Source organism: Zingiber officinale, chromosome 3A, assembly GCF_018446385.1.
Source record: "Zingiber officinale cultivar Zhangliang chromosome 3A, Zo_v1.1, whole genome shotgun sequence".
NCBI lineage: Eukaryota > Viridiplantae > Streptophyta > Magnoliopsida > Zingiberales > Zingiberaceae > Zingiber > Zingiber officinale.
The window spans coordinates 95,851,283-95,923,371 of NC_055990.1; the positions used below are offsets into that span (position 1 = coordinate 95,851,283).

The following is a 72,089-nucleotide window of genomic DNA, read 5'->3' on the forward strand; positions in this document are numbered from 1 at the left end:
TGAGCATCCATAATACAATTTCTGATATGAAATTCAAAAGTACAACGAAAAAAATATCAAATTCAATATCCGAGGATTATACTATCACACTTGGAGCTTCTCAGTGCACTTGTTGTCAAATGATTCGTTGCAGAAAACTCATTTCGACCAACACGACCATATGGTATCTTCCCCAATAACATATTTACAATTGAAAATCAATGATTCTCAATAGGGGACACAGCTAAAACCACACTTAAGAAGAGGCAACCAACTAGGAGTAGTTGATCACAAGATACTAAGCAGATTTCATCGACGCAGCGAATCAGAAACAATAGGCACAAATAACCACACATCGTTGTCAAATCGGAAGCAAGGGTTTGTCATCCAAATCAAAGGCGATTAAAATCAACGCTAATTGACGATCACCTTAGTTGTCTTCACCGGGAGAAGGACCCCGGTGCTGGTCTTGGAGGGGAGGGACGATCTTCTCCACGAGAACACGGTTGAGCAAAGGAATTTGATGCTTCGCCATTGACGTCGACGAGAAGCAGAACGGCGACTCGGTACGACATCGGAAGACCACTTTTTTGGGGGGCAGCTCAAGCTAGAAATGGGGGAACAAGAGGGAGGATCCTCATGGTCGATCCTTACTGGATTCATCTTCCCACCGTTATAGTTGTGGACCATCTTCTACAGTAGAGATCCCTTGGTCTATAAATTATGGATCAAGGGATGATCTCTTGCATAAGGACTCTTGATTTTGGATAGACTCCACCTTTAAATAGGCGGGGTCCATCCAAAACAAGAGTCTAAAAAAGTGGATCATCCTCTGATCCATAATTTGCGGATCAGAGGATACGTCCTCCCTGCAGTAGAGATCCTCTGATTTGTAAATGGTGGACCAGGGGATGGTCCCTTGCATGAGGACTCTTGATTTGAATAAACTCCACCTTTAAATAGGTGAGATCCATCCAAATCAAGAGTCTAAAAAAGTGGATCATCTTCTGATCCGTAATTTGCGAATCAGAGGATCCGTCCTCCCTACACTAGGGATCCTTTGGTCCGCAAATTGTGGACCAGGGGATGGTCCCTTGCATGAGGACTCTTGATTTGGATAGACTCCACCTTTAAATAGGTGAGGTACATCCAAATCAAGGGTATAAAAAAGTGAATCATTCTCTGATCGATAATTTACGGACCAAAGGATTCGTCCTCCCTGCAGTAGGGATCCTCTGGTCCGCAAATTGTGGACTAGGGGATGGTTCCTTGCATGAGGACTCTTGATTTGGATAGGCTCCACCTTTAAATAGGTGGAGTCCATCCAAATCAAAGGTCTAAAAAAGTGGATCATCCTTTGATCCGTAATTTGCGGACCAGAGGATTCATCCTCTCTACAGTATGGATCCTCTGGTCTGCAAATTGTGGACCAGGGGATGATCCCTTGCATGAGGACTCTTGATTTGGATAGACGCCACCTTTAAATAGGTGAGGTCCATCCAAATCAAAAGTCTAAAAAAGTGGATCATCTTCTGATCTGTAATTTGCAGACCAGAGGATCCGTCCTCCCTACAGTAGGGATCCTCTGGTTCGCAAATTGTGGACCAGGGGATGATCTCTTGTATGAGGACTCTTGATTTGGATAGACTCCACCTTTAAATAGGTGGGGTCCATCCAAATCAAAGGTATAAAAAAGTGGATTATCCTCTGATCTGTAATTTGCGGACCAGAGGAGTTGTCCTCTCTACAGTAGGGATCCTCTGGTCCGCAAATTGTGGACCAGGGGATGGTCCCTTGCATGAGGACTTTTGATTTGGATAGACTCAACCTTTAAATATGTGGGGTTCATCCAAATCAAGGGTCTAAAAAAGTGGATCATCCTTTGATCCGTAATTTACGGACCAGAGGATCCGTCCTCCTTGCAGTAGGGATCCTCTGGTTCGCAAATTGTGGATTAGGGGATGGTCCCTTGCATGAGGACTCTTGCTTTGGATAGACTTCACCTTTAAATATGTGGGATGCATCCAAATCAAGAGTCTAAAAAAGTGGATCATCCTCTGATCCGTAATTTACAGACTAGAGGATCCATCCTCCCTGCAGTAGGGATCCTCTGGTCCGCAAATTGTGAACCAGGGGATGATCCCTTGCATGAGGACTCTTGATTTGGATAGACTCCACTTTAAATAGGTAGGGTCCATCCAAATCAAGGGTTTAAAAAAATAGATCATCCTCTGATCCTTAATTTGTGGACCAGAGAATCCGTCCTCCCTGCAGTAGGGATCCTCTAGTCCGCAAATTGTGGATCAGGGGATGGTCCCTTACATGAGGACTCTTGATTTGGATAGACTTCACTTTTAAATAAGTGGGGCCCATCCAAATCAATGATCTAAAAAAGTGGATCATCCTTTGATATGTAATTTGCGGTCCAAAGAATCTCTCCTCCTCCTCCTCATGAACCCCTACCTTGTTCAAATCGGATTCTCTTGTCCATGTTTTTTTGGACCAGAAGATGGAGAACAAATCTTCTGATCCATAAATTACGAATCAGAGGATGATTCATTTTTTTAGACCTTTGATTTAGATGGACCCACAAATTACAAATCAGGAGGGATTTGTCGAAGCAAGTGAGGCCATTACGGTTTTAGAGGTGGATGTGGCAGAAAATGTGTTAGGCTTTTATGTGGGCTTGGCCCAACTACTAGTTCTTTTGCACTATTTTTTTTCCTCCTATCCGGCATCATACATTTTCCACAGGCTACGAACGACTCATCACTCCGCCACTAGCATTCCTAAGATGTCTTCCAATTGAAAGAAATTAATCGTGTTATCTAGGAATCGATCCTGGATGTAAATTTAATATGAACTTTAATTTTTAATATCACTACAAAATATGTATAAAAACCTAATTCAATAGAACAAATGCATCCAAAAACGAAGAACAAACACAATATTCTTCTATTTTCATGCATTTAAATAACTACTACAGTCTTCCATCAGAGTTCTCTTAAGAAGGCAAAAAAAGGCCTTTTATTATGCAATTCGATGTGTATGAACTACATATAGTACTGCCGAGATCAATTCGATATGCAATACCGATGGGCAATCTACCTTCAAACAAGCAACTCCCTGAACGCATCGTTAGTCATCAGTTGCGCGACCAAAGCCTTATTAGGAAACAAGTTGTCGGCCTTCATCCGTACCGCGAAGCCATAGGCAGGTGTCTTGGCATTCACATAGGCCTGGAGCAGAGACTGGTATTGCTTGGGTCCACTGACATAGCCCATCTGCTGCAGCCTGTGAAAAATCTGTTCGGCATTATGGATATCGCCCCTTTTAGCACATTGAGCCGTAGAGAGGTCTAAGCTTCCTTTCCTGAAGAGCCTTGTGCAATATTGAGTCCGCTTTCTCCACCTCCCCTGATTCGGCGTAGAGTTTCATTAGCGCATCCCAAGTCAAAGGACCAATTTGGCATCCACTCTAAAACATCCGATTTACCAGTTCCTTTCCGTTGGCCAACAGCTTGTTATTCACATAAACCAGTAACATGGCGCCGTAGAACTTCGAAGAAAAATTCCAAGTCTTGACCATCTTTCTCGGAGACTTCCTCTGCCTTCTCAATTTGTCCAAGCCTACCCCAAGCCTCTATTGCAGCGAGGCACTCATCCAGATAAGGTTTCTTATCCCACACTTTCCACATTCTTTCAACGTCGTCTGCTTTGCCCAAGGCAGCAGCATAATGAGAGAGAGAAGAACTTTGAAAACGTAGCGATTCTCCAGGACGCCATTTCCTTGGATCTCTTTCAATGCTGCTTCTGCTTTTTTCCTTCAAACCAGCGAATATGTAAGCTTTTGCAACATAGGACGTGATCAGCAAATCAGATTCCACACCGTCAGAATTCTTTTGCTCAAGCATGCCCAATGCATTTAAATTAGACAGTAGCATAATCAACCGCGTGTTACAGTTAAGCAATGGATACTACAAAAGGAGGACAAATAAAGAGGAGGAAGAGAAGTTTGCAAATAGAGATGCAGTACGACGAATAAAACTTATGAGAACCAAATATCATAAAAACTACAAATTGCATTCCCCAATCAAAATCTAACACAGGAGTTGTTTGTATGGTTTGGGCATGCATTCAGATAACTTGAAACGGAAAGCCCTGGTCCACTTTGTTAATAATAAAGGTTCCCAAAAGCCAGGTTTTATCTTCCATTAGCACAGAGGTCAAAATCCAATGGAGTTTTTTCTGCTTTGACCCGACAGTACATTGTGTTTTTAATTTTAGTTAGTTGACGGCTCTTTCATATATGATGGCTATAATAGATGCCTATTCAAAACAAAATTGGGTTTCATGTTACCTTGTTCCTTTGTGTTTCCTCAGAGGAAAACGGAGTTAAAAAATAATCATCAGCGTGATGGATATAAAAAGTGCAAGCATTAATAACTAGGATAGCAATCTATCAAAATGTCACTAATTAGGTAATAATGTTCCAGTAGAAGAAAATGTTATAAAATCCACTGTCACAAGAAAAGCCTGAATTAGTATTGTTATATATTCCTTCCAGATTCCTCAGATGAAGTGCTGTAAGGATCATGATATGGTCAATAAGGTCCCTTCGGGGCGGTGCGATGATAAGACATGGGGTGTTGTCACTGTTGAATTTTGTTTTAAATTCAAAGCATTTTTTATAGTGTTTTTAGTCCCACATTACTAAGTGGAGAAGCTTGGAAGGGCTTATATAGGAAGCCCTTCCATCCTTGCTTAGCAATGATAAGAGGACCTACACGCATGCGCGGGCCAAGCCCAAATCGAGTGGATTTGGGGGGTTCGAGCCGGAAATCCATAAACCGGGCGTCACGTGCGCGATTAACGCGCGCAGGGGGGGTGCAAATCCCCAGCCCGTGGGCCTTGCGTTTGGTTCAGTCTGAACCAAACCAGTTTGGTTTCTGCGCGGACCAGAACCAAACCAGAGTTGACGCGGACTTCGGTTTTGTTCCGCGCGTGAGGATGGGACGTCCGGACTTGCAGCACCTCTATTCTTCACTCAAGCCTCGAGCTTTCTCCCTTCTCTGTGCGATTCTTTCTACTTTCTTCTCGTCTTTCTTGTCCTGAGTCTTGGTCTTCCGGCGATCTGAGGTTGGGTCCGAGTGTCGCGTCCGTTTTGGAGTGCACCTACGGACGAGACGAGCAGTTGTCGGATCTTGGGGAAATTTTGCCGGAGAGCCTTTGCACCGTGAGGCGATAATAAATTCTCTAAGGACAGTCGACGTGTCGACGCTTCAACCGGATAACTATATTCTAAACCCTACTCCTTTATTTATCTGTCTATTGCAAGCTTATTTTTGTGCAAATATAATACTGCTTGTATTGCTTTATTATTATACAACATTCTTAGAGAATTTATTGCATGTATCAAGAGACATGATGAATGATAAGGTAATAGGATCTGATGAGGCTAGTGCTAGACCCAAGAAATTTTACGGGCAAAACTTCAGACGTTGGCAACAACGGATGAAATTTTGGTTTACTATGCTAGGGCTATTCTCCGTTATAGAAACAGACCCTCCTTCACCTAATGAAGAGGAACCTACCCGTAGTATTGCCTTAGAGAGGTTTAAGCAAAGGGATTATCTCTGCCATGGGAGAATCCTGTCTGCCCTCTCAGACGCACTATTTGATGTGTACTGCTCAACCTCTTCAGCTAAAGAGCTGTGGAAATCTTTGGATAAAAAATATAACTCCGAAGATTCTGGTTTAGAAAAGTATACTGTGGCAAAATTCCTGAACTTCAAAATGGTTGAAGGCAAATCTGTGGTTGAGCAGACACATGAATTCCAAGTTTAAATTCATGATCTTGCTGAAGGAGATATGCCATTACCTGAAAAATTTCAGGTCTTGTCTATCATCGAAAAATTGCCTCCGAGTTGGGAAGATTTTGGCATGACTCTTAAACATCGGAGAGGTAAAATCTCTCTAGAAGATTTGATGATTGCCTTAAATATCGAAGAAGAATATCGGAAGCAACATAAAAATGATGATACAAGAATGCCTATGGATTTTATTCCAAAGGCGAATGTAGTAGTCTCATCTGACAAGAAAAAAATTAAAAAATCAGAAAATGAAGAACAAGATGAAACCCAACCCAAAGGTTCAAAAGAAAACTGGAACCAAACCTAAGCCTTGCTGGGCATGTGGACAGGTTGGACATTATGCCAAATTCTGCCCTAAGCGAAAGGACAAGAACCAAAGCAATACGTCCAACACCAAGGCACAAGTAAATGTCGTGACTGCTAGTAACGACACCAGCGATAGGTTTGCTATCTTCAAACCCGAACTAAACTTGATCTATCAACCCAATGAATGGTTAGTTGATACAGGTGCTAATGTACACTGTTGTGCTGATCACTCTACCTTCCTTACTTATCAGGTAATTGAAGGCACTTCCGTGACCATGGGAAACCATTCTGCAGCCACGGTGTTTGGGATAGGATAAGTTGACCTGAGGTTCACCTCTGGAAAAGTCCTATCACTGCATGAGGTGCACCATGTTCCAGCGGTCCGTCGGAATTTGATTAGTGGATCAAAGTTAGTCCGTGCTGGTTATGAGTTGAACTTTAAATGTAATAAAGTTGTAATATTACATTTAGGAACCTTTATTGGAAAATGTTATCTTAATGAAAGTTTATTTAAACTTAATGTAGAAAATGCTACTTTAAATAAAACTTCTGATATTGGTTGTTCATATAACATTGAGTCTTATGATCTGTGGCATGACAGATTAGGACATGTCAATTTTAATACCGTAAAAAGGATGATGAATCTTGACATGATCCCTAAGCATGCTATAAATAATAAGAAAAAATGTGAAATTTGTGTGCAATATAAACAACCCCGTAAACCCTTCAAATCAGTTGATAGAAATTCTGATATTTTAGAATTGATTCATACTGACTGTTGTGAGTTTAACGGTGTAATAACGAGAGACCATAAAAGGTATTTCATTACCTTCATTGATGACCACTCTCGTTATTGTTATGTTTATTTGCTAAAAATCAAGGATGAAGCTTTAGATAAATTTATGATTTTTAAATCTGAAGCTGAGAATCAAACCGATAAAACTATTAAGAGGTTAAGGTCTGATAGGGGTGGAGAATTTACCTCGAACCTGTTTCAAAAATTTTGTCAAGATACAGGTATAATCCATGAGGTAACTGCTCCATATAGTCCTCAATCCAACGGTATAGTAGAACGAAAAAAATCGAACCCTTGAAGATATGATTAATTCCATGTTAGGCAGTTCTGGGTTACCCAACTTTATGTGGGGGGAGGCTCTATACACTGCATGTCATGTGCTAAATAGAGTCCCAATGAAGTCAAGGGATAAAACCCCATATGAGCTTTGGAAAGGCCGAAGGACAAGTTTGAAATACCTTAAAGTGTGGGGGTGCCTGGCAAATGTACTAGTACCTGAACACAGAAGAAAAAAACTTGGTCCAAAGACCGTAGATGGTATCTTCTTGGGTTATGCTCAAAATAGTATTGCATATAGGTTCCTGATTATTAAATCAGAAATTTCTGGAATAGATGCAAATACTATTGTAGAACTTCGCGATGCTACATTTTTTGAGGATATATTTCCTATGAAGACGAGAACACCTCAATCTAGTATTTCTACTAGAAATGAGCCTTCTTCCGTAGAGGTCCCATTATCCGTAGTGGGTACACCTTCCTCAAGTCACTCTAGACTAGATGAATCTAGTGAGTATACAGAACCGAGAAGGAGCAAGAGGCAACGTGTGTCTACGGATTTAGGACAGGACTTTATCACCTATAATATAGAAGGTGACCCTGTGACATATAGAGATGCTATGGCTTCTCCTGAAGCTAAGCACTGGAAAGAGGCCATTAAAAGTGAAATGGAATCTATTATCTCTAATGCCACTTGGGAGTTGGTAGATTTACCTCCTGGGTGTACCACTATAGGATGTAAATGAGTGTTTAAGAGAAAGCTAAAACCTGATGGGTCAGTAGATAAATTCAAAGCTCGCCTAGTTGCTAAGGGATTCAAACAAAAAGAAGGGATTGACTATTTTGACACTTATTCTTCTGTTACCAGAATTACTACAATCCGAGTGTTAATCGCATTAGCATCCATATATCATCTTGAGGTCCATCAAATGGATGTCAAAACGACATTCCTAAATGGAGATGTAGAAGAAGAGATATATATGGATCAGCCTGAGGGATATGTAGTCTCTGGAAATGAGAATAAAGTCTATAGGTTAGTCAAATCTCTTGATGGTTTGAAGCAAGCCCCAAAGCAGTGATACGAAAAATTTGATAGAGCTATGCTATCGTTTGACTTTGAAGTAAATGACTCTGATAAATGTGTGTATGCTAAAATGAAAGGTGATAATTGTATTATCCTATGTTTATATGTAGATGATATTCTACTATTTGGAACTAACCTTTCTATTATTAATGAGACTAAGACCCTCTTAAGTGGTAAGTTTGATATGAAGGATATGGGTTGTGCTGATATGATTTTAGGGCTGAAGTTTACTCGTTCAACTGATGGAATAACAATTTCTCAGTCACTTTATGTTGAGAGAGTATTAGAGAAATATGGTTATAGCCAAGTTAAATTTGTTGTCACACCATATGACCCTTTAAAAACTCTCCACAAGAATAATAGTGGTGTGGCAGTGTCTCAATTAAGATACTCACAAATAATAGGTACTCTAATGTATTTAGCTAATTGTTCTAGACCTGATATTTCTTTTGCTATAACGAAATTGAGCAGATTTACCAACTGTCCGGACAGAACGCATTGGGATGCATTAGATATAGTACTCAGATAGCTAAAAGGTACTATATCCTTGGGCTTGTGGTATGAGAGATTCCCTGTAGTCTTGGAGGGATATAGTGATGCTAGTTGGATAGCAGACATTGCTGAGTGTAAAGGCGTTATTGGTTATGTCTTTACACTTGGAGGTGGTGCAGTTGCTTGAAAGTCTGTTAAATAGACGATTATATCCTGTTCTACATCTGAGGCAGAATTGTGTGCTTTAGATACCACAATAACTGAAGCTGATTGGCTTAAGGGTATTCTTTCAGAAATTCCCTTGATGGTAAAGCCAATACCTTTTATTTCAGTACACTGTGATAATCAAACAATAATAGCTGAGATTAGAAGCTCCAAGTATAACCAGAAACAGAAGAGACATGTACGAATAAGATTGAAGTCTATTCGTGAGCTAGTGTCTCTTGGAATGGTGTCATTGGACTTCGTAAGTTCAAAAGATAATATTGCTGATCCACTCATAAAAGGACTTGATTCTGAGAAAATCAAGAGATCCAGTAAGGGAATGTAACTGAGGCATATCCTGGTTTCATCTATAACGGTAACCCAACCTATCTGATTGGAGATCCCAAGAAGTAGATTCAATGTGGTATAAACAAGTTATAAGGGTGAACCGTAAGCATCAAATTGATTGAGATGTAATCTCATAGTCTCTTCCCTGGATAGATGCTTGACTGCTAGTAAGGATGAGCTTGGAGGCTCTTAATGAGTTCAAGGTCTTATTGACAGGATGCTCGCAGTACATCCTTGGAGAACTCACCTATGTAAGTGTAACTGTGTGGCCGCAGTGTGGGGGGTTTAGGCAATTCCCCTTAGCACTTATGAAACAAGATTCGGTGGCATGGCCGTAATGCACCAACCCAGAAGGATTCAACCGTCGCCCGTGATGAGTTGTTATCATTTGACTTCACATTTAAAAAGGTTTAAGTTGAAGACCTAGTTCACTTCAAACCTATGTGAATAAGATTGGTGTACTTAGGTGAAAATTCAAACCGGAAGGTATTTTCACTAAAAGCTCATTGCAACCTAGCCTCAGGACATATTTTTTTTTTTTTGTTTTTAACCGAAATGATTTGAATTTGTGGGGGATTGTTGAATTTTGTTTTAAATTCAAAGCATTTTTTATAGTGTTTTTAGTCCCACATTGCTAAGTGGAGAAGCTTGGAAGGGCTTATATAGGATGTCTTTCCATCCTTGCTTAGCAATGATAAGAGGACCTACATGCATGCGCGGGCCAAGCCCAAATCGAGTGGATTTGGGGGGTTCGAGACGGAAATCCATAAACCGGGCGTCACGTGCGCGATTAACGCGTGCAGGGGGGTGCAAATCCCCAGCCCGTGGGCCTTGCGCTCACGGGCAGCCCAGTCTGTTTTTGCTGGTTTGGTTCAGTCTGAACCAAACCAGTTTGGTTTCCGGTTCTGGTTCGGTCTGAACCAAAACCAAACTAGAGTTTGGTTCCGCGCGTGAGGAAGGGACGCGGACTTCGATTTTGTTCCGCGCGTGAGGAAGGGACGCGAACGCGACACTGAGGCGCGTTTCCTCGCTAGCGAAGCAGTGTTTCGTACCTTCTCAGAGTGAATAAAAGGGGACTTGCAACACCTCTATTCTTCACTCAAGCCTCGAGCTTTCTCCCTTCTCTGTGCGATTCTTTCTGCTTTCTTCTCGTCTTTCTTGTCCTGAGTCTTGGTCTTCCGGCGATCTGAGGTTGGGTCCGAGTGTCGCGTCCATTTTGGAGTGCACCTACGGACGAGACGAGCGGTTGCCGGATCTTGGGGGAATTTTGCCGGAGAGCCTTTGCATCGTGAGGCGGCAATAAATTCTCTAAGGACAGTCGGCGTGCCGACGCTTCAACCGGATAACTATATTCTAAACCCTACTCCTTTATTTATCTGTCTATTGCAAGCTTATTTTTGTGCAAATATAATACTGTTTGTATTGCTTTATTATTATACAACAGTCACATGAGGTCTTGGGGTCGAAACTCGACGTGACCGAACATAACCTCCCCCATGTCTTGGCCATTTGTACTAATGGTTAGTAGCCACCCGTGATTTACCTCCTCCATGTTGACCTAAGGACGGGTTGACGGGGACGCTGGGGGCGAGCGAATCACCTTTTTACCACATGATATGGTCAATAAGATCACAGTCGAAAATAATCAAACCCATCATCAAAAGATAAGTGAACATCCATAATAGATATCGTCTGATATGAAATTCAAAAGTACCAGGAAAAAAATATCAATTTCAATACCGAGGATTATACTACCACACTTGAGCAATTCTCTCAGTGGACTTGTTGTAAAATGATTCGTTGCAGAAAACTCATTTCGACCTTGGATGTAAAAATTATACAAGCTCTCAATACCAACGCAACCATATGGTCTTCCCTATTAACATATTTACAATTGAAAAATAATGATTCTCAATAGCCAATAGGTGCCACAGATAAAATCACTCTTCGGAAGAGGCAGCCAACTCGGAGTAGTTGATCACAAGATAGCGATAGCAAGCAGATTTCATTGACGTAGCGTATCAAAAACTATTGGGGATTCAATCAAAGTTTCACATTGGAAAGATTTGGAAAAGATTATGGATTTAAAAGGATATATGATATCCTCATTAGCAAAAGACATTTTGGGTAGAGCCCAAGCGCAAAGTCATGAGGGTTTAAACCCAGGGTGGACAATATCATGTCCTTGTGGAGATATGTGAACATCCTTCGATCACAACAAATGAAATCAAAGTCATGTCATATGAGATGGCCTTGAACGAAGTCATGGGGAGGCCCAGAGCATGTCAAGGTGACTGGATATTCACGGGAAGACCTAGAGAAGGTCAAGGAGATTAGATACGGATGCTTGCAGGGAGACTCATGTTAGGGTGATCGGATGCTTCCGAGAAGCCCCGGAGCAAGTATCCGGTCACCTTGACCTGTTTCGGGTCTCCCCGCGTTCATTCAAGGTCACCCCACATGACATCTGATCTGGACCATGACTCTGATACCATTTGTTGTATCCAAAAAATGATATTTACATATCTCCACAATGACATGATCTTGTCCACATTGGGCCTAAGCCCTCAGGCTTTGTTTTTGGGCTCTATCCAAAAAGTTTCATGCCAATAGAGATATCTTACATCCTTTTAAACTCATGACCTTTTCCAAATCTTTTTAATGTGAGACTTTGATTGAATCCCAACAATCCACCCCTCAAACGAATGACCACACTTACTCTTATGGTCTGAGCCTCCCTACGAGCATCTAGTCACTCTTGACTTACTCCAGGCCTCTCCGCTAGCATCCAGTTACTCTTAACCTGCTCTGGGCTTCCCCGCGAGCATCCAGTCATCCTAATATGCTCCGGGCCTCCCCGAGCATCCGTCACCTCGAACTGCTTCGAGCCTCCCCACAAGCATTCGGTCGCCCTAATCTGCTTTGGACCTCCCAGCGAGCATTTGTCACCATACTTGCTCCGAGCCTCCTCGCGAGCATTCGGTCACCTTGACATGCTCCGGGCTTCCCCACGAGCATTCGGTCACCGGACCTCCCCACAAGCATCCACATCCTGTCTCTCTAATCCGCTGCGGGCCTCCCCGCGAACATTTAGTCACCTTGACCTGCTTCGAGCCTCCCCGCGACTTCATTCAAGGTCACCCCACATGACATTTGGTTTGGACCATGACTCTGATACCATTTGTTGTGACCAAAGGATGTTCGCATATCTCCACAATGCCATAATACTATCCACTCTAGGTCTAAGCCCACATGCCTTTGCTCTTGAACTCTACCTAAAAGACGTCATGCCCATGGAGATATCATATATCCTTTTAAACTCATAATCTTTTCCAAATCTTTCTAATATGGGACTTTGATTGAATCCCCAACAATCCTCCCCTCAAACGAAGGACCACCATTACTCTTATGGTCTGGGCTTCCTCATGAGCATCAGGTCACTCTTGACCTGTTTCAGTCCTCCTCATTAGCATCCGATCACCCTAACTTGCTCTAGACCGTCCCCACGAGCATCTGGTCATCCTGACCTTCTTCGGGACCTCTCTACGAGCATCTGGTCATCCTGACCTTCTCCGGGACCTCGCCACGGGCATCCGGTCATCCTGACATACTCTGGACCTCCTCGCAAGCATTCGATCACACTTCACTTGCTTTGGGCCTCACCGCGAGCATCTAGTCACCCTGAGCTACTTCGGGCCTCCCAAGTACACCCTGTCCTGCTCCAGGCCTCCTTGCAAGCATTTGGTCACCCTGACCTACTTCAGGTCTTCTCATAAGCATCCGCGTCTGGCCTTCCCGCAAACATCCGGTCACCCTAACCTACTCCGGTCCTCCCAGCAAGCATCCGGTCACTCTGACCTGCTCCAGGGCCTCCCTACAAACATCCGGTCAACCTGACCTAATTCGGGCCTCCTCGCGAGCATTCGGTCACCCTGACTTGCTTCGAGCCTCTCCGTAACTTCGTTCAAGGTCACCCCACATAGCATCTGGTCTGGACCATGACTCTAATATCATTTGTTGTGTTCAAAGGATATTCACATATCTCTCTAATGACATAATATTGTCCACTTTGGGCCTAAGTCCTTATGACTTTGCTCTTGGACTCTATCCAAAAAGTCTCATATCAATGGAGATATCTTACATCCTTTTAAACCCATGATCTTTTTCAAATCTTTCCAATTTGGGACTTTTATTGAATCCGAACAGAAATAATAGGCACAAACAACCACACATCGTTGCCAAATTGCAAGCAAGAGTTTGTATTAAAATCAACGCTAAATGATGAACACCTTAGTTGTCTTCATCGGGAGAAGGACCCTGGCACTGGTCTTGGAGGGAGGGACGATCTTCTCCGAGAGAACACGGTTGAGCAAAGGAATTTGATGCTCTGCCATTAACATCGATGAGAAACAGAAGTGGCCGCAACTTGATACGACGTCAGAAGACCACTTTTTTATTGTAGCTCGAGCTAGAAATGGGGAGCAAACCAACAAAGTAGAAGCTAGTGAAGCCTAAAATTCTTAAAATCCCCTCGTTATTATGTTCTATTTGGTATTTATGTTATCGAGGGAAAAGGTAAAAATGGAATTTGAGAGGCTTTTCTGCCACTGCCTTTGGTCACAGAAATTAGGGTTGTAGAGGCAGATGGGCAGAAATGTGTTGGGCTTTTATGTGGGCTTGGCCCAACTACTAGTTTTTTTTAGCATCATTTCTAATCAAACACTTAATCGAGATAATTAGAGATCCAAGACGGTTCAGTATCGTCAACCCTATGGTAAGATAGGGACAAGTAAATGATGAGGAAAAAAATAAGATAGGAATTAGGAATAGTCATGATGCTCTCGTTAGTGCGGGTTCAAGTGAAAAGTCAACTATAGTACACAATCTTATCTTCGTTCTGCAAGAGTTTATATTTGCAACTCGAACCGTAACATCAAACTATATTGCAACAACTTTACTGTTACACAAAAGTTCCCTTCATTTTTTTTTAAAAAATAGTTGATAGAAAACCAACTTCGTCAAAAGATTTATCCATATCGTCCAAAGGGAGTACCACTTGCCCCTGGGATAATGGTGCAATGATTAGGTCTTTCAACGAATAATCAAGGGATCTAAAATTTGATGAATCTTAGCTGTACTGCATAGGAGATTTTTCCTCAAGTGAAAACAGACCTAAAAATTGGCCAATTGAATAGGCTTCCATGAGTACTTCCCGATTTATTGTAGTAACAGATAAAAAAATTTCATGGGACAGACTAGTCAGATTCCTTATGCCAATAAAAAAACAAAAAGGTACCTCTTTGGAAATTTATTAAAACAACATCCTATGTATTCAGTAGCTTTGGTTGTGTGGCATGGTCGAAATTGCTTTAGAAAAATATCTCCAAGATGGAGTAAAGATGAAACACAAAGAAGTATTTCGAATATCAATTATAGACAAAATGTTCTTTTAACTATATGTATATTTAGCAATGTCCTTTTGATTTTCTATCTTTTTATTGTTGTATACTTTAAAAAATTTAGTGCAAACTTTATTTTTTAATATATCAATTGTGTAATATACCTAATTCAATAGAGCAAATGCAATATATTCTTCTATTTTCATGCATTTAAACAACTACTACAGCATTCAGTTAAAGTTCTCTAGTAAACAATTGCCAAATTAAACTTCGTAATATTCAAACTTGTTTAATAAAATCAAATCAAGCCTAAAATTAACAAATGTTTTGAAATGATTATTTATAAATGACTTGGGCTTTTTTTAATAAACTTGAATTCAAATTTGACTTGAATTTAATTTGTTTAGATATTATCAAACTTTCAATTCAAACTAATTTAATTATTTTAAATTTTTACATTTTAAACTTATTTAATCAATTATTAAATTTGAACATATAAACTTAATTATTCATTTTAAAAGTTTATTTTTTTTTATTTAGATTGTAAATAAAAATTTTATTAATAAAAGTGAATATATCTATAAATATTATATATATATATATCTAAACTTGTTCGTTTTGTTTAACAAATTATTTAAATTTATTTATTTAATTAATATTTTATATTTATTAAACGAACATAAACAAACTCTTAAAAAATCAAACACCAAATATGTTTATCAACGTTAGGATTATTTACCGCCCTAGTTGTTATGCAATTTGATATGCAAAAACTATATATAGCATTGTTAGATTAATTAGATATGCAATGCCCATGCGCAAGACAAGATAGATTGCAACAGCAATTTACCAATTTGGCATCCGCTCTCAGACATCCGATTAACCAGTTCCTTTCCTTTGGCCAACAGCTTGTTGTTCGCAAAAACTTGTAACATGGCGTCATAGGACTTCGAAGAAAATTTCTAAGCCTTGACCATCTTCTCGAAGACTTCCTCCGCCTTATCGATTTGCTCAAGCTTACCCGAAGCCTCTATTGCAGCTAGCATTCATCCAGATAAGGTTTCTTATTCCACACTTTCCATATTCTTGCAACGTCATCTGCTTTGCCGAAGGCAGCATACAGAGGTCGAAGAACTTTGAAAACGTTGCGATTCTCCTGAACTTTGCAAAGGTAGCAATTCTCCAGGATGTCATAGTCTTCAATCTCTTTCAATGTTGCTTCCACTTTTTCAGTCAAACCAGAGAATATGTAAGCTTTTGCAACCAAAGACTTGATCAGCAAATCAGGTTCCACACCTTCAGATTTCATAATCTCCAGAATTTGCTCCATACAGGATATGTCATGGGTTCAGCCTTTTACATCAACTAGCATCTTATAACTTATAAGTGGAGCGTAGGTTTTATATTTTCCTTTTCCATCATCAAGAGCACATCAGCAAACATTTTCCGTCCACCCGTTTGTAGAGCAGCAACAACCGGTTACAAGCAAAAGCTGTGATTGGAAGACCGAGATCTCTAATTTCGTCGAACACTTCTTCTGCTTTCTTGACGTTGACAACAGCAACATAATTAGCCAACAAGTAAACCACCTCATTCCTGAACGACTCGGGAATTTTCTCGATGTACTTTTCAGCCTTTAGTAGACCATTAACCTTTGCAATCAAATCCAAATGAGAAACGTAGTCCCTCTCGGCAAGTTCAATTTTCTTACTAGCTTCTAGCCATTCAACAAACTGCAAATGTCAACAAAAAAAATTCCAAAGTTTCAGACCATAAAAAACTCGAAAAGGAAAATAAGTAAAAACATGACAAAAGAATGTGAAACCAAAAAATTGAGAGAATTAAGTAAAGTCATTGATCCTGTCCGGAAGCTGAGTCGGATGAAGACGGGTCGCGCTGTTGCCGGTGTTGACGGAAAGTCGCTGCTAAGCCTGGTCGATCGATCTGGCACCCGTCGGAAAAACTTTCACGAGCGGATGATGGGGGATGATGACGAAGAAAGGATCCTGCGCACACTCGGACGAGCCCACGAGTCGTTAGAGACCAGAAATCAGGGAAAAAGTCCCTGGGTCAGACCCTCCGACGCTAAAGTCAAGTATTTTTTCCCCAGAAACACAGAAAAAGGACGAAAAGTAAAGACGAGAATGAAATGACGAGTGAGCGTACCTGCGTAAGGAGGAAGCTTCCCTTTTTATACTGTAATGGGTGCTTCTGGAACCTGACGGGTGTCAGAGAATGTTGGATGTCAGACTTTGTCTGGCGGTGAATGACATGTGGCATCCTCCTATAGGTCCGGAGAGGGATCAACAAGCAGTAAGTGTCAGACCATTAGCATATTCTCTGACAGACAGTGATTATTTCCTGACAGTTTGTTACGATTCCCTAGCTAGCTTGTCATGCAGTGTATACCTGCCCTGATCTGTTAACTCTATCCTGGGTCCCTATCTCTGCCGGCCTCGACCCGTGGGTGTAGAACTACCTGTCCTGACATGCGTTTGCAGCTTCACAACTCCCGACCTGTGTGCCCCTCCCTGTCCTGCGTGTCTTGTTCTAGGAACTCCCGACCTGTCTTACCTCGTAAATCGTGACCTATAAGCCTTAGTCTGGCTCCGCTTATCCTGCATCCTGACCTGTATGCCTCAACTTACTTCTGCTTATCCTGAGTCCTGACCTGTGTGCCTCAATCTGATTCCGTCTACCTTGTGCTGTACGCCTGTCTGTGTTTCCCGACCTATCCATCTTGATTCGTATATCCCCACTTGTCAGTCCTTACCTGTATCCTTAGTTTGCATTTTCCCGACCTGTGCGCTTCTGTCCAGGTGTCCTGTGCCGCAGGCTATAAGTCTTGACCGGTATCCTTGGCTCGTATATTCCGACTTGTACGCGTCAATCCATGTATCTTGAGCCGTAAGGCTATAAGTCCTGACCTGTACTCATGGCCGGCACATCCCGACCTGTACGCCCCTGTCCATGTGTCCTGGGTCGCCAAACTATAAGTTCTGACCTGTATCCTTGGTTGGTACATCCCGACCTGTACGCTTTTGTCCAGGTGTCCAGCGCCGCCAAATTATAAGTCCTGACTTGTATCCTTAGTTGGCCCATCCCGACCTGTGCGCTTTGGTCCATGTGTCCTGCGCCGCCAGGCTATAAGTCTTGACCGATATCCTTGGCTCGTATATTTCAACTTGTACGAGTCGATCCATGTATCTCGAGCCGTAAGGCTATAAGTCCTGAGCTGTACCCATGACTGGCACATCCCGACCTGTACGCCCCTGTCCACGTGTCCTGCATCGCCAAACTATAAGTCCTAACCTGTATCCTTAGCTGGTACATCCCGACCTGTACGCTTTTGTCCAGGTGTCCTGCGCCGCCAAACTATAAGTCCTGACCTGTATCCTTGGCTGGCCCATCCCGACCCGTGCGCTTTTGTCCAGGTGTCCTGCGCCGCCAAACTATAAGTCCTGACTTGTATCCTTGGCTGACCTATCCCGACCTATGCGCTTTGGTCCAGGTGTCCTGCGCCGCTAAACTATAAGTCCTGACCTGTATCCTTGGCTGGCCTATCCCGACCTGTGCGTTTTGGTCCATGTGTCTTGCGCCGCCAGGCTATAAGTCCTGACCTGTATCCTTGCTTTCGAGTTCCTACTCGACGCGCAGGCCTAACCTCGGATTAACACTTGTGCTCGACTAGGACCATCTTATAACCCGACCCTTCGATCTTTCACGTAGGCCGGACTATTGACCTCCATGTAGGCCAGACTCTTGACCATCACGTAGGCCTGACTTTTGACCACCCCGTGAGCTTGACTTCTGACCGCCACACGAGCTTGACTTCTGACCCTCCGAAGGCTTGACTTCTGACCACGTCATCTTCCTGATCCCACGATCATACACCGTATCAGTCATCTACACAATCAAGTGCCGCCATTCATATCCCATGAAGTTGGTATGCATAAACATTTTCATTTATTTCATTTAGTGCACAAAACCAATATTCTAAAGAATTAAAACTCATATCCTGAAGATTTACAAATGTCAAACTAGTGTTAGAAAACACACATTTATGTGATTTCAGCTGCTTATGCAAGCTCCAGATTTTTTTTAAAAAAAAGTGACTACGGAGCAGGAATAAACATCGACATAAATCAACCAAGAGTCCTTATGGAAAATGAAGAATAATTTTATTCAGCACATAAATTTAAAAGTCAGCATTTGACTGTGCAAGATGAAGTTGATGGATTAACACTTAACACGATAGAGATTACATTCAGTCTTCTAACACAATGCAGATTTTAACATTTAATTGATTCTTTTGCTCAAGCATGCCCAATGCATTTAAATAATCAACGGTGTATTACAGTTAAGCAATGGATACTACAAAAGTAGGACAAATAAAGAGGAGGAAGAGAATTTTGCAGATAGTGATGCGGTACAAGGAATAAAACTTACAAAGAGAACCAAATATCATAAAAACTACGAATTGCAAGCCCCAATCAAAATCTAATTCAGAAATTGTTTGTATGGTTTAGCCATGAAGTCAGAAAACTCGAAAATGTTCCTAAAAGCCAAGTTTTATCTTCCATTAGTGTAACAGAGGTCAAAATCCATTTTAGAAACATCAAAATTTCAGATAAGTACTAGGGTAAAGATACAAAATCACCTGGAGTGCCCTTGAGTAGAGTTGCAGCTTCCTCAGATTAAGCATAGCAATAGATAGATATCTCATCCCTTCCAAGAGGTTTCCCTTCCCCAACATACTTATCAAGTGTACTTGTTAAACAATTTCTTTAAGTTTCCATTATTAACTTCAAAATAGGTGAATGTGAGAGCCTTAACTGCTCCTTTTTTGCCCCACCTTCACTTGCTTCAACATCTACCAAGTCAAGTGAACTATCTGCAGCTTCTTCGGATAATTCCCCTTCGGAAATGAGCTCTTCATCTTCTTTGCCTGCACCATCCAGAGAATCAGCAGATTCCAGTGGTACCTCCAGGTCAGAAAACCCATTTTCGAGATCATCTTCCTTATCGCCTGAATTTGCTCCAGTCTGAGAAGATAAATATCGACTCCAAATGACAGGTTTTAGAAAAATAGGCCCACGTGTATATATGACTTCAGTTGAATGGAGCTGCTAATTATATTAGAGCGTTCCGTGTAAAGGCACTCCCCATGTTTTAAACTACCACTGCCTACATATATGTAGGCAAGCTAACTGTGAGGCAAACCAATGCAGTTGCTCCTGAAATTTGAATGCGAAAACCAGAATTATATTCTAACCTTAAATCTTTTAACTCATAGATTGAGAATACTCTCAGTATAACATGCTAGGTAACAGAAAATTTAATGAAAAAAATATATTAGAAAAAACATGTCCACGAAAATATGCATATTTTGGAGGAAGGGTTGACGCCCTTAAGCAAGCAAAGACAAAAAAGATGAATGAAAAAGAACTATCATGAAAATAATTAGTAATAGAAACAAAGCTGTTGCGCAAAGAAGGGGGCAATACCTCTTAAAGAAGAAGAGGAAGAGAGAAAGAGATTGCGCGGAGCTACAAGACAAAGACGCACAAAAGGAGAGCAAATGAAGGAGAAGAAGAAGAAGAAGAGGAAGAAGAATAGTTACCGTAGTTCGACGACGTGTCTACTCCACAAAAGTGGTTGAAACTTTATTAGAATTCTCTCTACACAAAAGAATCACATTCAATGATTCTTGTGATTATTGTTGTACAATAGGTTTACAATAATCCCTATAAATAATGCATAAACCTCAGACCCGGTAAAATCGTAACAAAATTTTGTTATAAAAATCACAACAAAATTCTTTTATGAAAAACCGTAATAGAATTTTGTTATATAAAATCATAATAGAATTTTATTACGAAAAATCTTAATAGATTTTTCTTCCATAGCATCCATCGCATTGACCTTCATCCAAATATAAGTTACACGTCAACAATCTCCACCTTGGCGAATATTCACCCCTTCGAAGAACACGAGTGATCCCGTCCGGAAGCTAAGTCAGATGAAGGCGGGCCTCGATGTACTAGAGGTTGACGGAAAGTCGCTACGGTGCACGATCTACCTGGCACTCTCCGGAAGGGTGATGACGAAGGTTGATGACCGGGATGATGACGCTAGGGCCCTACATATACTCAGACAAGCTCACGAGTCGTTAGAGACCATAAATCAGGGAAAAAGTCCCCGGGTCAGGCCCTCCGACGCTCAAGTCAGGTACTTTTTCCCCAGAAGCACAGAGAAAGGACGAAAATTAAAGACGAGTAAGAAATGACGAGTGAGCATACCTGCGTAAGGGACAAAACATCCCTTTTTATACTGCAACGGATGTTTCTGGGGTCTGGCGGGTGTCAGGGAATGTCGGCTGTCAGACTTTGTCTGGCGGTGAATGACACGTGACACATTCTCATAGGCCGGCGGCAGAACCAAAGGGGTAGTGAGCCCCGACTGTTAGCATATTTCTTGACACTCTGATTATTCTCTGACAGGCAGTTACGATTCCCTTGCTTGCTTGTCCTGTAGTGCCTGGCATCCTCCGCTCGTGATTGCTACGTTAGGTCTTTACACTTGCTAACCCCGTTCTGATATCTTGCTAACCCCGATCTGATATCGCCTCCAGACCTGTGCTTCTAACCTTATCCTATGCATCTCCTATTGCAGCCCCCAACCGGTCTTGCCTCTTATTGGCATTACGCGTCGCGCCCTGTATACCTTAGCTCGGTTCTATTTATCCCTACTCCCAAGCTGTACGTCTGACTTCATCTAACCCGACCTGTATGTCTGCCTCCAACTTTACTTATCTTGGACCATGAGGATATAAATCCTGCCCTGTATCCTTGGCTAACACATCCCGACCTGTACGTTTTATCGATCCAAGTATCTTGAGCCATAAAGCTATAAATCCTGACCTGTGTGCATCGGTCTGCTTCCGCTAATCTTGAGTTCCGACCTATACTCTTTGATCCCTTTATCCAACGTCGTGCGGATATAAGTCCCGACCTGCATCCTAGGTAAGCGCACCCCCAACCTATGCGCTCGGTCTGTAGTCCGACCTGCTTCTGTTTGCTGTTATCCTTGGCTTGTACGTTCCGACCTGTATGTCAGGTCTGTATTCCGACCTGTTTCTGTCTGCTGTTATCCTTGGCTTGTATGTTCCGACTTGTACGCCAGGTCTGTATTCCGACCTACTTCTGTCTGCTGTTATTCCTGGTTCATATATCCCGACCTGTACGCTAGGTCTGTATTCCTACCTGCTTCTGTTTGCTGTTATCCTTGGCTTGCACGTTCCGACCTGTACGCCAGGTCTGTATTCCGACCTACTTCTGTCTGTTATTCCTGGTTCATATGTCCCGACCTGTACGCTAGGTCTGTATTCCGACCTGCTTCTGTCTGCTGTTATCCCTGGTTCATATGTTCAGACCTGTACGCCAGGTCCGTACTACGCCAGAGGCCTTCCTTTCCTCGCCTTTACCTGGCCTATGGGCTCAGTCCTTAGCTGTACCTGGCCTGTGGGCCTAGTTCTCAATTGTACCTGCCTGTGAGCCCTGTTCTCCGCTGTACCTAGCCTATGAGCCCTGCCCTTGATTGCTATCGAGGTTGGATCTTGTCCAACTTGTAATCCTATCCTTTGACTGCCCCATCAGCTGAGACTTTGACGATAGCCACGCAAGTTTGACTTCTGACCATGGCCATACAAGCTGAGACTCTGCCCATGACCACGCAAGCTTGACTTCTGACCTCCAAGGGGCTAAACTTCTGACCATTCCATGGGCTTAACCGTTGACCACGCCATCCGTCGGACCCCCTTCTCACGCACCGTATCAACGAGTATTTGAATAAAGCTCCATCTGGATTTCTGGGTCTGGACTTCCTTCCTCTAACATCTAGAGATATGGATTAAATTTAAGCAATGCTTGAACTTCTATGTGACCACTGGCTTTGCCAGCATGTCTACAGCATTGTATGCAGTGTGAACCTTCTCAAGTTAAATTTTCCCAGAAGCAATCAACTCTCTAATATTGTAAAACCTCACATCAATGTGCTTGGTTCTCGCATGATACACCTAATTCTTCGCCAAATATATAACACTCTGACTATCGCATAACAACTTGACTCCACCTTGCTGAACGTCTAGTTTTCTGACCAACTCTGTAAGTCATAAAGCTTCTTTCGCTGCTTCAGTTGCTGCCATGTACTCTGACTCCGTAGTAAATGTTGGTGCGGGTAGCACTAACGGTCTAACCTAGGTTTTGATGAATGACAAATAGGTTAAGTTAGTTTTGTTGTTGTCTGACACTTTGATCGAGTGTGCAGGAGAAGTCCAGACAGGTCGATGGGCTGACCGGATGTCTGGAACGAAGTCTAGCTAGGTCGACGGGCTGACCGGATAGCTGGCGAGAAGTCCAAGCGGGTCGACGGGCTGACCGGACGCTTGGCGAGAAGTCCAAGCGGGTCGATGGGCTGACCGGACGCTTGGCGAGAAGTCCAGCTAGGTCGACGGGCTGACCGGATAGCTGGCGAGAAGTCCAGACGAGTCGAAGGGCTGACCGGACGTCTGGCAGGTAAGTAAGGTAAGTCACTGGAGGGGAGTGACTGCGAGGACGCGTTCCCGGGAAGGGAACATTAGGCGTCGATCCGGCTTAGATCCATTTCGGATATCCAAGTCGAGATCGTGACTAGATTCTGGTCTCGGAAAGACGGAATCTAACTCATACTCCTTTTTGCTAATTCATGCTCACTTTGCTTTTGCTAACAATCTGTGTTGCAGGGTAAATTTGCCTCCGGACTAACGTTTGTCTTGCAGGACGGATTCAGCGGGAAAACAGGGTCCGGGCGCCCGGGAGGGAAATTTCATCCTGATCGCGCGTCGCCACGTGGAGCTCGCTGGTTGGACTTGCCACGTCTCACCAGGGCGCCCGGAAGGCATCCAGGGCGCCCCGAGCCTCATATAAAAGAAGGGTCAGAGGAGAGCTTCAGTACAACAACGAAAAGAAAAGTCTTCCACTGCTCTGCACTTCTGCGACGCTAACAAAGCTCCGACACTACGCTCCTTTGTTGTCTTTATTGTCGGTATTTGCTTTTCATTTTCATTAGCATTCATTGTACTATTTTTTGTAATCATTATTTCGAACTGCTAGTGAATTGCCCAACGAAAGTGGTCAAGGACCACGGGCCTTCGAGTAGGAGTCGTCACAGGCTCCGAACGAAGTAAAAAAACATTTGTGTCTATTTTACTTTTCCGCTACGTTTATACTCCAAAATTTCGAATCGATATTCATCCCCCCCTCTATCGACTCTAACGGTCCTACAAGTGGTATCAGAGCGGGTACCGCTCTGATTTGGTGCAACCACCAATCAGGCAAAGGGGGGACTTTTTGAAAGAAAAATTAGATATCGTTTGTCTTTAAAATAAAACCTTACGCCTTTCGTTTTTTCCTTCCAAAACTAAGTTTGAAAAATACATCGCCATCTTTTCACCATTGCTTAGTATTGACAAGATATTACATTTTCAAAAATTTGAAATAATATTTTTTTATTAATATTTTAATAATATTTTATTATTTTTTCGAAAATAGTGAAATATTATTTTTTTCGGCACTGCTAATCCAAGACCAAGTCTTGGGATCTTTTGTTTGTTTCTCTGTGTGCAAGAAATTATGACTCTTCTAGAAGGACGGAACCCCTGCGAACCACCACCATACGATCATGAAAACTTCAACTACTGGAAGCGATTAATGGAATGCTTCTTAGGAAGCGTAGACATCGATTATATGCTAGTTTTGAGGAAACCTTCTCAAAACTCGGAACTGAACAAAAAGGTAAGTAACATTATTTGTAATATTTTACCTAACAATATTTTATGCAGATTAGAAAAGTACAAGAATGCATATGAGCTGTGGACCCAGTTGATCAAGCTACACGAGATGCCGATGGAGCTAGAAGACTAAGTTAAAGTCGAATCCGGACTCGAGTCAGATCCAACAGGGAAGCCTGCTGAATTAGGGGTTGCGCTCAAGGTTAGTAATATTTACCAGAACACCCTTGCTAGTAGTAGTTTAAAATATGCGCATGTTAATTTGGATATGTCTGAAAGTATATGTGAAAATAGTGTACATGACAATACTTGCAAAAATACCTCTAGGATATTTTCTGATAAAACAAATATAATTACTTTAGAAAATATAGAAAATCTGAAAATAATTAATAAATCTAAAAATTTGAATTTAAACCTAAACAAATTTGAAAATTCAAACAAAAAAGATGACAAGGTCAACATTGATCTAAAATTAATAAATTATTCAATCTAGACAATATTAATCTAGAAAATGCTATCCAAAACCAAGATAATTTAATTAATAAGAAATTAAACTTTAAAGATAAAACTAATCTAATAAATTCAATTAACCATATCAATTTAAAAGGCAAAGAAAATATAAGGATAAAATCAAACACTTTGATAAAATCAAAACGGAATTTAACAAACTTAAAATTAAATGTTAAAGATAACATATTAAACAAAAATAATCTAGAAATTTCAAAATTAACAATTAATAAAAAGCTAAAAGATAAACCGTTAAGAAAATATAATTCAAACAGTTTAGTTAATTCAAATTTAAAAATAAATAAAAACTTAAACTTTAAAAATAAGCTATTAAAGAAAGATAATTCAATTAACCCAATAAAATTAAAATTGAAAGAACATTCAAATATTAAATATACTCTCTTAAAGAAAGATAATTTGACCAATTTAATTAATTCAAAATTAAAAACTTAAATTTAAATTACAAATTAAACATTACAACTTAACTAAAACCAACTCTAATTATACAAACATTTTAAATTAAAGACCAATGATTTAGAGGGAGGCTCCAGAATAACTGGCACCTCCAAAACTAACTTACCCGACAGGGTAACCCAAACAAACTAACCCGGCAGGGTAATTAGGATTAGTTAAAAAGAGACCAAGTTTAACTTGAATCATGGTACAGGTGAAGTTTTTGGATGATAGTACGTTAGGGAAGCTTGGGCATCGCATGTCTAGAAAGATATGGCTTCGATCTGGTGCATTTGGCCAAGTGGAACTGACCGAAGCTACCCTTAAATGGATCCTAACTAGTTAGACCAAGGTTTAATACTAAGCTCCGTGGATAGGACTATTCGGAAAACCTCGAAAGGTTGGCTACTTCTAATTGTTGATACAGTCTGACCTGGATGTTGTTTTGCTGTTGACACTGATTTAAGTTTATATCAGATATTTAACTCAGATTAATTACTAATCTAGGTTGACTAGGTTGACCTGATTGAGAAAGTCCTAACTGGGATGTTAGGTAGTTGGAAAGTCCTGGTGAGTGAAGCCAGGCAGATTGGAAATCCTGGTGAGTGAAGCCAGGTGAAAACCCTAGTGAGTGAAGCTAGGTGCAAGTCCTGGTGAGTGAAGCCAGGCAAGGGAAAATCCAGATGGATCAAGGGTGATCGGACATCTGGTGTTGAAAAGTCCAAGAAGGAAGCTTGGCATGCGAAGTCAGAGAGGGCTCGGTAGCTCGTTCTCTAGGACCAGATGAAGTCGGAGAGAGCTAGGGAGCTCGTTTCTCCGGACTAGGTCAGAGAGGGCTCGACCCGGACTGAGTCAAGAAGCTGGATCGGTCTGCGGACCGGTGTGAGACACTGATCGGTCCGCCGACCCTTTATACCTGATCGGTCTGCCGACCGATCAGGAATTGATCAGTGGCTACTGAACGTTTACTGATCGGTCTGCAGACCGATCAGAAATCGATCAGTAGCCTACTGTGATGTTACTGATCGGTCAGGAGACCGATCAGGAAGCTGTAAACGTTTGGGAAGAACGCTATCTGATCGGTCTCGGGACCGATCAGATTAATGCCTGATCGGTCCGCAGACCGATCAGAAGCTGCGCGTATTTGGAAACAGGGCCATCTGATCGGTCTGGGGACCGATCAGATTAGTGCCTGATCGGTCCGCAGACCGATCAGCGATGATCCAGAAAGCGTGGATCGGTCTGCGGACCGATCCACGGTATTGTTTATTTTGCATGTACTTTTTCTGATTGCCGTATTTGTCTTCACCATCTGTTTTTAACCATCTGCTGTGAGTCTTTTGAGCTTGCAGGTTGCAGGTCACATTCTCATGGTTGAATTCAAATTGAGCTTCATTAAGAGAAGAAGACAAGTGCTCTTTACACTGTGATTTGCTGCAACAGATGCATCTGAGGCATCAACGTTCACTGGGTTTCTGATTGCGATTGGGCTGCGATCTGCTTGACTCCTGGGGATTGGTTCGAGCTCAGAAGACGCATATCATTGGTGTGAGTTCAGAGAACCAGGTAAGGAGGAAGAGGGATTGGCTGCAGCGCTGTTTTGCGCAGTTTTGACCAGATCTGTGACAGCAGAGATCAGATTTGAGAAGCAGTAAAAACAGCGAGAGGGGAACAAGAACAGAACAACGAAGAAAGCTTGAAAGAAAAGTCTGTGCTGTTGTGCGAAGTTCTTGAGCTCTCGGGTGAACTGCGATCTCTGTTTTCTGCTACTGATACTCGCGTGGTTGTAAGCATTTCTATTCTCCTTTGCCACCGAGTTTCTGTAAGTCTCGTGCTTTAATTTAGATCTTTCTTGAGACTCTGTTGAGAGGTTGCTCCACCGAGAAGGAGACATCTTTAGCCGGAAGTTATCCGGGGTGCGATCTACCGAAGATCAAGGAGTCGTCCACCTTACGGACACGCCGAGGAGTAGGGGCAAGTTATCCCCGAACCTCGTATATCTTTGTGTCTGCTGTGTGTGTGTTTTTCTTCCTTCGTTTTAGTTTTCCACTTCCGCTGTGCTAACTAGTTTTTGTGTAGAACTCTCTGTCTAAGTTTTTAAGAGGCTATTCACCCCCCTCTAGCCATCTAAGATCCCAACAAGTGGTATCAGAGCCTGGTGCTCTTCATCTGGACTAACATTCCAAGGAGCAACAAGATGACCATGAAGGAAGGATTCAGCACCAACAGATCACCGTTCTTCGATGGAGCAGATTTCCAGTATTGGAAGAGCCGCATGGAGTATTACCTCAAGACTGATATCTCCATGTGGTTCTCGGTCAAGGAAGGCTTCACACCACCGAAGGACGAAGAAGGTAAGGAACTCGATTCATCAAGGTGGTCTACTGAACAAACTCGTAAAGGGCAAGCCGATGCCAAGGCGGTTGTCACCTTACAATGTGGGATTGCCAAGGACCAACTCGTCAAGGTAGGTCCATTCTCGAGTGCAAAAGATTTATGGAACAAGCTTATCGAGCTCCAAGAAGGAACTCGAGATTCTCGGATAGCCAAGAGGGACCTATTCTTGAATCAACTACAAAATCTCACCATGAAGGAAAATGAAACGGTAAGTGAACTACATGGGAGGTTCAAGGAAATCATCAATGGTTTACATTCCGTGGATGAACGCGTGGAGAATCGCGACCTAGTAAGGTACGCTCTTAAATCCTTTCCAAGGAATGCCTTGTGGTCATCTATGGTAGATGCCTACAAGGTTTCCAAGGATCTTTCCATTGTTAAATTAGACGAATTCTTTTGTGAAATGGAACTTCATGAACTTGCTAACAAAGGTCAAAAGGAGAAAGGTATAGCTTTGGTTGCAGGAGAAAAGAGCAAGGATGGGAGAAGAAGGAGAGAAAAGAAGAAGGAGAAAGAGATTCCTTCATCTTCATCCTCCTCCGAGTCCGATGATGAAGGTGGATCATCATCAAGCGAGATGGCAAATTTTGTGAGGAGGATCATGAGAAGAAGCAGGAGATATAAAGGAAAAGGTAAATCTAATGATCAAAATATCGATAAGACTAATGTTACATGTTATGAGTGTAGCAAGAAAGGCCACTACCGGAGTGAGTGTCCAAAACTCAAGAAGGAGGAACGGGCCAAAAAGAAGGAGGAAAGAGCCAAGAAGAAGAAAGCTCTCAAGGCCACTTGGGATGAATCCTCCTCAAGCTCATCGGAGGAGGAAGAGAAGAAGGAGAAGAGTACTCGGCAATTGGCACTCATGGCAAGGGAGGAGTTCGAATCCGAGAGTGATGACTCAAGCACATCAGCCGCGGCTTCATCATCTTCGGATGATGAAGAGGTAACCTCTTCTCACTTAGAAAAATGCTATAAGACTATTACACATTTGTCTACCTTGCTTAAAAAATCAAAAACAGAAAATAAATCATTAAAAGAAGAAGTAGAGAACTTGAGAGCTCTTAGGGAAGATGAGGTTGATGACCTACATCTAGAGCTCCTTGAAGATGAAAACAAAGCCTTGAAGGGTGAGGTTGAGAAACTCAAGAAAATGCTTGAGAAATTCTCAACTAGCTCCAAGACATTAGACATGATTCTAAATGCCCAAAGGGCGGTCTACAACAAGGCTGGATTAGGATACCAACCTAAGGAGTCTAGTTTTATTTCTTTAGTGTCAAGAACCCAATTTCATAGATCGCATGTTTCTAGGGTTCATGAGACTAGGAAGAAGGTAACAAAGGCATGGGTGCCTAAGTCTTTCATTGTAGATGCATTAGGTCCCAAGACTTGGGTACCTAAAACATCTATCTTTCGTGTCTTGTAGGCATTGGTAAAGGGGGAGCGTCTATCAACTTGGTTTGTTGATAGTGGATGCTCCAAGCACATGACCGGGGACAAGTCACTATTTTCTACCATTCAAAACAAAAATAGAGGTAATGTGTCATTTGGTAACAATGGTAGTCTTAAGGTTGTAGGAGTTGGAGACATTCATATATCCAAATGTCTCCATATCAAGAATGTCCTTCTAGTCAAGGGGATGACTTTTAATCTCCTAAGTGTCAGTCAATTGTGTGATACGGGTTACACAATTGAATTTCATTCAAGTCAATGTTTGGTTAAACACATTGACACACTTGACACGGTACTAGTAGGCACAAGGGTTGATAATATTTATCAAGTATCGTTTAAAAGTGCTACTAATGCTTTGATTAAGTGTTTTATGTCAAAAGAAGAAGAGTCTTGGCTATGGCATAGAAGGTTGGCACATGTAAACATGAAGAACATCCGGAAGTTGGCCAACCAAGGATTAGTGCGAGACTTACCCAGCATCAAGTACCACAAGACCAAACTATGTGATGCATGTCAAAAGGGTAAGCAAACAAAAGGTGTTCATAAAGGTAAAAGCATTGTAAGTACATCTACTGCTTTAGATTTATTGCACATGGACCTATTTGATTGCAGTAGTGTAATATCATTGAATGGAAGTAGATATTGCTTGGTAATCGTTGATGATTTTACTAGATACACATGGACTTTCTTTTTGAAACATAAGGACCAAACTATAGATATTTTATTTCCTTTTGTAGAAGAACTGAAAATGAAAAATCGACAACAATTAAAACCATTAGAAGTGATCATGGTGGGGAATTTCAAAATCATAGGTTTTTAGAGTTTTGTCAAGAGAAGGGATATAGGCATGAGTTCTCTACTCCAAGGACCCCACAGCAAAATGGGGTTGTGGAGAGAAAGAACCGAGTCTTACAAGAGGCTGCACGAAGCATGCTCAATGAGTACTCACTACCGAGCTACTTATGGGCTGAAGCTGTGAATACAGCTTGCTATGTGCAAAATCGAGTTTTAATACATAGGTTTTTAGGAAAGACTCCCCATGAACTTTGGTTTGGGAAACCACCTACAATTAAACATCTTAGGGTGTTTGGTTGTAAGGTGTTTATTTTAAACACCAAGGACCATCTTGGGAAGTTCACGGCTAAGGCTGATCAAGGGATACTGGTCGGGTATTCTCTTACTAGCAAAGCCTATCGAGTCTACAACAATAGGACCAAATTGATTGAAGAGTCCTCTGATGTAGTCTTTGAAGAAATCCCTAACTTAAATGATCAACCAAGGGATGTAGGAGAAATTCAATTTGAACTTAGAAATCTAAGTTTGAATGATCAAAATGAAGAATGAGTTGAAGTTGACTCTGATGTTGATGAGCAAAGGCAACAAAGAACTCAATTTGATCCTTTGCCTGATATTGAGTCCTCGCCTGTGCCGAGTGAGACCATTCATGAGGCACCACCAACACCAAGACAATCTAGGATAGCCACTAGTCATCCCCAAGACCAAATTGTGGGAGACATTCAACAAGGGGTTAGGACTAGATTATTCTTTAGAAATGAGTCTAATGAAGTCGCATTGATTTCAGAGATTGAACCAAAATTAGTTGATGAGGCATTGCGCGATCCTGATTGGATCATAGCTATGCAAGACGAATTAGGTCAATTTGAAAGGAGCCAAGTGTGGGACTTGGTTCCTAGACCGAAAAAGACCACCATTATTGGAACTAAATGGGTCTTCAAAAATAAGTTAAATCAAAAGGGAGAAGTTGTAAGAAACAAGGCAAGACTTGTAGCCAAGGGCTATAGTCAAGTCGAAGGTCTCGATTATGATGAGACTTATGCTCCCGTGGCACGATTAGAGTCCATTCGGTTGATGCTAGCTTTTGCTGCACATAGAGGTTTCAAACTCTATCAAATGGATGTTAAATCTGCCTTCCTAAATGGTTTTATTAAAGAAGAAGTCTATGTTGAACAACCACCGGGGTTTGTGAATACCGAAGCTCCAAACCACGTGTACAAGCTCAAGAAAGCACTTTATGGGCTTAAACAAGCACCACGAGCTTGGTACGAAAGGTTGTCAACATATTTACTAGAAAAGGGTTTTGTGAGAGGCCAAATAGACCCAACACTATTTCTGCGTAGAGATGGTGAAAATATTTTTGTAGCCTAAGTATATGTCGATGACATAATTTGTGGCTCAAATAACAAGGGCTATTTGAATGAATTTATTTCTCACATGGAAAGTGAGTTTGAGATGAGTCTAGTAGGAGAATTGACATTCTTCCTTGGACTTGAAATCAAATAAACTCGAGATGGCATTTATGTCCATAAGACGAAATACACTCAAGAGATGCTTAGAAAATTCAATATGAGTGACTCTAAGGAAGTGTCCACTCCAATGGCGACAAACACTCGCCTTGACAATGATGAGAGTGGAAAACCAATTGATCTAACGCAATATAGAAGCATGATTGGTAGTCTTCTATATCTCACAGCTAGTCGACCGGACATACTTTTCGCTGTGGGCATGTGCGCTAGATATCAAGTCTGTGCCAAGGAATCTCATTTAATTGCAGTTAAGAGAATATTGAGATACCTTAAGGGCACAATTCGAGTAGGTCTATGGTACCCTCGTACAGAGTCTTTTGATTTGATAGGCTATACCGATTCCGATTATGCTGGGTGCAAATTGGATCGGAAAAGCACTAGTGGGGGTTGCCAATTTTTAGGTTCATCTTTAGTTAGTTGGTCAAGTCGGAAGCAACATTGTGTTGCTCTCTCCACGACCGAGGCTGAATATATTGCCATGGGAGAGAGTGTATCACAATTGTTGTGGATGATACACACCCTAGAGGATTATGGACTTTCTTATAAGGGTGTACAAGTGCTATGTGACAACATTAGCACGATCAACCTAACTAAAAATCCAGTCCATCATTCAAGGACCAAGCACATTGAAGTGCGTCATCACTTCATTAGAGATCACGTAGCTAGGGGTGACATTGTGCTCACATATGTAGAGTCAAAGTCAAACCTAGCCGACATTTTCACCAAACCCCTTCCGGAGAATGAATTTAGTCATTTAAGGAGGGAGTTGGGAATGTGTTTGGCTCCTTAGGTCATTAGAACTTCACCATGATCAATAAGGACTATTAAAATGACAAGAGTAATTGGGACAATAATTTGGGCAACTTGGGAACATCTCACACAAACAATAAGGTTTAACAAAATATTTTTGTTTGCTAGAAATGGGGTGAGATGCTAGGATCAACCCAATTATTCAAAATGTATCATGCATCCCTTGAATAATTAGGTTGAAGAGACATTAATTGAGTATGGGGAAGGCCATTACATAATTCATGTGTATTTGGCTCCTAGATCTTACTCATAAATTCCAACCAAGGAATCTTGGTTGGACTTTTGCCTAGAAATTTTCTAATCATGGTTGATGGTTGATGTGTTGATTGGTATTGTTGCTTGGTTCATGTCATGACTTTGATTGATAAAACGATAGGTTATTAAAGGGAATAATAACAACCTGGATATATTTTGACAAACTTGAAACTAAACATAACATGGATCAAGAATTTCAGCTTTCATGCCTTGTTTGAAAATTAGGACAAGTTGTTTATATTTTGACAAACTTGAACCTGATCATAGAGATGAGTTTAGCAAAAAATATGTTTTGAACTCTTAAGGACCAAGAAGACAGAATTCCATATGGTTGGAGTTAGTGTGAGGTTTTGTTTGATAAGAAACTGAAACTTTAGGGCTTTAAAACAAGTTCAGACCATAACTTTTAGGTAAGAGTTATGCTTGTAGATCCTCCAGGTTCTAGGTTCTGAACTTGGAAGTTTTCCTAGAGAAACTTCCACGAATTATCGAAACAAGTTACTGAAATTAGAACTTTCAGTTACTGGAATTACAACTTTCAGTTACTGAAATTACGGGAGAAATCAGACACTGATCGGTCTACGGACCGATCAAGTCAGCCTGGCACGCTCGAGCCCGCTACTGATCCCTTTCTGATCGGTCTACAGACCGATCAGAGAGATCCCTGATCGGTCCGGAGACCGATCAGATCAATTCGGCACAAAAGCCACTGATCAATCTCTGATCGGTCTACCGACCGATCAGGAAGCTCTCTGATCGGTCCGTGGACCGATCAGGATGTTCCTGGATCGGTCCAGGGACCGATCAGGAGGCGTCTGATACCTTCGGATCGGACAACCGTCCGATCATTTCTTCACTGTACACCCATCTAAACCTTTAAAACCTCCCGATCCCTTCTTTTCTTCGTTCACGCGAAACCCTAGCCGACTCTTCCCACCAGCCCACCCTTTCTCTTCTCTTTGCACGCCAAACCTAGCCGAAGCTCTAGCCCTCGGAAGCCCTAGTCTAAAGTTCAAATGGCACCAAGGTAACTTCTTACCTCTCTAAGAACTTGGCATTGTGTTTTCATTTCTCACTGAATCTTCTGTTGTTTTGTTGTCTCGGTTCTTAATTGTTGATGGCTCCGGTGCTCACTCATTGCCCCATTTTACCCCATTGTGTCCCCTTAGGAAGAAATCAGTAGGTGAGGGTACTTCCAAGTCCAAAGATAAATCCAAAGCTCCTGCTGCTCCTTCCCGACCTCAACCATCCAGTTCGGGAAGATTTCCCAACCAACAGTTTGAACAATCCTTTAAGGAAAGGACCTTCAAATTGCTCCCATGTAGATCAGTCGATAGAAAATACATGAATGAGTTTTGTCCAGCCATTATGGAGACCATAGCCTACTATAAACTTGATTCCTTGGTCTATTTAGAGAGAGATATCAATTTTGACCTAGTCTCTGAATTCTATAACAACCTTCATCAGACTATTGATGGTAGTTATAGATCAAGAGTGGCTAAGCAAAACATTGATTTCAGCTTAATTGCCTTCTTTGGTTATTTAGGCTGTCGTATGTGTTCGGGGACGGTGTTCTCATTCTATCCTTCTTTGCCTGAACCCGTGCCTCATCCTCTTGATGTCTCATCTGACTCGATTTATGAGTACTTCTTTGGACATCCGAGACCAGATGGATTAGATGAGTTAGATGTCGACTTTCCTACATTTGCAGCCCTTGGCCTTTCTGCTCCTGATTACATTATTTTCAAAATTGTTACAAACTGTCTTCTCCCTATTACTTCTAAACCATTGGCAGAGATTCAACCGTATCATTGTCTGATGCTTTACGGGTTGCGTAGGCGTCTTGACTTTGATGTCATGTCGAGTGTCTATACGTCTATCATATCCCATAGCGAGCCAAGCGGTTACACCATCTATATGCCTTTTGGGCATGTAATTACTGACTGGCTTGAGACCCTGGGTATTGATGTCTCTAAGGGGAGGATAGTAAAGATGGTTAAGCAGAATTGTCGACTTGGGAAACGTGCGTTTTCCAAGTCTGGAATCTTAGGACAGGATGGGACAGTTAGGTGGAAGGATGGGAGGGCACTTGGTGAGTTACCTCGACGACAAGTTGCTCCCGTTGCTGCTCCTCCTGCTGCTGACGATGGGGAGGCCGATCCTGATCTGCGCTGGCAGATCGCCGAGCTGGAGAGTCGCTTTGATCGACACGAGGAGATGGTGGCTGCTGAGTTCGATGGACTACGTATTCGGATAGACCAGCGCTACGATGACCTGCGCGGGCATATTGACCAGCGCTTCGATGATATGCGCAGTCATCAGGTGGTGACACAGCAGTTGCTACTCGGATGGATGGCACGCTACCCGCCTCCGCAGTCTTATCCAGGCTATTCATCCTCCAGCGTGCCGCCTCAGGATTTCACCCCTCCTGCCGATGATGGCGGTGTTCCTCAGTGTGAGGATGTTGATTGATACAGTTTGTTTGTTGGCTGTCTGTATTTTAGATGTTATTTGTTAGTCTTTATGTTGGACCTGGATGTTTGCACTTCGATGCTACTCATATATTTATGCTACTCGGTTTTATATTTGCTTGCTCCTTATTATGCTTCATTTTCTGTTTTTATTATGCTGTTCCTATGCCATGATTTGATTGTATCTTTTGTCTTTCTTACTGTCGTATTGTGACCTTAGAGGGAACTCTAGGTCAGTTAAGAGAAGGCAGTATGGATTAAGGGGGAGCCTTTTGAGTTTTTGTCACCTCATTTGCACCTTTTCGGTGTTTGACAAAGGGGGAGAGGATACCTAAGTTTAGAAATGTATGAAAGCTTGATTTTAGGGGAGAGGATAACGGGAAGGATCTTGATTCCCGTCATTGACTTGGTGGTGTATCCGTCTTAGGGGGAGGATCCCGATTTCCCTAAAATTATGGGTAAATGAGCATTTCTGATCTAAACTTAAATCGTGTTGTCAAACAACAAAAAGGGGGAGATTGTTGATACAGTCTGACCTGGATGTTGTTTTGCTGTTGACACTGATTTAAGTTTGTATCAGATATTTAACTCAGATTAATTACTAATCTAGGTTGACTAGGTTGACCTGATTGAGAAAGTCCTAACTGGGATGTTAGGCAGTTGGAAAGTCCTGGTGAGTGAAGCCAGGCAGATTGGAAATCCTGGTGAGTGAAGCCAGGTGAAAACCCTAGTGAGTGAAGCTAGGTGCAAGTCCTGGTGAGTGAAGCCAGGCAAGGGAAAATCCAGATGGATCAAGGGTGATCGGACATCTGGTGTTGAAAAGTCCAAGAAGGAAGCTTGGCATGCGAAGTCAGAGAGGGCTCGGTAGCTCGTTCTCTAGGACCAGATGAAGTCGGAGAGAGCTAGGGAGCTCGTTTCTCCGGACTAGGTCAGAGAGGGCTCGACCCGGACTGAGTCAAGAAGCTGGATCGGTCGGCAGACCGATCCAGTGAAACCTTGGACACCTGATCGGTCTGCCGACCGATCCAGTGAAACCTTTATACCTGATCGGTCTGCCGACCGATCAGGAATTGATCAGTGGCTACTGAACGTTTACTGATCGGTCTGCAGACCGATCAGCCACTGTGTTATTACTGACCGATCAGGAGGCTGTAAGCGTTTGGGAAGAACGCTATCTGATCGGTCTCGGGACCGATCAGATTAATGCCTGATCGGTCCGCAGACCGATCAGAAGCTGCGCGTATTTGGAAACAGCGCCATCTGATCGGTCTGGGGACCGATCAGATTAGTGCCTGATCGGTCCGCAGACCGATCAGCGATGATCCAGAAAGCGTGGATCGGTCTGCGGACCGATCCACGGTATTGTTTATTTTGCATGTACTTTTTCTGATTGCCGTATTTGTCTTCACCATCTGTTTTTAACCATCTGCTGTGAGTCTTTTGAGCTTGCAGGTTGCAGGTCACATTCTCATGGTTGAATTCAAATTGAGCTTCATTAAGAGAAGAAGACAAGTGCTCTTTACACTGTGATTTGCTGCAACAGATGCATTTGAGGCATCAACGTTCACTGGGTTTCTGATTGCGATTGGGTTCGAGCTCAGAAGACGCCAGTGATGACTGTGATATCATTGGTGTGAGTTCAGAGAACCAGGTAAGGAGGAAGAGGGATTGGCTGCAGCGCTGATTTGCGCAGTTTTGACCAGATCTGTGACAGCAGAGATCAGATTTGAGAAGCAGTAAAAAGCAGCGAGAGGGGAACAAGAACGAGACAACGAAGAAAGCTTGAAAGAAAAGTCTGTGCTGTTGTGCGAAGTTCTTGAGCTCTCGGGTAAACTGCGATCTCTGTTTTCTGCTACTGATATACTCGTGTGGTTGTAAGCATTTCTATTCTCCTTTGCCACCGAGTTTCTGTAAGTCTCGTGCTTTAATTTAGATCTTTCTTGAGACTCTGTTGAGAGGTTGCTCCACCGAGAAGGAGACATCTTTAGCCGGAAGTTATCCGGGATGCGATCTACCGAAGATCAAGGAGTCGTCCACCTTACGGACACGCCGAGGAGTAGGGGCAAGTTATCCCCGAACCTCGTATATCTTTGTGTCTGCTGTGTGTGTGTTTTTCTTCCTTCGTTTTAGTTTTCCACTTCCGCTGTGCTAACTAGTTTTTGTGTAGAACTCTCTGTCTAAGTTTTTTAAGAGGCTATTCACCCCCCTCTAGCCATCTAAGATCCCAACACTAATGACGTCCAAGTGACTCACCAAGCTTAGAAGTTTATCCGAAGAATGCCTATTTGTTGAGACCAAAGCTAAACCTGAATCTAACAAAAGTTCAACCAAACTCTGTAATTAAATCTAATTCATCTCACAAAATTATAGGATTCTCTGATTGATAATCTAGATCGGGTGAGAAGAATAAGGATCAAATTAATTTTCAAATTAAATTAAAATTAATTAAAAATTAAATTTCGAATTAAAACTAAATTATTTTTTTTTAAAAAAAATTAACTTTAAAAATTATTTTAAAAAATTAAATTAACTTTAAAAAATTATTTTAAAACAAAAATTAACTTAAAAAAAATATTTTTAATTTTAACTTTAAAAATTTTATATTTAACTTAAAAATTTTATTCTAAACTTAAAAATTATTTTAAAATTATTTTCAAATTTTTTAAAAAATTATTTTAAAAACTCTTTTAAAAATCATTTTAAAAACTTTAAAAAATTCTTTTAAAAATTATTTTAAAACATTTTAAAAATTATTTTAAAAACTCTTTTAAAAATCATTTTAAAAACTTTAAAAAATTCTTTTAAAAATTCTTTTAAAACATTTTAAAAATTATTTTAAAAACTCTTTTAAAAATCATTTTAAAAACTTTAAAAAATTCTTTTAAAAATTCTTTTAAAACATTTTAAAAATTATTTTAAAAACTCTTTTAAAAATCATTTTTAAAACTTTAAAAATTCTTTTAAAACATTTTAAAAATTATTTTTAAAAAACTCTTTTAAAAATCATTTTCAAAAACTTTAAAAATTCTTTTAAATCATTTTTAAAATTATTGTTATTTTAAAAATTATTTAAACATAAAAATTATTTTAACTTAAAATTATTTTAATATAAAAATTATATTTTTAAATTATTTTAACTTAAAAATTATTTCAAAAATTAGTTTAAAAACTTTTAAAAATCATTTAAAAACTATTTTAAAAATTATTTTAAAACTATTTTAAAAATTATGTATCATTTTGAAAAATTCTTCTTATTTTTTCACTATAATAAAATTCTTTTAACTTAAAAAAATAGTAATAATAATAAATTATTTCTATAGACTATTTTCACTTTAAAAATTATTATTTTGACCTTAAACTTATTTTTAATCTTAAACATCATTTTAACCTTAAAACAATTTTTTTTTAATTTAACTGAAAACTAGATCTTAAATTAAAACTCATTAAAACTTAATTTAAACATTACTTTTCAATTTAATTTAACCTAACTGAAAATTAAAACTTAAATTCCGTTAACTTTAACTTTAAACTTAATTATGTAATTAATAAGTAGAACTTAACTATTTAAGTTTAACTTTATTTGAGAACTAAGCTTGATTTGATCAGAACCTAGGTTTAACCTTAGTAAAAATATTAAAATTACTGTAAGTCATTTTTCTTAATCAACCTTTAAAATATTAATTATTTTTATTAAAACATAATTAAAGTTTGACTTAAATTGAACCTTACTTAACCTTGTTTAATAACGAGTTTAACTTCAAATTACCACCAACTTTAAACTAAGTCAATCCAACTTAAAAGGAAGTAAATGAAAAGTTAAATTATAACTAACACCTTCATCAATTAATACAAAATTTAGATTATAGCAAAATTTAATCAATAAATTATTAATATTGATCAATTATTGAATTAATAACAACTTATCTTACTTAACATTACACTAAAGGTTAATTTATTTCAACTTAATCTAACATTAATTACGGTTAGTCAAATTTAAATGAACAATTTTATAAAGATAATTGTACAATCGTCTAAAACACTTAGGTACAAAAATATGTTACGGTTGTAAAATTTTATATTAAGGGAAAGTAATAAATAAGGAGGATTAATAAATTAAAGGAGTATCAAATTAAGGGGGAGGTTTATTTTTTAATTATCTCCTTAAGTGTTATTTTTTAATCTTCTCTTTAAAATCCCTCTAGAAAATTCTACCTCAATTTTAAAAAAAAATATATATCTACTTTAAATATTTTTAGCAAATATTTTCAAATTTTAAGTGTCAAGTTCAGGGGGAGAAATTAATTAAATTTTTTTTTTTAATCTATTTTAAAACTAATTTATTCTTTGAACACTATTTTTCAAAAAAAAGTTAAATTTATCTGAGTGTTTGCAAAATTGGAAGTTTAATCCCACCTAATTTTTAAACCTGATTTAAAAAGTTGACTATTGCAAATTTAAACTTATCCAGTTTTGTAACATATGCTTGAAAATTAAACTTAAACATTTATTTTGGCAAATTTAATCTTACTTGTTTAATTTTTGCTTTGTTTTGAAAAATTGAAGTTAAAAATTTACCTTTTTGAAAAGTAAATGTTACTTAAACTTGAAAAGAAAACTTGAAAAACCTGATTTAAAAATTTTACACGCTTGAAAAGTTAAACTTGATTAACTTTAAATTTATACTTTTCAAAATTCAACTTGTCTCCCCCAAGTCAACTTGATCTTTTTTTCCTTGGATTTAAAAATTGTACTTGAATTTTGAACCAAACTCAGATATTCTTTTCAAGATTAACTGTGATTATTTTTTTACAGTAACTCTACACTATGATTGTTTACCCTTGCTTATTTTTTTTGATGAATGCCAAAGGGGGAGGGTTAGGTGGTTAAGTTAGATAAACCAAATTGAAAACACTAAAACTAACTTTAAAACCGATGTACCTGTTTTTTTGCGTTCTTTCACTAACTTAACCAGGTTGTCATTCCATCAAAAAGGGGGAAATTGTTGGTGCGGGTAGCACTAACGGTCTAACCTAGGTTTTGATGAATGACAAATAGGTTAAGTTAGTTTTGTTGTTGTCTGACACTTTGATCGAGTGTGCAGGAGAAGTCCAGACAGGTCGATGGGCTGACCGGATGTCTGGCACGAAGTCCAGCTTGGTCGACAGGCTAACCGGATAGCTGGCGAGAAGTCCAAGCGGGTCGACGGGCTGACCGGACGCTTGGCGAGAAGTCCAGCTAGGTCGACGGGCTGACCGGATAGCTGGCGAGAAGTCCAGACGAGTCGAAGGGCTGACCGGACGTCTGGCAGGTAAGTAAGGTAAGTCACTGGAGGGGAGTGACTGCGAGGACGCGTTCCCGGGAAGGGAACATTAGGCGTCGATCCGGCTTAGATCCATTTCGGATATCCAAGTCGAGATCGTGACTAGATTCCGGTCTCGGAAAGACGGAATCTAACTCATACTCCTTTTTGCTAATTCATGCTCACTTTGCTTTTGCTAACAATCTGTGTTGCAGGGTAAATTTGCCTCCGGACTAACGTTTGTCTTGCAGGACGGGCGCCCGAAAGGAATCCGGGCGCCCAGAGGTCCGGGCGCCCGGGAGGGAAATTTCATCCTGATCACGCGTCGCCACGTGGAGCTCGCTGGTTGGACTTGCCACGTCTCACCAGGGCGCCCGGAAGGCATCCAGGGCGCCCCGAGCCTCATATAAAAGAAGGGTCAGAGGAGAGCTTCAGTACAACAACGAAAAGAAAAGTCTTCCACTGCTCTGCACTTCTGCGACGCTAACAAAGCTCCGACACTACGCTCCTTTGTTGTCTTTATTGTCGGTATTTGCTTTTCATTTTCATTAGCATTCATTGTACTATTTTTTGTAATCATTATTTCAAACTGCTAGTGAATTGCCCAACGAAAGTGGTCAAGGACCACGGGCCTTCGAGTAGGAGTCGTCACAGGCTCCGAACGAAGTAAAAAAATATTTGTGTCTATTTTACTTTTCCGCTGCATTTATACTCCAAAATTTCGAATCGATATTCACCCCCCCTCTATCGACTCTAACGGTCCTACAGTAAACAATACAACAATAGATTATATCATAGATTTCAACAAATAGGTCCTCCTGCTGAACACATATCCTGTAGTAGACCTCCTGTTATCTAAATCTCCTACATAGTCCACATCTATGTGCCCAGCAACTGAAGGATCTTCCGATTGTCTATTAAGCATGATGTCATAATCAGTTGTATTTCGCAAGTATCTAAAAATCTACTTCACTGCATCCCAATGTGGTCGACTAGGATTTGAGAGAAACTTGCTTACCATACTAACTGCTTGCGCCAAATCTGGTCTCGTTCAAACCATGACATACATCAGACAACCAACAAAACTAGCATAAGGAATCTTTGACATCTCTTGGATCTCATCATCCATCTTTAGACACTGTGTACCGGATAACTTGAAGTGATGCCCTAAGGGTATGCTTACCGACTTTCCATTCTTCATGTTGAACATATCCAACACCTTCTCCACATAGCTACGTTGAGACAACCATAGTCTCCTCTCTATTCCTGTGAATCTCTATCCCAAGAATCTTCTTGGTCTCTCCCAAATCTTTCATGTCAAATTTCTTGCTCAGTAGTCTTTTCAATTTGTCAACTTCTTTTATCTTCTTTGCAACAATGAGCATGTCATCTACGTATAGTAGTAAGAAAACTAGTGATTCATCTTTCAAGGCTCTTCACATATATGCAATAGTCATACTTACATCTCCTATATCCATTTTGAATCATATATAAATCAAAACGTTTGTACCATTGCCTTGGAGATTGTTTCAATCTATAAAGTGTTTTCTTCAACTTGCAAACCAACTGCTCTTGTCCGAACTGACTAAATTCCTTAGGTTGTGACATAAAAATCTACTCCTCAAAATTTCTATGAAGAAATGTCGTCTTCACATCCATTTGCTCCAATTACAAATCGTGATATGCCACCAAAGCCAACACCGCTCTAATTGATGTATGTCTTACCACTGGAGAGAATTTCTTCATAATCAATCCCCTTTCTCTGTAAATACCCCTTTGCTACCAACCAATCTTTGAACTTCACTTCTTCTCCCTCTAGCATTGCTTCTTTCTTCTTGAATATCCACTTACACCCTATATCTTTCTCTCTTTCAGGAAGTTTAACTAGATCTCACATTTGGTTCATAGCACCTGTCCACCTGTCCTTCTCAGAGCTATGTATAGTCTCCTGAAAAGATATAGGGTCTTCGCTACTAGTGATAAACGCATAAGATACCAAGTCTTCAAATTCGTATATGTTGGGTGGTATTACGACTCGTCTCGTTCTACCACCAGCTATAGTGCGATACTCCGTGTGCTCTGAGCTAGAATCATCAGTGTCACGAGTCTCTAGCTCCACCTGCATAACATCTTTCTCCATGTTGCTCTATGGCATTTCATTTCCTTCTTCCTGAGTTCGTTATAGCATAGTTTTCACGTCAAACACCATATCTCTTATCACCACCTTGTTTGCCTTAGGATCCCAAAGCTTGAAGCCTTTAATTCCTTTCTGATACTCCAGAAAAATGCACTGCTTTGACTTCGCATCCAGCTTTGATCTTTCCTCACTGGATATGTGTATATAGGCTGGACATCTAAAAACTCAAAGATGAGAGTAATCTACTTGATTCCCTATCCATACTTCCTCTGATACTTTACCTTCTAGTGTTACCCTTGGTGATCTATTAATGAGATAACATGTCATGTTAACCGCTTTCACCAAAAAATTCTTTGCAAGTCCTGCATTCAGCCACATCTTGCCTTCTCAATGATTGTCCTATTCAACCTTTCCGTCACCCCATTCTGCTGAGGTGTCCTGTGCATCGAAAAATGTCTCGTTATCCCATGCTGCTCACAAAATTCCTAAAAGTTTGAATATATGTACTCAGTCTCATTGTCTGACCTAAGGTATTTGATCTTCCTTTCGGTCTGGTTCTCTACTTCAGTTTTCCACAGTTTAAACTTTGCAAAAGTTTCCGACTTGTGACATAAAGTATACCTGCCCTTTCGTGAGAAATTATCAGTAAAACTCACAAAATACAAGTGTCCTCCATGTGATGAAACACTGGCTGGTCCTAGAGATCCGTATGTACGTAGTCCAGAATTCCCTCCGTCTTGTTTATTGTCATCTTGAATTGCACTTTGCTTTATTTCCAAAGAACACAGAATTTGCGGAATTCAAGCTTGCATGTCTTGACACCCTTCAACAAATCTCTCTTGTGAAATTCTAGCATCCCACGTTCACTCATATGTCCTAGCTGCATATATCATAAGACAGTACTGTCTGATTTAGACTCCACTGAGGCGACTCCACCTACAACTATAGTCCCTATTAACTTGTAGATGTTTCCTGCTACCTTTTGTCCTTTTATTACCGTCAGAGCTCCCTTGCTGACCTTCATCACCACGTTTACTAATTTGTAATTACAGCCAATATCATCCAGTGTGTCTAGTGAGATCAAGTTCTTCTTTAACTCTGGTATATACCTGACATCACATAAGATTTTTGAACACACCATCAAATATCTTGATTTTGGCATTCCCTATGCCGATAAATCTGCATAACGTATCATTTCCCATCAACACTGAACTAGAATTATTCACTGCCCTATAGGTGTCTAACCACTCCTTGTTTGGAGTCATGTGATATGAACATGCAAAGTCTAAGATCCATGCATCCGTCAACTGCTCTGAACTCAACATAACTGATAGCATATCTCTATCACTACTCTCTGAATTTTCTTCTTTGCAGACTTTGCCGAACTACCTTTGTTCTCTGCAACATGTTTCTTTATCTCTAGACAATCTCTCTTGATATGACCTTTACCTCCACACTTGTAGCACGTGATCACCTTCTTCCTTATCGACTTAAAATGAGACTTGTTGTTGTTATCAGATCCATGTCAAGATTTGCTCTTACCATGCTCTTGGTTACTATTTACCACAAGTCCTTCTCCTTGAGAAACTTCATCACTTGTTTTCTTCCTTTGGTGAAAACCTAACAATGCACCCGTGATCTCCAATTTAAGAGTTTTCTTATCCCACATCAAAGTAGTAACCAAATTCTCGTATGTATGAGATGAAGGTAGAGAATTCAACAACATTAGTGTAGAACTGTTAGACAGGCCAACCCATGGTAGGGCGGGTCAGCCCGTGGCGGGGCGGGTCGGCCCATAGCGGGGCGGGTCGGCCCATGGCGGGCTGACCATTTGGCAGGGCGGGCCGACCCGTCAACTTAACGAATTGGAAAATTTCCAACCCAAACCAATTCAAGGCGAGTTGCGGGTTTGGCGGGCCAACCCACAAGCCCATCAAATTTAAAAAAAAAATAAAAAAATATTTCATATCTTCAACATTTTACTTCGAAAAAGTTTCATCAATCAAATGTATCCATAAACATGTATTTTAAATATAAATGAACACAAACTAGCACTTATGTGGGATAAAAGGTACTATTTTTATTTCAAAATTATAATAAAGAAAGATAATAAATTCACATAAAACTTAGTTTACATGTGTTTCTCAACCCGCGGGCCAACCAAGCCCGTCGCGGGCCGACCCGCGCGGGTCGCGGGCTTAGGCGGGTTGGCCCGTTGCGAGCTTGGGTTGATAAAATTTCAACCCAACCCGCTTAAATTGTTTGGCGGGGCAGACCAATCCGACGGGCCCAACCCAAATTAACGACTCTACATTAGCGTCTTGTCTTCGTCTTCGATCTTCACATCAACCTGTTTCAGATCGCTCACAATCTGATTGAATACATTGATGTGCTGGCTCAGATCGGTTCCCTTTATCATCTTCAGCTCAAATAATTTTTGCTTAGAATACAGTTTGTTTGTCAATGACTTTGACATGTACCAGCTTTCCAGCTTTTGCCAAACTGCCACAGGTGACTCCTCGTCCATGACATGGTACATCACATCATCAGTAAGGCAAAGTCTAATTGTTGCCACTGCCTTGCTTGAAATTCTTCCCAATCCGATCTCTCTATGCTTTCTGATTTCCATTCTCCTAGCGTCTTCGTCATGCCTTATTGTACCAACAAGTCCTTGATCCTTCTCTACCATAATTCGAAGTTCCCGGTTCTGTCAACTTCACTATATCAAACTTCGCAGAAGTCATTCTCGATATGTTAAAGAAATCCGCCAAAACTTGTAGCTCTAATACCAATTGTTGCACAAAAAAATAGGGCAATACCTGTTAACCTCTTAAAGAAGAGCAACAGATCAAGACAACGCGCGGAGCAACAAGACAAAGATGCACAAATGGAGAGCAAACACGAGGAAGGAGAAGAAGAAGAGGAAGAAGAAGAGTTACTGTGGCTCGGCGGTGTACCTACTCCACAAAAACGACCGAAGTTTTATTAGAATTCTCTCTACACAAGAGAATCACATTCAATGATTCTTGTGATTGCTGTTGTACAATAAATTTACAATGATCCCTATAAATAGTGTATAAACCCCAGACTTGGTAAAATCGTAACAGAATTTTATTACGAAAAATCTTAACAGATTTTTCTTTCATATCATCCATCACATTGTCCTTCATCCAAATATGAGTCACCTATCAACAAAAGCACTCCTTTTATGTTCAAACAAATTAAAGTCTGACAATTATATTATGTTGGCGAGGACCTTAATTTGGGAATTATGAAGTGTTGCGTTTGGTTGATGCCAATTGAAGCTTGATTCAGTTTGCCTTAGGCGAACATAACTCGCTCAAAGTGGATTGGGAATTGATTTTCTCCCAAGATAGCCACACTCTAGTCTAGGTGAATAGGTCACTCTTTGACAATATTTAGCTCACCCAATATGTTTCAAAGTTGCTCAATGGCCGTACATGTAGAAGCCATTAAAGGGTAGTCAGCTGGCTAGTGATTAATATTGCTCACATCAATGGAAACTTATGTGAAAAGATATATTTTGTGTATAAAGAAATTAGTAGCAATTGGGCCATCTACTAGTATAACATATGAGGAGTCCGGTGCACGAAATTCCTCCTACTAATGCAGGTCTTGGAGAAGAGTCAGACAATATTAGATCTATTGTACACAGTTTTATCATGCATTATAAGAGGTTGTTTCCGTAACTCAAATTCATGACCATAAAGTCACATGGTGATAACTTTATTATTGCACCAAAGCTCCCCTACATCTACCACTATAACATAGAGAAAAAAATTGATATGAGCTATATAATGCTCTCCCGATTATGTTGGGGATAGTCGAAGTAATATTTAATGGAGAATCAAAATAAACTATTATTTTGACTGTTTTCTGAGACGGTCTCTATGATTCTTATAATGATCTCATTAGATTTATTTTATTTATAATCCTTATTCTTGATATTGATTTCGTATATGAGCAATGACTATTAGTGATTTACAAGGTATTGCTACAAGTATACTATAACATTTCCCTTCAGGATGTTTAATTTCCATAGGGAAATGAAAATAAACCAACTTGAATCAAATTAGTTATAATGTTATTGTCATACTTCCTTCTATCATTAGTTTTAGTTTCATTCTTAGTATCTATTGCCCCTAGGAAAGCTACATGGCTGGAGGGAGCAAAAAAGCAATGCACCAATCCTTAAAGTAGTCGAGATTTTATAGTACATTATTTTTTTCACTAGTGATGTAGATGCTCCAATGATATAATTATTCTGTAAAAGCTAGTTCAAAGCCTTAGGTGAATTAAGGCATTTAATTGTTCGAAAATAACTACTAAGACTCTCATCAACGCTACCTAAACTCTACCTCATTTGAGATGCAGGTTTGATCATGCATAAAGCGACTAAAAAACAAAAACTACTTTACCAACTTTTAGAGACCATTACATTTGTTTTACTTTACTTGGGAAATTAAATGACAAGGTTGCCATGCCTTTTTTTCTCCTAGCTCAATCCCATGACCCTTTTGACAGAAGAAGAGCATATTCATTCTTCACGGGATTAGGATTTCCATTTTTATCACATACCTCAAAACTTACCACTACTCCAAAATCACAACGTAGACGAAAGCACTATTAGATCTCTATTCACAATCTGTCAAAGGGACAGTATTTACTTATCTATTAAGATGACTTGAGTTAATAATCTCAAACTGTTGAGTAGATCGATCGCCAATGTCGTCTGGAGTTGTTCAAGTCCATGTCAGATAAGTACTTTGTCGAGACGTCGATTCGTAAGTTGTCGAATTGGCAAGTGCTCCAAGTGTCGAGACCAAGAAGCTGGACAACGGCGCATGATGAACGCTGAACAAATCTGAAACCTGAGTCCAAGTTGCGTGAAGAGCATCGCACGAGGAACAAAGATATCGAATCCTATAGCAAGATAGATTCCTTAAAATCGATTCGTCCCCTCCGATGGTGCTAAGAGATAAGTATACGTCTGTTTTCTAAGATAAAATGATAAAATCATAACACAACCTAGTACAGATTGACGTGACAAATTAAACATATATTTAAATACTATCATGAATATCTATAGAAGGAAGAAGAAAAAAACAAAGAGATTATGATCTCTCTCTTCCAACACCTCTCTCACAAATGCTTGCTCTCTTTGTTATGTGGCTCACAGAACTACTTCTACTTCTGGAAGCTTAGTTACGTCACCTCTTATAAGGATCGTCTATCTACCTTAAGCATGCAAGTGGCACCATGTGCAAGCATGCTTAGGGCATCTCCAATCGTCAAAATTTTAAATGAGTTTTTTTTATGATTTCAATATGTCATGTCAATATTATAAAACCTCATTGAAACGTCTCTAATGGTTAAAATTCTAAATGAGCTTTTTTATGATATAATTCATAGCATGTAGTTGCATAGCTCCATGCATATACATCAATTTAATACAAAAGAGTAGGTTTGAGTTTTCACTATTACTCTTGAACTATAAATCTCAAACCTCATATCTACAATGGTTTAAATTTTTTTATTCAACTTTTTTTATTTTAAAAATCTCTCACAAATTTTACATTGAAGATGCTCTTAGTAAGTAAACGCATGTGACATGCATGCAAAGCAACTCATGTGGTGTTCATGCATGTAACACTTGTATATACATGCAACAATGCATGTGGCGTGCAAGCCCGACAGAAGATCGTGCACCAAAAGCCTGTTATTGTGCATGCGCAATCAGAGGCATGATATGTGGTGTGTACTTGCTGTGAGTCTGTGACACTTATGCATGTCTGTATCGGTGTGACACATATTGGCTGATGTAGAGGCATATCATATCCTGATCGATCTCATATGTGCACTAGTATTCACATATTAGTGTATAATTTAGGCCTTAAATTTACCCTCCCTTTTCATACTATCAATCAGTTGTATTATCACTCATTTGATATGAAACTACTATTCCATAAATCGTATTTTTATTCATATTTTTTTCAATAATCTTCCACATAAATAAAAATAAGATGTGTGATAATGTTTGATAGTTAAGTTGTATATATGATAGATAGGTATTACCTTTTGAACCTTCCCTTGTGAAAATCTATTTGCTCACTGCTTGAGGTCTTTGAACTATTTTGTCGTTGCGTAAGCATGGACATATCTCACCCAGGACTCTTCCTGATATAGCTCAGGTCTCATGAGTGTGTTCGTTCTTGGCCATAAACATGCCTAATTCTGTGAGAAGTACTAAGAATTGTGTCTCCAATTCTCTAGGAAATGACCCACTTTTTTCTCACATAGGTAATTTTTCAAGAGTATGTTTTCATTACTCCATTGTGATCACTAAAAGCAAGAAGACTTATCTTTCATCTGCTCACTTATTCATCGGGTCATTCCCACAGTGATTGCTTTTAAGTTATCTCTTTGAACATAATTTTTAGGATCTCTAGTCAACATAGGTTGGGTTTCCTTTGCACCTACAGTCGGCATCAGCACTTCCATCAAGTTCATTCCTCGCAATAAGCTAGCAATTAACTCCCTGTTTAATCCTTTGGTTTGCGGATCCACTAGGTTATTCTTTAACTGTACATAGTCAATAGTGGTAACTCCCGTTGAGAGTAGTTGTCTACTGATATTGTATCTTTGATGTATATATCAAAACTTACCATTATACAGATGATTTAGTGTCCGACCAATTGCCGATTAACTATTGCAATATATGCAAATTGTCAGTATAGGTTTCGGTCATCCAGGAACATCTTTTAAGAATTGTTATAATCATTTAGCCTATGTTAGAATAAGTAATGTTAGAATAAGTAAAGGGGTATTTTTGTCTTTTGATGTATCTCTTCTTTTCTATATAAAGGCCTAACTCGTGGTATCTCTACACACGAGATTTTAGGTTTTGCTTTGAACATGGTATCAGAGCCAAAACCCTAATTTCTTTCTTTCCTACCACGCCGAATTCCTTACTGTGCCCTAGTTTTTCCTTTTCTCCCGACACCTTCCTCTCACGTTGAAACCCACTCCAAGCCGCGGCATCCGGCGTCGTCGTCCTCGCCGCTCTTCTCTCCACCGCATTCTGTCACCTCTCAGTTCCCCCCCTCCTCGCGCCGTGTTGAGCACCAGAAGGACCCCGTTCTGTTTGGCGTCACCGAATCGGACTCTCCTGTTCCGGTTTCTTCCCCGTGGTTCGTCCACAAGGTCCTTGCAGCCGGCTTCGCCACCGATGCCACGCCCTCTTCGGTGTTTTTCTGGTCGGCGTCTTCGTACCTAAGGGCGGCCCATTCGCCGGAGTCCTCATCGAGCCCTCTGGGTCCTCCTCACTGGCGTTGCCATCTTCATCAATCATGTGCCCTCTCGAACACCAGAAGCTAGCTGCTGTTCCCATGCCCTAAAGCGATCTCTCGCTGCTTTCTTCCGAGCAGCCTCTGCCGCTGTTGGTTGTCTTCTGCCCTGTCACCAACAGCCAACAAGTTAACGCCGATCTCTCGTTGCTTCCTTCCGAGCAGCCTCTGCCGTTGTTGGGTTTCTTCTGCCTGTCACCAGCAGCCAACAAGTTCTATTCATGGCTACCTCTGGCGCCCCGAAACCAGATACCTCAATCTTTACCAACCATATCATTGCATCCCTTTCTTCCGAGCAGTTGGATGGTAAGAATTATGTCTCTTGGGCATCTCACATTGAGCTTTGGCTTGTTAGACAGGGATATAAGACACATCTCACTCAAACTGAAGAAGATGTTCTAGTTGCCGATCGTCCTCTATGGAAGAAAATTGACGCTCAGTTGTGTTGTATTATCCGAGCTACGATTCATCCATCTCTTAGGAATGTCTTTCGTACTCACAAAACCTGCAAAACCGTTTGGACACAGGCTCAACAACTCTTTACAAACACCTCTCGGCGACTCTATCAAGTTTGTGAAGATCTCATGACCATTCTCAGTGCCCATCAGATTAAGGATTCAATGTCAACGTATCTGGGTTCGGTTTCTAGCCTTCTTTGTGACTTTAATGAATTGCTACCGCCAGCGGCCACTCCTGTTGAAGAGCTTGAAAATCGGAAGAAATTTTTTATGTCTCTGGCTTTATATGGTTTGCCCACAGATTATTCTCATATTCATGATCAGATCCTAGGCAGCCCCACCGAAGCTACCATGGACAATACCTGGACGACTCTCCTCTGTGTCCCGGCCAAAGTCTTGACAATGCCTCCTTCAGTGTCCGTTGACTCATCGGCTTTGGTCTCTCGACGCAACAACAAACCTCCACCTCACAAGGGTGGCAAAGGGCGTCCTTGGTGTGATCATTGCCACCGACCGGGACACACGATTGATAAGTGCTGGAGTTTACATGGCCGACCGCCTCGCGCTGCTCAGATTATTCAGAGTTCTATTACTTCCACAGCTTCTGCTTCACAATTAACACCGGAGCCGACCCCACTTCCTTCCTATAATGACTTTCTAAAATGGTATGAGGATCGACAGGCTTCTGATTCCACTGCTACTGTTGCACATGCTGGTAATTCCTTTGCTGGCATATCTCGCTCTTCAGATTCTTGGGTTCTTGATTCAGGGGCCACCGATTATATCACTGGTAATGATTCCCTATTTTCTTCTCTTACTACTTCCGGTTACTTACCAATGGTCACCATGGTCAATGGTTCCCAAACTCAGTCCCAGGGTATTGGTATTGTTCATCCTTCTTCGTCTCTTTCCATTCATAATGTTCTTTATGTTCCCGGAGCTCCATTTAATTTGTTATCAATAAGTCAACTTACTAGGTCTCTTGATTGTGTCATTTCTTTTACTAAAACATCTGTCTCCTTACAGGACCAGAGTACGGGGAGGATGATTGGCTTCGAATATGAGTCTCAGGGCCTTTATCGGCTTCAACAACTCTCTCTTGTTGGTTCAGCGGCGGCATCTCCACTTCTTATTCATGTTCAGTTGGGGCATCCAGTTCTTGATAAATTGAAACAATTACTTCCTAGTCTTTCTCACTTAGAGTCTTTGTCTTGTGAGTGGTGTTAGTTAGGTAAGCATGTTCGTAGTTCTTTTTCTCCTCGCACTGTGAGTCGGGCTACGCCCCCCTTTGCCTTGGTTCATTCTGATGTTTGGGGTCCGAGTCGTGTTCCTTCTACATTGGGATCACGATATTTTGTTACTTTTATAGACGATTTCTCTCGTTGTACATGGTTATATTTGATGAAGGAGCGTTCAGAATTGTTTTCTATTTTTCAATCTTTTTTCATGAAATAAAAACTCAGTTTGGTATTTCTCTTCGTACTTTGCAAAGTGATAATGCACGTGAGTATCTTTCTACTCAGTTTCATTCTTTCTTGGCATCCCATGGTGTACTGCATCACACGTCTTGCCCTCATACCCCACAACAGAATGGAGTTGCAGAACGCAAGAATCGTCATCTCCTTGAGACCACTCGGACTCTTCTTCTCCATTCTCATGTCCCTCTTCAGTTTTGGGGTGATGCCGTACTTACCGCATGTTATCTCATCAATCGCATGCCTTCATCCACTCTTCAGGGAAAAATACCTCATCATATCCTTTACCCTCGTCATCCTCTTCATCCTTTACCACCTCGGGTCTTTGGTTCTATATGCTTTGCTCATGATCTTGATCCTAGCATTGATAAACTCTCTCCCCGGTCTCATAAGTGTGTTTTCCTTGGGTATCCACGGTCTCAGAAAGGGTACAAGTGTTATTCCCCTACTCTTCATCGGTACTTCATCTCTGCTGATGTCACATTCTTTGATTCAGTTTCATTTTTCGGGCCTTCCGCTTCCCAGCTCGAGGTTTCTCCCTCTCCACCAACACCAGTTGTCACGCCCCAGAGGAGTCCCTGTCCGAGAAAATTTCGGCAACATCTCCCCTGTACGGTGGACAATCTGAAACTTTTCTACAAGCACTAAATACCTCAGCCACATGCGGCTGAAATAATAACAACAAAATAAACCATCACCACGCAGTTTATATAAGTAAACAGATAGATAATACCCTGATTCGAAATCAACCCTACTCCACTACACTCGTAAAGCTCAAATCCGATGAACTCACATCTTCTGCCGTCCAGGCAGGCATGTAGTAGAATAAATCCAAATCCAAATCCATCGACATAATAAAATTCATACAATGTCCATAAGTAGAATAATCCAAAACATAACAAGTTCAAAACAGTCTAGAACAGAAAAGAAACCAAAAGAAAACCAATCATATCCTCGAGGTCTGTAGGGACCAGCAACTGGAACTCTCTCCTGACAGCATCAACCTGAAAATATTAACAATGGAGGCGGGGTGAGTCCAACACTCAACAGGTACAATTGATATGCAAAGTAAAGAAATAACACCTAGCACTAATCATGCGTACAGTCTCCTGATAAAAATAAAGATAAATGCAAACCGAAGTAGACAGGAGAGAATCTGTACTAACCAGGACCCGGTATAAGGACAAACAGTCCGAAAGGTATAGAAGACCTGTATGCATGTCAAACATAGGTATCCAAACAATATGCAGCATATAAATGCAGCAAACACAATCACAAACAATAAATGCATCATGCATATGATGCCAATGTCATGGTCACCCCTGACGCCAGTCAGCCAACTCATAACAAAAGTGGGACCGAGTGGGTAGAGCTGTGACAACCGTGCACTCTGCATCACTACCCCTGATGAGTGACCGAGTGGACAAATCATAAATGGGGGAGCGCAATGCTCTCATCTCCCGGTACGCTATGACGGGGAGGGATCTCTAACATGCTACACGCTGTGTCACACTACCCATGAGCGGACCAACGGAGCACCGAAAGAGCCAAACTGACGTGCTACCACGCTGTGTCACGCTACCCATGAGCGTCACAACGGAGCACCGAACAGTGATGAAAACTGGCAAAGTGCTCAATAATAATGGAGCAATCTATCGCACAGCATGCGATCATGCAAATGGTGCATGTCACTAAGCATGGTAATATACTAAACCAACCTCTGGACATATAACAATGGGCACCATAGTGAATAAATCATATCAAGATATACTGATCAATAAGGTATCAAACCTAAGTCCTGAACATGTGAAACATGGTTATATCACTACCCATGAGCATGAAAAATCAGGTACGAGATCAATACGAGATGCAAACAAACAACCAATCAAACAGGTAACATGTATTGGGCAGTGATTAACCGAAACAAATAAGAAACACAATTAATGCAACATGTTAATTTCATTACTAAGCATATCAAAGACAATAAGTCAAAAGTACCCGCCTCCGACAAAAGAAAGGTCCAATTCTGACTCCGAGATACTCGTCTCGCGTCAAAGTCCTGTGTCAAACGATATACATACATTTATTTAGCCAGAACTCAACGAATAGCTAAATAAAATCTCAACGACCAATAGGATAAAATCCTAATCAACCTACATAAACATCTCTTTCTAACACAACTAATAATCCAATCTACATAACAGAAATTCATTGGCCGAAAACACTTACACTGATCTAATCAAAATGGTGATCAAGAAAATAACCAGCCATTCTGTGCTGTGGTGGCTGGAATCCAACAACTTCGAACCAATCGCCCACTGCTATCTAGAAGAAAACAAATCCCAAAATAAATCAATCAGGAGTTCTTACAGTAAGATATCAAATTCTCTACAGCATGTCTCACGATCTAAAATAATCAAATTACACTAAGATCTACTACTAAGACCAAAACCCAGTATCTTACCTGAATTCACAGCTAAGTGACTGCGGTGAAAGGTTGCTTGCTGCCGAATTTGAACAAGCAATTGTATCTTGATCCACAGCACACAAAAACCCGCTGAAATTCTTCCTTCAATTCACAGTCCTCACCTCTGTGGACTAAGGTCCTCTATTGCTGATCAAATAACACTACAACCCCACTTCCTCACCAATCTGTGACCTCCCAAGATTGACTAGGGCACGCTACTGTGGCTGGAACAGAGGTTATCAGAGGAGAACCAGTGTAGAGAAACGACTACCCTCGGTTGTCTCTCGTCGGCCGGTGAAGATAGCATCGACAGAAGAGAGGAGAAGAGAGTCTTCGGCGTGAACGGCTGTGAACCCAAAACTAGGGCACAGAAATCGGTCGAATAGGTGGTGGTGGTGGAGACGACTACGACAGAGAAGAAATTGGCCAGCGGAGATGCTAGGGCACCGAGGCGGATGACATGCGCTGCCGGCGATTGGCGTCGTAGGAAGGAAGATCGTCAGTGCTGTGAGGGCTCGGGAGAGAAGAACAAAATGGAGGCTCGCGGCTCGCTAGGGCACAAGGACGGCGTCGCTGGGTCGGCCGTACTCCGGTGGCGTCGGCTGTGTGATGTGGCGCTTGGCGTCCCGACGGCAGTGAAGAGGAGCGTCGTTGGCCAAGAGAGGGAGAAGGTAACCGCCGTGGCCGGCGGTTAGGGCAGAGAGAGGCGCGAGGGGGAGGCGTCGGCGCGAGAAGGGTTGGGTGAGAGTTTCGGCAGGGGAGAAGAAAAGAAATAAAGAAAAATAAAAGTAAAAGGAAATGTAAATATAAGCATTTCCTCGCTTTAATGGGATAGCCTAAACAGGCTTTTCCGGGCCTCATTTTTGTCCCCGTTAACTCATCCATACGAGCTCCGAAAAATTCCCAAAAAACGTCCAAAAATTCCGAAAAATTCCCTTATTCATATTCGCCTATTTCTGGTATTTTACATTCTCCCCCACTTTTAAAAATTTGGTCCCCAAATTTCGTTATCTACCATCAGCAATTACTAACAACAGATATAGAGTATAAATGCTGAACGGTAAATAAATTACATACCTCAAGTGAAAAGATGGGGATATCGAGCTCGGATCGTATCCTCGAGCTCCCAAGTAGCCTTCTCGTCCGAATGATGCTGCCATCCAATTTTAACCAGCCGGATAGTCTTGTTCCGCAACTGACGCTCCTTCCGGTCGAGAATCCGTACCGGAACCTCCTCATAAGTAATGTCAGTCGAATCGAACCGAGACATCTCAAGACATGCGTCGGTCGCACGTATCTCCTCAAGATAGATACGTGAAAACATCGTGAACGCCGACAGTGGACTGGTAGTGCTACCAGAGCTACCGCTTCGATCCTCTCCAAGATCTCGAAAGGACCAATATACCGCGGAGCTAGCTTACCCCTGAGGCCAAATCTCTTCACCCCTTTCGTGGGTGAAACTCGCAGAAATACATGGTCGCCAACAAAGAACTCTAGTGGTCTACGTCTCCGATCAGCATAACTCTTCTGGCGATCATGCACCTCTGACATCCTCCGTCTGATAATACGGACCAACTCTGCATCCTGCTGAACTCTATGAGGTCCCAACAACTGGGCCTCTCCAACCTCATCCCAGAGGACGGGTGTCCGACAAGGTCTACCATAAAACGCCTCAAACGGTGCCATCTGGATAGCCGAATGGAAGCTGTTGTTGTAAGCAAACTCTACTAACGGCAGATGGTACTCCCAACTGCCTCCGAAATCCATAACACATGACCTCAGCAGATCCTCTAAAGTCTGTATGGTCCGCTCTGACTATCCATCTGTCTGTGGATGGAAAGCTGTACTAAAACGGAGCTGTGTGCCCAAGGCCTGCTGCAGACTCTGCCAGAAACGAGACGTGAACTGTGGATCTCTATCCGAAATGATACTCAACGGAACACCATGTAGTCTGATAATCTCCCGACAATACAGATCTGCCAATCGATCCAGGGGATCAGTCCTCCGGATCGCTAACAAGTGTGCGGATTTGGTTAATCGATCAACGATTACCCAAATCGCGTCATGGCCTCGTCGTGTCCTCGGCAACCCTACCACAAAGTCCATGGTAATGTGATCCCACTTCCACTCAGGAATAGGAACTGCTGAAGTAACCTCGCAGTCTCGGTGTTCACCTTCACCGCCGACGACAAGACATCTAGCTACGAAATCCGCGATGTCTTTCTTCATACCGCTCCACCAATAGGAACGTCTCAAATCTCGATACATACGGGTCCCACCGGATGGATCGCAAATCGAGAACGGTGAGCCTCAAGTAGCTCCTGTAAGACCGGATGAGACCGAGGTACGCATAATGCCTCGGAAGTATATAACACCCTCCTCGTCTTGTGTGAACTCGGCCTCACGCCCGGAAGCTATCCGATCGCTAATGAACCGCAAATGCCGATCTCCACCGGTTTATCGGATCTTCGTCACGATCGACGATCGAGCAACCATCGTAACAAGAATACCCGCTCAGATCCATGCTCCTCCGTGTCTAACTCGAAAACTCAATCAAGTCCGTGATCAAGTCCTGGCAAGCCAAAGTCCTCTCGACTTCTCGCCGAGTGCATCCAAGAACCACATTAACTTTCCCGTGGTAGCTAATAGTACAATCGTAGTCCTTCAGGAACTCCATCCATCTCCTCTGTCGAAGATTAAGCTCCTTCTGAGTGAAGATATATTTGAGACTCTTATGATCAGTGAGAATCTCAAATGTAATACTGTATAAATGATGCCGCCAAAGCTTCAGAGCAAAGATGATGGCAGCTAACTCCAAGTCATGAACTGGGTAGTTCTTCTCATGCTCCTTCAGCTGACGTGAAGCATAAGAGACTACTCTACCGTGCTGCATCAGAACAGCGCCCAAACCCTGTAAAGAAGCGTCGGTATAGAGTACAAATCCATCCTCTCCAGAAGGTAAGACCAAAACTGGGGCCGACACTAATCTCCGCTTCAGCTCCTGAAAGCTGGTCTCGCAATCCTCGGACCACGTGAACTTCACGCCCTTCCTGGTAAGACGTGTCAGCGGCATAGCAATACGCGAAAAACCCTCGACAAAACGTCGGTAATATCCTGCTAGTCCTAGAAAACTGCGGATCTCCTGAACTGACTTCGGCTGCTCCCCAAACCCTAATGGTAAAATCATGACACATAATGTCCATATCACAGACATTTCTAACCATAAGATCCCTGACAATAAGTCTGAAATATGATCACCAACGATATAAATCCTCTAAGCATAGATCCTCCAGTGTGAGAGCAACGCTCCATCACAGAAAATACCACATATGTGGGAGCAACGCTCTACCACAAGAAATCCTCAATATGTAGGAGTAACACTCCACTACAAATAATCTATAACATGTATCTGCAATAGATATGGGAGCAATGCTCCGCTACAAGCAATCCGAAATATGTATATGTGGGAACTCCGCTCCACCACAAACGATCTATAAATGTCCAAGGCACCTAACTATCTAACTAGAGGCTGCACGAGATCACTCAACCACATATCATTTACTCTCATAAATCATTAGAAATCAACACATCACAATATCTAATCTCCTAATATCCCTCAACCTCAAATCATTCTCAATAATGATCAAACATGATAACTCTCCAATGACCAATTTTCATCGTATCGGATACCCTAATATCCAAAAGATACGAGTATAAAAACTCTACTGGCTAAGTCCACAGGAATATATAGGTATCATCCATTACCCAGCTAACAATAGCAGAGGCTGATATATGTCTCCATCTCCTAATAGTAGTAACAGAAACTAAAACTACTGATGGTATGATATGAAAAATCACCAGAGACTATAATCCTTGATCTTTAATAGGGTTGACCAAGATCAGTGGCTAACCCATCACATGTAATATGGCTACAACAACCAGACAGGTAATAAAGATAAAGTGCTAATAGATGTCCTAACTATCATAAAATAAACATCATACCTATTTGCCGTCTGGAGATGTTCCATCGCTGTCCAGTCCCCAACTTCTGACCTCAAAATTCCGAACGAGAAAATCGCCGGAAATCCATATAATCTAAAACGGAAGTCCAAAACATAACTGATCCTGTCTGGAAGCTGAGAAAACGAACCTGCCGGTGTGACGTGTCTGGAAGGTTGACCGCATCCCCATGACCCGGTTGATGATCTGTCCGCTGCGTTGACCAGATCGTCAGAAGTCCTCCTCCGGTCTCTGGTACCTCGGTGCTCGAGGCGAATCCCACAAATGTATGAGTATCCGGATAATAATAGAATAGTAAAATAAGCAGAGAAGGTACGAGAACGTACCCTGGCCCAGGGGGGCGCCCTCGGATGGATGGATGAGCTGGTCGTGTCGCCAATCGAGTCGTAGCGGCTCGGAACAATACAACGACTCACAGGCCGACACACGGCACGCAGGCCGGATAACAACAATGGTACGAAGAATGAAGTACAACGGCACGATGGTCGGATCCACATCGGCTCACAAGCCGAACATAATCTTGGCGCGAAGGCCTGAATACGCAAACCTGAGCCCGTCGTATGATGGCTGCTTGTAGGGTGATGACGGCTGCTCGGAGGTGTCGGTGGCTGCGGCAGGAGCTGCCGGAGGTGACGGCGCTAGACGCCGGAGGCGCTGGCTGCCGAAGACGCGGGCTGCCAAAGGCGCTGTGGCAGTGGCTACCGCAGGAGATGTCGGTAGCGGCAGCCTCTGGAGGAGGCACATGGCCGGCGGGAGGCGCTGACGGCCACTGGAAGTCACTGCCGGCGGAGGCACTCACTGCCGGCAGTATGGGAGAGGTGTCCATGGTTGCTGGTGGCAACGGCGCTCACTGGCGGCAGCGGTGCGCGCTGGTGACAGCGGCGCATGCTGATGGCGGCCACAGGAATCGGCAGCTGTAGTCGCCGGAGGCGGAAGCAGCGCCTGTCGGGGGCGGCGGCGCGTTCTGGTGGCAACGGCGCTCACGGGCGGCAACGGCGCTCGCTGACGGTAGCAGTGGTGGTGCTCCTCGTCGCCGTCCACCGGGTCTGTCGGGTGATGCCGTGAGGAGAAAGGAGGGTTGTGGTCGGAATTGCCAGGAGGAGAGGAAGGCATTGGTGGCCGGCGCCGGCGAGAAGCGAGAAGGGGAGAAAATGCTTCTGTCCTTGCTCTGTTTGGCGGCGGTGGCTCTCTCCCACGAACCCAACCCCCCTTTTTTCCAGTGAACTGTGATCTCCCTTTAAAGCCAAAACCTAATTTGATTCTAAATGTCCAAAATGCCCTCCACTTTCCTCCTAATTTCTTCTCTGCCCCCTTCATATCCGGATCACAAGCCTCCCCTTCAAGTCTAGTCGAAGGAGGCGTGAGTCCGACTGACTGGACAGTCTATCGCAAAGGATTGAACCGCTTTCGATACCAAAGTCACATCGTTGAACACAATGTACGCTGTCCTGCGAGCGGTCGCTATAATAACAGTGTCGAATGAGATAGCAACGATGCCGAGCGGATCAAGTCGATAATTGATCTGACGCTGAGCGACGCAACGTCAGGTGAGCTGCCGAGCAAGCTGAGTGACCGAGTGGTGTCAAGCGCGTGCCCTAGTTCAAGCGTACGGCCGAATGGACGACCAAGCAGTACCAATCAGATGGCTACGAGAGTGCCGACCGAGCGGTGAAAAATGGTGCCAACCGGATGTCAAGAAATCGATCAAGCGCCGAGCAAGACTGAGTGATATCGAGTAGACGCTCGGGCGACGAAGAGCAAAGCGATCGGCGCGATCGAGCAAATGACCAAGAGCTACTGACCAGATGGCTATGAAGATTATGAGCAAGCTGCGAGAAATGATACCAAGGCAAATGACCTGATGCCGACCGAGTGACATGATGGACAACGAGTAGGCTGAATGGATAAGCGCTGCTGAGTGTGCGACCGCGGAGATGCCGAACGAGGGACAAAAACATCTCTGCGAACGATGACGATAACGGGCACACAACAACGGAGATGCTGAACGGGCGATCAGAATGATGTCGATCGGATGGATAGATGCGGGGCGGGCAATGCCGCTCGTGCGACCGGAATGATGTCGATCGGTCGGATAAATGTCGGGCGGACGATACCGCGCGTGCGACCGGAATGATGTCGATCGGTCGGATAAATGCCGAGCGGACGATACCGCGCGTGCGACCGGAATGATGTCGATCGGAAGAATAGATACCTGGCCGCGACGACTGCTCGACCCTGAACGGGGGAGATAGATGATCATGAATCTGGTCCGTGACCAGTGAAGGCCGCTCAACCCCGAACGGGGGATATAGATATATGATGTGCTGGTCCGCTGAACTGGTTCGAAACCGATGATGATCGCTCGTATATAATCCTCCCGGCCGATCGGCTCGGGGGTCTTCTGTTGGAGTGTATACTGAAAGCCTAAGCTTTTGTAAACATTTGTCTTGAATAAAGAATCACATTTGGTCAAATTATCTACATTTGTTTGTAGTTGTTCAATTAATTTATATTGTAGATAACATAGCTTGTGGTGTCACATGCAGAAGATAATGTTATCAGTACCTTATAAATTATAAACAGTAGCTCACGACCAAAATGGAAAGGAACAAACCATTAGAAGGTCGTAGTGTAATTAGGTATCAGTTTATCTTGACTGTATAATTACACTAGTACACTTAGAGTGTATTGAGTAGAACCATTTGAGGTCGTTTCTTTTATACTGACTTTATAAAGAAACAAAGACCTCGGTTATTATGGAAGTGTGTGCTCTTAATCCTGATATAATAACAAACACATATATTTGATATTTATTTCTTTAATTTATCAATGGGTGAGATTTAGTTCGATGAATCAATAAGCCCGATAAGTTGGGAAATGGTATCACTTATAGTGTGCGTTGTTGATTATAGAAGGAAACTGTGTCCTAGAGATACTAGATTGATAATGTCCCCAAGAGGAGCTCATAAGGATTGTCATGTTAAACCCTGCAGGTGGACTTAGTCCGACATGACGATAAGGTTGAGTGGTACTTCTCTTGGACTTAGATATTAATTAAATGAGTTATCAGTAACTCACTTAATTAGTGGACATTCGATATCTTAAACACAGGGAGACTAACACACTCATAATAAGAAGGAGCCCAAAAATGTAATTTGGGATTGGTGCGGTAGTTCAATGATAGTTCTCTAGTGGAATGAATTATCATTGATAAAATTAAGTTGTGTGTTCGGGGCGAACACGGGATGCTTAATTTTATCGGGAGACCAAAATCAATTCCTCCTCTCGGTCCCTATCGTAGCCTCTTAGTTATAGAGTTCTATACCCACCTATACCCAACTTCTATTCCCACCCAATAGGGGCCGGCCAAGCTAGCTTGGGAACAAGCTAGGGCCGGCCTAGGTATAAGATTGGGTGGCCGGCCCTAGCTTGAACCCAAGCTAATAGGGCCGGCCAAAATAAAATTAAAAAGAATTTTAATTTTAATTTTTATTATGTGGAAGAAATAATTTATTAAAGAGAATTTAAATTAAAATTATCTCTCTTGTAAAATTTACAAAAGATTAAAGAAAGAGATTTGATCTCTTTCCTTATTTGTAGATTGGTGAGATATTTTATTTTCTCTTTAAAAATTATTCACATATTGTAAAATTAAAATTATGGAAATTTCTTTTTATTAACCATGTAGAGATTTTTAAAGAGAAATTTTATTTTTTAAAATTTCCGGAAACAAATTAGGAAGTTTTAATTGTTGATTAAAACTTGTCCAATTTGTTCTCCAATGATGTGGCCGGCCATGAGATTGTAATTGGGGAAATTTTATTTTATTTTTTCTCAATTAAATCATGACAAGGAAATTGAGGAAATTTTATTGTAATTAAATTTCCTAATTTGCCTAGGCCAAGGAATATAAAAGAAGGGGTGAGGGTGACTTCATGGAACAACCTCTATTGTTTTCTCTCCCTCTTTTCCTTGGTGTTGTGGCCGGCCATCATCCTCTCCCTCTCTTCCTCTTGTGGTGGCCGAATACTTCATCTCTCTTGGAGTTCTTGTGGTGGCCGGATACTACTTGGAGAAGAAGAAGAAGAAGGAGAGAAAGCTAGCATCTCTTGGAACTTGGTTAGTATTTTGGTTTTCTTCTTTGATGAAGTTCTTCCTTTGTGGCTGAACCTTGCTTGGAAGAGAAGAAGGTGGTTGGTGGTTTCTCATCTCGGTAGATCGTTGCCCACACAACGTCCGAGGTTAGAAGAGGAATACGATAGAAGATCAAGAGGTTTTTCTACAAGGTATAACTAGTAATTTTTATTTCCGCATCATACTAATTATTTATGGAAATAATACCAAATACAAGAGGCTTACGTTCTAGTATTTCGAATATGTTTTTCGAAGTTGTGTTCTTTTGTTTTATTTTTTCCTTGTGATTTGATTGTTCTTTTTGGTTAACCTAAAGTTATTTTAGGAAATTAAATATTAACTTTCTATAAAAGGTTTTGTCTAGTCGGTGGTGGTTGCTCCCATATCCAAGAAGGCCATGTGCCTCGCCACGTCAGTACTGGGAACCAATTATGGAAATTAATATTTAATTGAATTAATAACTTAAGGTGATTTGGGTCGAACGTGTTAAGTTCCGCAGGAGACCCAAGTCAAAACCTAAAAGAACGAATAGATTAAGTTTTGGATCAAACGTGTTAAGTTCCGTAGGCGATCCAAAATTTAATTTAAAAGAACACATGGTAGCTAGGAAAAGGTTCAGACCTTTGTACAAAATTTTTGTACAGTGGAACCTCTAGGCTTTCCGAGTAGCAACCAACAATTTGTATCAGAGCTAGGGTATTGCCTCTGTGTATTTGGTATTAGTTTAATTATGCACATGTCATACATAATTTAGGCAGGTTAATAGTAGGATGTGCTAACTTTGTGGATGCAGGATCCAACTATTATGGCTTTTAGTTATTATGTGTGTGATTGGACCCTTGGACATGTCAAGGGCATTTATATGTGTGTGCATGATTGTATTAAAATACAGCAGGAGCTGTATTTAGTTTTATTAGGATTTTATTTTTGATCTAGATACATGTACATTCCTTTTATGGAATATAGGATCAAAATGTAAATTCTATTTATGTCATGGATCGAATCTTGCAAAGCGTGGAACCTTCTAAGGACTAGAGGCGCAGCGGAACTAGGAGCAAGATGGATGCGACAGGTAGCAGTGGCCAAATATGACAGCAGCTTGGGATGACAACACACGGAGGACAACTAGAGATAAAAGCCATAATAGTTGAAAATTAGATTTTCTATTTATTGCTTTTATATTGTGCTGTGTGTATGTGTTAGTTTACATGCTTAGTAGGCTAGCATAGTTAAAATTCCTCATTTATAAATAACTAAGTGGGAGAGGGATTTTTAAATAAATCCCATGGTCTCCATTACTGGTTTGTAAGTGATGCAAACAAGCTTGCGCGTTGGCTCTGAGTGCCTTCCTCCATAACGGATGAGCTTGTTTGTGGATCACTAGAACAGACTTCCATTTTTGGATGACTATAGGAAGTTAATTAAGAGCGTGTGATCTTCCCCAACGGAAGAGGCATAATCTTATTAATGGACTTAGTGTCAAGTAATGGTATACACTTAGACACACCTAATAGTATCCTCCCCATCGGAGTCACTGCTATTATTTGTGTGACCAAAAGATACCAACTATTAATTTTATTTGTCAAAAAGTTAGGTTGACAAGATAATAAAATTAATGGGTTAAAACCCTCCTTTTACAAATGTTGAATTTGTATACGTCCACACTAACGTGGCATACAAAATTCACGGTGTTTTGAGGTGTTGGTTAATTTAAAATAGTATTGTTTGAGGAATCAATATTATTCTAAATTTAGAGTTCTGACCAAAAATTATTTGTGATTCTTAGGATGTCTTTCAACCCACTATCCATCATAGACTTACTGGACCAAACTACATAGATTGGAAAAGAAACCTGGACATTGTTCTTACTGCTGAAAGCTATAAATTTGTACTGACTGAGCAGTGCCCTGATGCACCTACTGGTGAATCTACCCAAGAGGAGATTGAATATCATAGGAAATGGGTAAAAGCAGATGAGATGGCGCGGTGTTACATTCTAGCTTCAATGTCAAATGTATTGCAACATCAGCATCAAGATTTACCAACAGCCTATGATATTATGAACAATCTCAAGGAACTCTTTGGTCATCAGGATAGGGCTTCTAGGCAAGAAGCCATGAGAAAGATAATGACAGCCACCATGCAAGAGGGTACTCCTGTAAGGGATCATATTCTAAAGATGATGGCTTATCTGAACGAGATACAGATCCTTGGAGGAGAAATTGATGGGGAAACCCAGATCGATATGATCCTCCAAACGCTACCTAGAAGTTTTGAGCAGTTTCGCCTGAACTATAATATGAATAAGAGGGTTTATTCATTAGCGGAACTACTGACAGAACTTCAAGCAGCAGAATGATTATTTCGTCACAATGCTCAAATTCACTATGCTGAAAATGGTTCTACTTCTAAACCGAAAGGAAAGAAGAAAAAGAAACAAGCTGGTTCAGCAAAGAAAGTGAATAAATCTCAGAGTAAATTTGGAATGAAGAAGCCGAAGGGAAAGTGCTTCATCTGTAAGCAGGCAGGACATTGGAAGGCGGACTGTCCTCGTAGGAACCAAAACAAAGGTATATCTCATGCTCTAGTTGTTGAAACATGTTTAGCGGTGTTATCTACCAGCACCTGGTGTGTAGATACGGGAGCCACTGATCATGTCTGCAATTCCTTGCAGGGGTTCCAGGAAACCCGACGACTATCTGAAGGAGAAATTACCGTCTACATGGGCAATGCTACTAAGGTGGCAGCTGTTGCAGTGGGAGACGTCTACTTATCTTTTAGTAGAAATAGAAATTTGATTTTAAGAAATTGTCTTTATGTACCCAGTTTTAGAAAGAATTTAATTTCAGTTTCTAAACTGTTTTTAGATGGATATTCAGTTTCTTTCAGTAACGATGTAGTTATTAAAAGAAATAAAGTGATTATCTGTTCTGGTACATTAGTTGGCAATTTGTATACTTTAAATCCAATTTCTTCCACAAAGCAAAACATGGAAATTTATAACTCATCTTCTAACTCTAATAAGAGAAAAGAACCTTCGGAAATGAACCAAGCATATCTTTGGCATCTAAGGCTTGGTCATATTAACTTAAGTAGGATTCAGAGGCTTATAGCCGATGGACTTTTGAGTTCATTTGAGTTGGAAAATTTTCCAACTTGTGAATCTTGCTTGGAAGGTAAAATGACCAAGAGGCCGTTCAAGGCCAAGGGGTATAGAGCCAAAGAAGTGTTAGAGTTGGTCCACTCTGATTTGTGTGGTCCTATATCTGTCCAGGCAAGAGGAGGTTTTGAATATTTTGTCTCTTTCATAGACGATTATTCAAGATATGGATACATTTACCTAATGCGCCGCAAGTCCGAGTGCTTTGATAAGTTCAAAGAATACAAGGCTGATGTGGAGAAACGACTAGGTAAAAGTATCAAGACACTACGGTCAGATCGTGGTGGCGAATACCTCTTAGGAGAGTTTAGGAATTACTTATCAAAGGCCGGGATTTAATGCCAATTGTCTGCACCTGGAACACCCCAACAGAATGGTGTGGCCGAACGAAGGAATAGGACTCTTATGGAGATGGTTAGATCAATGATGAGTTATTCAGAATTACCAAATTCGTTTTGGGGATATGCTCTGGAAACAGCAGTATACGTTCTGAACTTAGTACCTTCTAAATCAGTTTCTTCTACTCCCATAGAATTGTGGAATGGGCGAAAGCCCAGTCTAAGACATATTCGGATTTGGGGTAGTCCAGCACATGTGCGGAAACCAGATGCTGATAAGTTAGAATCCCGTACAGAAGTTCGCGTATTTGTAGGATATCCCAAAGGAACGAAAGGTGGTTTATTTTATAGTCCTAAAGACCAGAAGGTCATTGTTAGCACCAATGCCCAGTTTTTAGAAGAAGACTATATAATGGATCACAAGCCCAGTAGCAAAGTTGTTTTAGAAGAACTTAGAGAGGACATGTCTACTTCAGTACCAACAGTACAAGATGAAGTACCACAAGAGACTGCAACACGTGTTACACATGATACACAACCACAGACAGTGCTTCGTCGTAGTGGGAGGGTTGTGAGGCAGCCTGAAAGATTCATGTTTTTGGGAGAGTCTTCGGACTTGATCCCGGTAAACATGAACCCGATCCACGAACATATGATTTAATCACTCCAAGATATAGATGCAGATCTTGGCAAAAGGCAATGAATTCTAAAATAGAGTCTATGTACTCTAATAAGGTCCGGAGCTTGTAGAACCACCGATGGTGTAAAAGCCGTTGGATGCAAGTGGATCTACAAAGGAAAAGAGGGATAGGGAAGGTAGAAACCTTCAAAGCTAGGCTTGTTGCAAAGGGTACACTCGGAAAGAGGGAATCGATTATGAGGAGACCTTTTCACCAAAGGGCCATGCTTAAGTCTATCCGGATACTCTTATCCATCTTGCTCATATGGATTATGAGATTTGGCAAATGGATGTCAAGACGCTTTTCCTTAATGGAAGTCTTGAAGAGAACATCCATATGAAGCAACCGTAAGGGTTCATTGAAAAGGGCAAAGAGCATCTAGTGTGTAAGCTCAATCGGTCCATTTATGGACTGAAGCAAGCTTCAAGATCTTGGAACATCCGGTTTAATGAAGTAATCCAGTCATATGGATTTATTCAGTGTCCGGATGAGTCTTGTGTATACAAGAAGTGTAACGGAAACGTGGTGGTATTTCTTGTACTATATGTAGATGATATTTTGTTAATTGGCAACAATGTCAAGGTATTATCAGACGTAAGGGTATGGTTGTCCAAACAATTTGATATGAAGGACTTAGGAGAGTGTGCACACATTCTTGGGATCAAAGTTATAAGGGATCGTAAGAAAAGAATGTTGTGTCTGTCCCAAGCTTCATATATAGATACAATCCTTGCTCGTTTTAGCATGCAGGATTCCAAGAAAGATTTCCTACCTTTTAGACATGGAGTAGCTCTATCTAAAGAGATGTCTCCAAAGACGTCAAAAGAGATAGAGGACATGAAAGCAGTTCCTTATGCTTCGGCTGTAGGAAGCCTAATGTATGCAATGCTATGTACGAGACCTGATATCTGTTTTGCCGTGGGCATGGTCAGCAGATATCAGAGTAACCCTGGACAAGGACATTGGACTGCGGTAAAGCATATATTAAAGTACCTAAGAAGGACTAGAGATTATATGCTAGTTTACCAAGCAGATGATCTGCTCCCTGTGGGTTACACGGATTCAGATTTCCAATCAGATAGGGATAACAGTAAGTCTACATCAGGCTATGTGTTTACTTTAGGAGGTGGAGCCATTTCATGGAGGAGTGTTAAGCAGAAATGCGTTTCGGACTCAACCATGGAAGCTGAGTATGTAGCAGCCTCTGAGGCAGCTAAAGAAGCAGTATGGCTCAAAAACTTTCTAATGAACTTAGATGTGATTCCTGGTTTGCCCAAAATTATCACAATTTATTGTGATAATAGCGGTGCAGTTGCAAACTCGAAGGAACCACGAGCTCATAAGGCAAGTAAACAGATAGAGCGCAAGTACCACCTGATACGAGATATCGTGAAGCGAGGAGAAGTTGTCATCGCCAAGATTGCATCAGCAGATAACCTGGCAGATCCTTTCACTAAGGCCCTTCCGGCGAAAGCTTTCGATCGGCATGAGGAGGGAATGAGAATCAGATGTATGGTAGAAGATATGGCAGCTTAGTCATTAGTATAAGTGGGAGAATGTTGGAGTTTATACTGAAAGCCTAAGCTTTTGTAAACATTTGTCTTGAATAAAGAATCACATTCGGTCAAATTATCTACATTTGTTTGTAGTTGTTCAATTAATTTATATTGTAGATAACATAGCTTGTGGTGTCACATGCAGAAGATAATGTTATCAGTACCTTATAAATTATAAACAGTAGCTCACGACCAAATGGAAAGGAAGAAACCATTAGAAGGTCGTAGTGTAATTAGGTATCAGTTTATCTTGACTGTATAATTACACTAGTACACTTAGAGTGTATTGAGTAGAACCATTTGAGGTCGTTTCTTTTATACTGACTTTATAAAGAAACAAAGACCTCGGTTATTATGGAAGTGTGTGCTCTTAATCCTGATATAATAACAAGCACATATATTTGATATTTATTTCTTTAATTTATCAATGGGTGAGAATTAGTTCGATGAATCAATAAGCCCGATAAGTTGGGAAATGGTATCACTTATAGTGTGTGTTGTTGATTATAGAAGGAAACTGTGTCCTAGAGATACTAGGTTGATAATGTCCCCAAGAGGAGCTCATAAGGATTGTCATGTTAAACCCTGCAGGTGGACTTAGTCCGACATGACGATAAGGTTGAGTGGTACTACTCTTGGACTTAGATATTAATTAAATGAGTTGTCAGTAACTCACTTAATTAGTGGACATTCGATATCTTAAACACAGGGAGACTAACACACTCATAATAAGAAGGAGCCCAAAAATGTAATTTGGGATTGGTGCGGTAGTTCAATGATAGTTCTCTAGTGGAATGAATTATCATTGATAAAATTAAGTTGTGTGTTCGGGGCGAACACGGGATGCTTAATTTTATCGGGAGACCAAAACAAATTTCTCCTCTCGGTCCCTATCGTAGTCTCTTAGTTATAGAGTTCTATACCCACCTATACCCACCTTCTATACCCACCCAATAGGGGCCGGCCAAGCTAGCTTGGGAAACAAGCTAGGGCCGGCCTAGGTATAAGATTGGGGTGGGCGGCCCTAGCTTGAACCCAAGCTAGTAGGGGCCGGCAAAATAAAATTAAAAAGGAATTTTAATTTTAATTTTATTATGTGGAAGAAATAATTTATTAAAGAGAATTTAAATTAAAATTATCTCTCTTGTAAAATTTACAAAAGATTAAAGAAAGAGATTTGATCTCTTTCCTTATTTGTAGATTGGTGAGATATTTTATTTTCTCTTTAAAAATTATTCACATATTGTAAAATTAAAATTATTGAAATTTCTTTTTATTAACCATGTAGAGATTTTTAAAGAGAATTTTTTTTTTAAAATTTCCGGAAACAAATTAGGAAGTTTTAATTGTTGATTAAAACTTGTCCAATTTGTTCTCCAATGATGTGGCCGGCCATGAGATTGTAATTGGGGAAATTTTATTTTATTTTTTTTCAATTAAATCATGACAAGGAAATTGAGGAAATTTTATTGTAATTAAATTTCCTAATTTGCCTAGGCCAAGGAATATAAAAGAAGGGGTGAGGGTGGCTTCATGGAACAACCTCTATTGTTTTCTCTCCCTCTTTTCCTTGGTGTTGTGGCCGGCCATCATCCTCTCCCTCTCTTCCTCTTGTGGTGGCCGAATACTTCATCCCTCTTGGAGTTCTTGTGGTGGCCGGATACTACTTGGAGAAGAAGAAGAAGAAGGAGAGAAAGCTAGCATCTCTTGGAGCTTGGTTAGTATTTTGGTTTTCTTCTTTGGTGAAGTTCTTCCTTTGTGGCCGAACCTTGCTTGGAGGAGAAGAAGGTGGTTGGTGGTTTCTCATCTCGGTAGATCGTTGCCCACACAACGTCCGAGGTTAGAAGAGGAATACGATAGAAGATCAAGAGGTTTTTCTACAAGGTATAACTAGTAATTTTTATTTCCGCATCATACTAGTTATTTATGGAAATAATACCAAATACAAGAGGCTTACGTTCTAGTATTTCGAATATGTTTTTCGAAGTTGTGTTCTTTTGTTTTATTTTTTTTCCTTGTGATTTGATTGTTCTTTTTGGTTAACCTAAAGTTATTTTAGGAAATTAAATATTAGCTTTCTATAAAAGGTTTTGTCTAGTCGGTGGTGGTTGCTCCCATATCCAAGAAGGCCATGTGCCTTGCCACGTCAGTACTGGAAACCAATTATGGAAATTAATATTTAATGGAATTAATAACTTAAGGTGATTTGGGTCGAACGTGTTAAGTTCCGCAGGAGACCCAAGTCAAAACCTAAAAGAACGAATAGATTAAGTTTTGGATCAAACGTGTTAAGTTCCGCAGGCGATCCAAAATTTAATTTAAAAGAACACATGGTAGCTAGGAAAATGTTCAGACCTTTGTACAAAATTTTTGTACAGTGGAACCTCTAGGTTTTCTGAGTAGCAACCAACATCTTCGCCATCGAGCCCCTGGCTCGTATATAATCCTCCCGGCTGCTCGGCTCGGGGGTCTGCGCCATCGAGCCCCTGACTCGTATATAATCCTCCCAGCCGAACGGCTCGGGGGTCTTCACCATCGAGCCCCTGGCTCGTATATAATCCTCCTGGCCGAACGGCTCGGGGGTCTTCGCCATCGAGCCCGTAGCAGCTACGGGCTCGTATATAATCCTCCTGGCCGAACGGCCGGGAGAGCCATCGAGCCCTGCTCAGATATAATCCTCCCTACCAACGGCCGGGTTCACCATCGAGCCCGTGTAGTGCCCACGGGCTCAGATATAATCCTCCCTACCGCTCGGGTTCGCCATCGAGCCCCGGCTCAGATATAATCCTCCCTACCGCCTCGGGTTCGCGCCATCGAGCCCCGGCTCAGATATAATCCTCCCTACCAACGGGCCTGGGTGTTCACCATCGAGCCCGTGCATGGGCTCAGATATAATCCTTCCGCCGCCGCCTGGGTTCATACATCGAGCCCGTAGCGCCACGGCTCAGATATAATCCTCCTACCGAACGGCGGGGTTCACCATCGAGCCCAGTAGCGCCTACGGCTCAGTATAATCCTCCCTGCCGGCTCGGGGTTCGCCATCGAGCCCTTGGCTCAGATATAATCCTCCCTACCGCTCGGTGGTTCACGCCATCGAGCCCCGCTCAGATATAATCCTCCCAACGAACTGCTGGGTTCACCATCGAGCCCCGGCTCAGATATAATCCTCACGGCGAACGGCTGGGGTTCGCCATTGAGCCCGTAGCGCCTACGGACTCATATATAATCCTCCCTACCGCTCTACGGGTTCATCCATCGAGCCCGTAGCCGCCACGGCTCGTATATAATCCTCCCACGAATGGCTCTGGTTCGCCATCGAGCCCCCGGCTCAGATATAATCCTCCTACGAACGGCTGGGGTTCACCATCGAGCCTGTGAGCCCACGGCTCGATATAATCCTCCTACCGCCACCGGGTTCGCCATCGAGCCCCTAGCTCGTATATAATCCTCCCGGCTGCTCGGCTCGGGGGTCTGCGCCATCGAGTCCCTGGCTCGTATATAATCCTCCCGGCCGAACGGCTCGGGGGTCTTCACCATCGAGCCCCTGGCTCGTATATAATCCTCCCGGCCGAACGGCTCGGGGGTCTTCGCCAGCGGTTCGGCTTCCACCCACTTGGAAAAATAGTCGACCGCCACTAGCAAAAATTTCCTCTGCCAGGTCGCCATCGGAAATGGACCGACAATATCCATTCCCCATTGATCGAACGGGCATGAAACGGTGGATGCCTTCATTTCTTCAGCCGGTCG

At 41.5% G+C, this 72,089-nt stretch overlaps 1 pseudogene; it reads right to left on the reverse strand.

The window, feature by feature from the left end:
• Positions 1 to 3,089: 3,089 nt before the first annotated feature.
• On the reverse strand, positions 3,090 to 42,690 carry LOC122050529 (annotated as a pseudogene).
• Positions 42,691 to 72,089: the final 29,399 nt, after the last annotated feature.